At 41.0% G+C, this 66384-nt stretch overlaps 2 protein-coding genes and 1 long non-coding RNA gene across 3 annotated transcripts; 1 reads left to right on the forward strand and 2 right to left on the reverse strand.

The window, feature by feature from the left end:
• Nucleotides 1-4350: 4350 nt before the first annotated feature.
• On the reverse strand, nt 4351-10291 carry rnf7 (ring finger protein 7). The gene is made up of 3 exons (XM_048265555.1): nt 10074-10291; nt 6652-6699; nt 4351-4890 (listed from the first exon to the last, which is right to left on the reverse strand). Exons 1-3 carry the CDS (start codon nt 10249-10251, stop codon nt 4772-4774), a joined length of 345 nt encoding a protein of 114 aa, XP_048121512.1. The 5' UTR covers nt 10252-10291; the 3' UTR covers nt 4351-4771.
• A 2178-nt stretch (nt 10292-12469) lies between these two features.
• On the reverse strand, nt 12470-33925 carry LOC125308640. Its single transcript, XM_048265202.1, has 9 exons — nt 33821-33925; nt 27773-27921; nt 24826-24966; nt 23310-23425; nt 21081-21149; nt 16169-16325; nt 14596-14702; nt 12968-13089; nt 12470-12735 (listed from the first exon to the last, which is right to left on the reverse strand). Exons 1-9 carry the CDS (start codon nt 33923-33925, stop codon nt 12721-12723), a joined length of 981 nt encoding a protein of 326 aa, XP_048121159.1. The 3' UTR covers nt 12470-12720.
• Nucleotides 33926-53962: 20037 nt separating this feature from the next.
• Nucleotides 53963-60412, forward strand: LOC125307833. The gene is made up of 3 exons (XR_007195797.1): nt 53963-54584; nt 58841-59005; nt 59949-60412. It is a non-coding gene; the product is annotated as an uncharacterized LOC125307833 (long non-coding RNA).
• The last annotated feature ends 5972 nt before the right edge of the window (nt 60413-66384 follow it).

Genomic DNA, 66384 nt, shown 5'->3' on the forward strand with positions numbered 1-66384 from the left:
TGTGTGTGTGAGGAGAGAGGGAGGGTGAGGGGTCGATCAAGCATGGATAGGATCTACATTTAGGTGCAGTGGCGTAATAGTAGGTCTAGGTGCAGCAAGTGCAGTCGCACCAGGGCCTGTGACCTCCCGGGGGCCATCGTTACCCCCGCCCTGCCTCCTTTTTTTTTAGAACTTCACCATTAAGAATCAAACTATCAAATAAAATCGGCTAAATCAAATTACCATCTTTCTTTGTCGTCATACTGTTTCGCCAGAGTATCTTTCTTTCTACTGAGATGCAGCAAGGATTTCTGGGTAGGCTAACGGCTCCCACACACCGCTGTGTTCCGTCAACGCATTCCAGTGGGTGTTCCCGACGGTAGCTATGCAAATGATTTGAAGTAAAACCGTAATGTGATTGGTTGGTGCCGTCCGTAGATTGACTTGATTGGCCGGTGCCGTCTGTCGGTGCAGCAACAGCTGAACTCCTCAACGCGAGCAGCGGGAGAAACGCGACGCGACGGACCCACAATTCAGTTCGGCAACGGATCACGTGAGCCCATTTAAAGTGAATGGGATGCGTCTCCAGCAACGCGATGCACGCAGCTGTGTGTGGGAGCCGTAAGTGATTTGTTGTGATTTTTTGAATGGATGGTGGCTGCACATTTCAGTCATCGTTCCGACCAAAATGCCCTTCAAACACGAGAGCGGCTGCAAGAAGCGGCAGGAGTGTAAAGGGCAAGGGGAAAGGGTACTGCTCTCATGTTGTTTCTGACATTGTCTGTGACTGTGGCAACAGCTGAGCGATCTTTTTCCAAACTCAAACTTATTAAGACCTACTTAAGGAGCAGCATGGGGCAGGGGAGGCTCAGTGTGTTAGCTATCCTGTCCATTGAAAATACGAGAGCCAGAGCATTAAATATTGGGAACATCGTTGACGATTTTGCACAACGAAAGGCTAAGATGGCCTTCTTCTAATGGCCTAATTCACGCATATTGGGGATTGTATGCATATGAATGATTTTATTTGGTTTCTGCACGGTTAAATAAGTTAGGCTACATTAAGTTTTGTTTCTGCGCAGTGCGAAGTTTATAAGCAAGCAATCCACGCTTTGCAGTTTCAGCAGAGGGTTGAAGAGGCGCATTGAGTGTTCCCATAATTCCATGCGAGTTGATGTTAATGCAGTAATATTAGATTACCCTGGCCTGCAGGCTGTTAATAAAATTATTTTTAATATTTTCACATGTAATGGATCCTATGTAGTCGTGTGTTTTTTATTTGAAATTGTAATCTGTAACTAGGCTACTAAACTACTTCGGTGCCTCAGGCCCTTTGCTTAAACAATTGAAGTCACCCTTAATGTGCATTGCATGTATCACAGCTAATTCATCCTGGGCCATAGTATGTCGGTATGGGGCCCGCGCAGCACTCTTGCAATTAGGCCCACCATCGGTTTGTTACGCCAGTGTTTAGGTGTTAAGATATTAGACCTACTACGCTAACGTCGAAATACTCCCAAGTACTATTGCGCCACATATTGTAATTATCCTGTTTATTCGCTTGGAAAATCGCCGCGTTCCATGTTGTGTGACCTTACACATTTTTATCAACTACTCGTGTAACTGTATTTAAGTAGGGAAAACGTGGATGTGTTTGTTTGCTATCGTCCTCCCTCTATGGCTACGTCTGAGCCCACTAGCAAAGCAACATGCTAACAAATTCGCGCCGCGCGCCAGAGCGTTTGAGTGTACGTACCGACACGGGAGAGGTATGATTCAAATCGTGAAAGTTAAGGTAAGAACATATATTAATACTGACATTGGGTGGCGTGTTCCTTTAAATATGTGCAGAATTCCTTTTGGCATTGTTTTCCTGAAATATTCAAGGTCGTCCCTGGAAAAGACATTGTCTGTATGGCAGTATATGTTGCTCAAAACCTGTATACATCATTCAGAATTGATTGTGCTTTGCCAAATCCCCATGCTGTAGGCACTAATGCACCTCCACACCATCATAGATGTTGGGTTTCGAACTGAGCACTAAAACAAGTTGGATAGATTGGATACTTGGATAGGCCCTCTCCTCTTTAGCCCACATGAGTCCATGATTTCCAAAAGGAATGACAAACTTTGATTGGTCTAACCACAGGACCTCAGTCCATTTTAAACAAGCTCAGGCTCAGATAAGAGGGTGGTATTTTCTGTATCATGTCTCAGTACAATTTTAGCTGTTACAATTTTGGCTGCAGTTTTTGAATTGAGTATCAAACTGTGCACATAGACAATGGTTATCAGAGGTTTTCCTGAGCCCATACAATGACAGGTCTGGAAACAGGTCTGGTATTGATGCAGTGCCATCTGAGGTCCAAAAGACTACGGACATCCAGTTTGTTTTTCAGCTCTTTCCCTTGTTTGCAAAGATTTCTCTGGATTCTCTGAATGTTTTAATAATATTATGTCCTGTAGATGATTAACTCCTCAAATACGTCATAATTTTATGTTAAGAAGCATTAAAATGACATGGTTTCATCATTTGTGCACAAGTTTACACAGAGAGATAAATAAATACCCCCTACATCTTTACTTTTAAGACACCCTGCCTCTCTAAGATGCTCTTTTTCATACCCAATCGTGTTGCCAGTTACCCTAATTAGTTGTGAAACATTCTTCCTTTTGTTTTCTTTATCATTACACAACTTTTCCAGCATTTTGTTACCCCATCCCAACTTTTTTTTTAAACATGTTGCTGGTATCAAATTTGAAATTAACATATATTCTCCATGAAATAGTCAAATTTGTCATTTTCAACATTTGATATGTTGTCTGTGTCCTTTTTGCAATTAATTATGAGTTTAAGAGATTTGTAGATTATTACATTCTGTTTTCACATTTTACATAATGTCCCAACTTTTTCTGTTTTGGGGTTGTACATGCACAGTAAGTAAATAATCTAGCCTATGTTTATCCAAATCCAGATTCTACCTAACCCACATAGAGTTGAATCATCAGCTATCTTCTAACCTTGAACGCCCTTGTTCTGGCTCTGGAGGGCTGTCTGGAGTTGCCCCACAGTCAGAGTTAATAAACCCTGAGGGCATAAACCTTGTTTTAGATCAGGGACGGGCAACTTTGATGAAAGCCACAACATTTTCTTGTCGCTGTCAGAGGGCCAGATGTGACCTCACACGGCCACTGGGATATCAGGATTCAGTAAATATACTGTATATACACAATAGCCTATGTCTGTATGGTTTATTAAACCAACATTAATTTGTTAACAGGCTTTCATTTAATATTTTCTATACTCAAATGCATTTTAATATTGCTTCTATTCACCAATTAACTTGAAATAAACTAAAAAATATTACACATTCACAATAAACCTTTTTTCCACTGTGATTGGTCATAGTGACTTGTAAAAAGGCTCTGTTGTTAGTGCATCTTTACCAGGGTTCACTTCCCACTCTAAGTAAAGGTAAAATTCCATGACAAAAATCCTAAATTTCCATGACCAATCAGGAAATTTAAAAAAGGGCATTGAAAAAAACAGGTAGGTCTAACTACAACTAGTAATGGAAAAAGCTCAAACTCAATAAACACCAATATACAGTATTTGTATTCATGTATTTTGACCATTTTAAATTCCCTGATATTCCATGACTTTGCCCCCCAAATATATAATTCCCTGACGTTTTATATCTATGACTTTATTAAAATGCTGATTTTATGGTATTCTTGAAATTCCATGACCCGTGGGAACTACAGCAGCTCCGATGTAGCCTATTTTTAGTTATCTTCTTGCATGGTGTTGTACAGTAGGTGACTTAAGTTGAAATCTTTCACGGCTGATTTTGTTTCTAAGCATAGCCTACTGAACACATAAATTGACTTTGAATTCTGTGATAAGATCTGTTTCCCACCTTGTCTGAAAAGTAGGCTACGATTCTGAGTTTTCTTTATAAGCCGCTCGCTGGCTGTAGTGAAGAAAGCTCGACTCGGCTGGATTTATTTTATATACTGTAGGAAGCGCCCCTATCGGTGGACTGTATCACTACAATAAGGATGTTCAGGTGAGGTACAGTAAAAACCACGTGAAACGAACATTTTAATGACATTTCAAAATTGATTTGTGAGCCGCACTAAGTGAGGAGGGCCGCATGCCGCATCCCTGGTATAAAGCCTGCCCAGAAGATTTTATTGGACGGCTGATTCTGATATGGGCATATATGCTGCATAATATATGCATAATGCATTTTCATGATTACAAAATCAAAATATGTGTGATAACATTTGAAATTACTCAATTTTAACAATACACACACACACACAGCTGAAGTCCTTAGATGACAAATAAATGACATGTATAGCATCTCCAGTCACTCAGTTTATTACTCGATGTGCAGTGCAACAAAGAAAAACACACACTTCCCTATTAACAACATACCACTGATGTGTAACATGTCTTTGATCTTCCCACCTTGAGCCCTGTATCCCATCACAGAGGTGGGGTGGGCATTAGTGACACAGGGTGTTCACTGAGAAACCTCCAGGACTGCCTTGCCCACCCCTGACACATACAGTGATGGGTGCAATCACACACACAATCATACACAAATATACACACCACACACACACAGTTGGGGGAGACAGCAAAAGGGAGATAAAGAACTGTGGGAAGAGTCCTGTCACCCCGCTGGGGGTGAGAGCCAATCGGGACGGAGGCTGGTGATGATTGGGCATAGTTGGCAAGGTGGGAGGCTGGCCAGCTATTTGGCGCTGGCATCGCCCGTCCTCACTTGCCGATCCTCTGTACCACCCAGTCCTGCTGGCACAGTGGGCAGCGATTGTTCTGTTTCACCCATAGGGACATGCAACAGTTGTGGAAAGAGTGGTTGCACTCGCCCCACACCACTGGAGAGAGAGAGAGAGAGGTGTTTGAGGAGTAGTCAGAAGTGCATCAAGCTATACACAAGGACAAAATAATACGCTACACGTCTAGCAGTCCAGGATTTCAATACCAAAGATCTATTAATCTAAAAGAAAAATAGATATACGATCAAATCGGCACTGAATAATGCACACTGTGCAATCCCTGACATTACAACATAATTTCTTACTCCTTATCCATAGGATAATGTTATGGTGTTTCATAAATGCACAGGGAAAGGTTTTATTACTGAAACTCAAGTTTCCCATGGGTTATATCTCCACAAGCTTTTGTGTAGGTTGGTTTTGCATAATGCCAATCAATAAATGAGTAATCAGTTCTTATCTACCATATAAATGAGCTATTTTAAAAATGTATAGGCTAGTTTAGTAGTCAAGGGTCAACTTATTTTAATTTAATTGTTTAGGGTGGTTTCAGTTTGTGTGCATACAAGGTTGTTCACTAGAGGGGGAGGGGGGGGGGATTATTTGCAATTCACATAGGTTTATTGTGATTAAAGTTGATGGAAACGGTCTGTTTGCATTTCTACCTGCATGTTTCGAGGATATTTATTCATCACATACTTAGAGATATGGTTGGAAAACATGTAGTGACATTTTTTAAAAGTTTTCCTGTTTGTTTTGATCCCACAGCTGTTCAGAAATGCCCCCTTGATTATGAGAATGCCAAATCTTAATTAAAATAACACAATGTATGGAAATGCACACACTGCACATTTCTTTAGCCGGATTTTCATTAATGTGCTTAGAATATGTATCGTAAACGTGCTAATTACCAACCATTTCGTTTGAAAATTCTAAAACAATGTTTTTTAATACTTCAAAATAACATTTGCTAAATTAACCTTACATTTTTCAGTAGCCATAGGTGTGTAGATTTGAACAAAATCTAGTTTGGTTATTACCGGGGCTTTTACCAGAGACTTTCTAATGAGGAGACACAGCACTCAAAAAATCCTCCATAGAAATGCATGGGGTTAGTTTGTAATGATGGCTGTTGTCTACACATATCCCACCCCTTCCTCAGCAAAACGTTGACATGTGAATACATTGAGCCAATCATGTGGTGTGATGTGAATACATTGAGCCAATCATATGGTGTGTTGTGAAGATATCTTGCCAATCATGTGTTGTGAACTCGCCGCTGGAGCAAGATTGGTGTCGTGAAGCCTTGCGCACGCGCATTTCTGCTGAATAGGATGCCCGATGAGTGCCTAAAAAGCGTTGCTATATGGCCGCCAAGTGGAAGGACTTACCTAAAAGGACTTTGCTTTTACTGCCTGAAATATCCGATTTTGTTTACCACGCTCGGAGTTTAGTGCTGGGCTGGTGGGTGCTTATTCCCAACCTTTCTCACGGCACATCAACGGTTAGCCCGAGAATTCTCGTCAGCAATTCAAAATTCCACTGGAGCTCCAAGCGGATTTGTACACGCAGTCTTACAACACTGTTTACAGCTATTCGAGTCACGATAAAATGTCATTTTTGGTACATAGCTAATTTAGATAAACTTATGGTGTGGGTGCTTGCGTTTCTTTAGGAATCCGCCGTCTTGGTTTGTATAGAAATGAATATTAAGTGACGCATACATGTAAGAGATTGGACATTCGTGACGGTTGGTAATATATGACGATAAATCGATACGATTATCGATACGAATATATATTGCGATAAATGAGCTGAATGGAGACCCATCTTTGGATTAGGAGATAATGACAAGCTTACCAACACAGTCCTCCTGCTTGTTTTCTGCTTGACACCTCAAGCACGCATCTGAAACAGAGTGGAAAGAAGATATTGGTAAGTGAACACTAGCATGTATACCTGCTATGGTCAACTGCCTGATAGACTTATATCATGCATCATGTATATTTTTCCACACCATTTTCCCTGAAATTCAATGACCCTACATAGTTTGAGACACGGATCAAGGTAAATTTAAAGGTTGTATCAGCGATTTCAGGCCCAAAAAAGGGCCAAACATAAATGATCACATTCATCTAATCTTTCCTAGGCAGTCAAAAAAACGTGTCTGAGTGCTCTTTTTTTCTCTTTCTCTGTAAATATCTTTTATCATTTTGCATTTTAATCTCTTCTTTTTAACATGATTAGGTGTATGCTTTTATATATCATTTTATTATTTCATGTAACCGTATTCCCCGTTTATATAACTCAATAAACAGTTGATCACAAAAAAAATAAACACGTCTCTGTAGGCAGCTTAGGCTCCGAGATCTGTACACAAAAACAATTGCTACCAACAAGGGTTGGCACCCCATTCAAAGGCAAAATAAAGTGTTTTAACCAATGACGAGATGCGCGCTTAGGAGAGTTTTAATTGCACGGGAGGGAGGGGGAGGGAGTAGCGAGCTAGCTCTCTGATTAAAGGTTGTATCAGCGATAGCAGGGATACGTCACTTCTGTTGATATTCAAACAAAACAAAGTGACTACTGGGATGGAATATTCCATGGCGAAAAGATTGGCACTACTGCTAAGGATCTATGTCAGTTGTTCATTAAAAGGACGCGGCCCATTGTGACCACAGTGGAAATAAGGATGAGGCGTTATTATCCCAAATGGTTACATGGTACAGAGTACTGAGATCTGATTGGGGGACGGGTCTGCCAGCAGTTGGGGCGAGGGCTTCATAAGGGTAGGCACTCTCCTTCTTTGGTGTTTCGATGTCAGGTCCACTACACCTCCAGAGGGCACATCGGCGACATCTGACATGGTACACCCCCACCTGCCTTTGCTCCTTCCGTTCTTTGTAGTAGAGACCTAGTAATGTTGTAGAATCCAGGTGTAAACTGCTGTGTTTCACCAGCAGGGGGCAGTGAAGTCCATGCTATGGATGGTTATTTTGGTATTGGACAGGAGCCCAGATGCAGAGCCATAGAAAGAGAGTTGCAACACTTTTGATGTCGCCTCCACATGATCAAAAGTTCCTAAAAAAAAAACTGAACTAAATGGCTGAATCGCAGGAAGGTGGGATGCATTTCTGGATGCTGGAGAGAGTAATCAATTAACTCATTGACTACTGGCCAAGTGAATGGCCGTTTTAAAAAGTTCCAAAACTCCATAGAAAAGCGCTGCCATTTCTTTCCACGGTCTCCTATGGGATAGTCGCTCTGTTTTCTACTGCTCTGCCCAGATGGTGTCCTTTCTTTTAATCCACAACCATTGGTTTGCTCATTCTGCGGCATTAGACAGCACTGGTGGTACCAAAAAGGACCAGAGATAGATGGATAAATAAATAAATAAAGATGACAGGCTACCAATGAAACTGTAACGGAAAGTGCTACGGCTTGACACAGTAGGTTTGCAAAGTCCATAAAATGCATAATGACATGTTTGCACTGACATGAAATAGCCCAATTTAATTTGATGAATAAAAATAAATTTAGTTTACATTTCAATAATGAATAGTTTTGGTTTTGTTTGTGGTGTTATCGTATCCCTTACAAGCTGCATTTAAAAACGTTGCGACCAACGTGTAATGATACAAACTGCTGCTTTCAGATCTCTTGTTAATTGGTCTTAGTGAGTTAGGAGTCCTCCCAACTACTTCTAAGCTCCCCCAGACTTAGGTGCTACTTTTAGCACTACTAAAGCTTTGTACATTACTCTTGGTCAAAAAATTAGGAGGCTGACTGTTAGTCAGTTAAGACTGACACACACAACCATTATTTTTTGGAGTTTCTCCTAAATTCACCAGTCGGAAGCTACTTTTAGCTGCAAGACTCTTTGAGAATACGGGCCCTGGTCATTTTATTTAAATTCCAAGTGCTTTCCATGACTGGAAAACTAGTCCATTAAAATGTTTTCCAGGATGAGTGAAAACCCTGCTACGTGTACGACTATTGTTTTGAAGCACTTACATATAAGGTTGATTATGGGGGTGTGCCATTGTTCATAACATACTCAAACTACATAATTCCTCCCCATAATAAGAACAATATTAATGATGCAGTTCATGAAATGTTGCAACCTTAACATGCTTTGTTGCTGCAACTTGGGCTGCTCACATAGAGAACGAGGGGAAAAGGCTGTTGGAGTTCAAAAACTATGTGTGAGATAATAGCTGATGATGGTCAGGAATGAGTTTCACTTTTTAGTGTGTACCTGGCTCAAGACTGCTAAAGACTGTTAAACTGATATGGGGGGTCAAAAAGTTAGTCTAGTGATGAATGATCTCACATCAATATATATAGTAAAAACACCTTACAGGCTAGGACTGGGAGATATGGCTTAAAACGCAGATTTGCTGAGGAGAAATGGTGATATGATACAATATAATAACATTAAAATGTTCAGTTAGGCTATACAATGTTAGCATCATATCATTGTTGTGTTCGGTTAAAAAACAAAAACACTTAACTCACAGTTCTGCGTGGCATTAGATAAAGGTGCAAATTGTGCACAAAGCTATGCAAAACCATTATCATGCAACAAAGTCAATATTGCAATATGAAACATACTTATTATATAGAATGCTCACGATACACGCCATGACACAGCCCTAATGTAGGCAGACATCGTGATATTGGCAGTCCAGACCTACCAGATCAGTATCACCAGCAAAGAGTCTTTGTCACCAGTTATAATATAATATAATCCATAACGGTGACGTTGACTCCAAATTGGCTGTAGCATGAGCACCATGTTGATGTGCCTGCCGGCCAGTAGGCTATCACTCTCAGACCAAGCTAACCGGCTTGCTTGCAAGCTAGTTTGCGTCCTGCTTAACGCTACTTTATGACTGGGCTTCGGTTGTCTTTTAATAAATAGCTCAATGTTGACACAACCTCTCCTAGCTCGAAAGGTTCACTCGATTCCAAATAGGATTATACTTAGCTGAATTACCAAGGATAACGTTAGCTAGCTTGTTGACAGAGGAAACCTTGCAAACAGACAAATGACTATCTGCAGGGAATAGCTGCTACAATTTAGCGTTAAGGTTAGTCTTTCATCTCTCATGGCAAGCTAACATGACAAATGAGCCTTGGTAAAAACATTAGCAGACACACAAGCACCAGTCATATGTATCAAACAGGGTGGTTTGTTAGCTATGGGGCTAACCGAAAGTTGGGGGCTTGGTAGTAGTTAGGTCAGTTAGCAGCTAGCTAGCCAGCCAGCGTTTACTTACCCATAACCTGAACCCGACAAATGGCACACGTATCACATTCGACATCCCAGCTCCACATAGCAACAGCATTCCATTTCTTCAGAGAAAACATCTTGTCCCCACTAGATTTTGACCCAGATGATGAACCACTGTGCGTGTGAACCAAACTCGGCTCGTCACCGTCATCCATCTCCGCCATAGCATAAGGGCAAAGCCAAGCCACATCAAAATGGCTGAAAAGTCATTGGCCAATTTCAGGCAGTACCACCTTTAGTACACACGATGGCGCAACGATCCAAGTTCTGCTGCTGCTGAAAGTGTTCTAGATTTGGTTTGATTTAGCTCATTTAAAAGAAATGGATCCTAATATGACATTGACTGAAATGGTCAGGTAGACTAACATCATGACTTACCATTGAAACAAATCAGAGAGGTGTCAGTACAACAAACAAGTTAACATTGCTTTGTCTGATTGCCCACTTGTCTTATGGTAGCCTATCCCAAAATGTGCAATGAGAATGTAGCACAGGCTGCAGTCATTCAGAAATAGTACAAAGCATGTCCACCAACTGTAGTCTATAAACTATCAGGCAATTAGTGTGCTTACTAAAGCAGGCACACTTTGGGCTCTGTGCATTAGCTACTTGAAGTCGCCAAACCAGTTTCAGCACCTTTGAGTGCTTTAAAAAAAATAAAATAAATCTGCAGCAACTTCTTAACACGACTTCCTACATGTCTCAATTGAAATTCATACCACCTGTGAGTTGCGTTGTTCGCACCATTTTGTTTTAAGTGTAATGTCACTTTGATACCTTCACACTCATCAATTCAATTAATCTAGGGTGACCAGATGTCCTTTTTTTCTAGGACATGTCCTCTTGAGACCTAAAAATTGTCCAGGATGTTGTTCTTCTAGAGCCTCAAACGTGTTTACAGCGAATATGCATTGTGTTTACCTCTGTCGTTCACAAATTAGTTTAAATAGCCTTTTGAGGCAGTGTTTTCTCGTGTCCTCTTTTTCACAAACCAAACAGGACACAATTTGGTCACCCTAATTCATCAATTTAGTCATCCATTCCAAACCAATCAATTGTTGACCAACCAATTAATTCAAAACATTACAGAATTCAAATGACTAAATCACAGGTGTTTACCACCGCTAGACCTGCATCAACTTCATCAGAAAATGTCAACTCCATGATGAGGATGTAAGTTGTTCAAATGTATTTGTATTTGTTTTGTTGTTGTTGTTTGACAGTGTTGACCAAAAAAAGGTATATTTTGATCAAATATAAATAAGATGGTTGGTTGTATCAAAATCTCTGTCCATTAGTATATGTTGAACAATATAAACTACAGTGTAATTTTTCATGGCATAAAGTTGATTGTTTCCTAACCTGCATCATGTTTCGTCCCATGTCTCATGAATGACAGAAAATCACCCGTGACTTCCCAGTGGACATAATAGTCTATACAAACATACATTATACATATAAACTGTAGCATGCAGGGGCTGTAGCAACACTTTGGAATTTAGTGAGTAGTAGTTTTGCCCCATAATGTGATTCAGCCTTTAGCTCCCTACCCCTACCACTGCTACAATTAGCTAAAAGCCTCTTTGTTTTTGGAGTGGATGAATCCATTGTTTGATTTGTAAATATTGATGTTTAGAATTTCAAAGGTTCAAACGCATGTCATACAAATGTTCTGAAGCTTGCTCAAAACAATAAAGAGCCAGATTCAGGGGAAAACAGTTCATTCCATAAACAGTGCATCACAAAAACAAAAGACCTCAAACGCTAAAAAAAAGTTAAGTGCATCAGACCGCATGGGGCAACAGGTTTGCTATTTCCCAGGAACTCTCTTCCTAAATCAAACAGAAGAGGTGAAACATACCAGGTGCTGAACCTATAGCATAAATAGTGGAAGAGACCAAGAGCAAAAGTCCTGCAGAGGTCTGCTGTATCTGACCCAGTCACCATCAAACTCAAACACACACACACACGCACACAGAAAGAGAGAGAGTCCACCCCCACATCGCTATATTCTTTTTTTTTATCCACCCCACCACCCCTCCTTTTTAAATCTTGGTCTTATTATTTTACTGTGTTATTGTCAACCCTGGCTTTGGTGACACTGTTCTCACACAGTCATCCTAATGAAGCAACTTTGAATTGAAAGAGAGAGATCAAAGGACTATTCGAGGAGTATGCCGAAAAAGGGGAATTAGTTCTCTCACACCCTCACAGACACTCAGAAGCAGAGAGTGACAGAGAATGTGGCAGAACATGTTAAAATTGGCTGAATTGTCAGAAAATGGCAAAAGACAGGACTTTTCTATCTGTCCATCAAACATTCTCAAAGGATTTCACATTCCAATATCCCCAATTGGAAACACTTGTTTTTTTTAGGCCCCAAATTCTAGAGAACACTACGCTACATTTTTAAACGATGCCGACAGAACGAGGTGTTATCCCACCCTATCATCGGGAGCCGGGTCAGAGTGATGTTGTGTGCCAGAGCGCAGTGGCTGGCGGAGGAAGAGTTCCAGATGCACCTGACAGGGTTCAGGAACCTTCACAGAACATCCTCACGCCTTGATGTATGTCCTGATTCCGGTTCCTCTGTCTTTAACGCCAACCTGGACCCCCACTGCAACTGGACTGACTCAGTTCTTCTTTGTCTGAAACAGACAGGGTATGAAGAATTCCAGATGATGCATGAGATGTGAGATGGGTCATTCGGTACTGAAAAAGAAGTTCTTGTAAAAGGAAAAGAAACTAACACAAGAGTCTTTGACTGTGAATTGGGGAGTAATGGGAGGATAGAACAAAGGTGAATGAACCTGGTGTGGTAAGTGGTGACACTGATGATGGGTATAACTGATATAACTTCTGTGTTGCATTCTGCCTCACCTTTCTTCTGGATGGTCGCTTTCTCTTCACTGACTTCAACTCCTTGGAGCTCTTCAAAATGGCTGAGAAGGTAGAGGGGCTCATCCTTGTAGAGACTCGGATTTTAACAGGGGGGTGCTTGGCTGATAAGGGAAGGGAAGAAAAGGGAGGGACTAGCTTTAGCTACAGAGAGGACCACATATATATTACAGCCTATCTTATCTGGTGTCATCTGTTGAAATTCCTCTCTAATGTTAAGGGACTTAAACTCTTTCTGAAATGGCTGTTTTTCACCATGCAGGCATTAAAAGTGAACGCCGTTGACATTATAGTACTTACTGTACAACAGGAGTGAACGGAGATTTGATTTCCTAGAGGGTGAACATGAGCCACTGTTGTGTGCTTTATGTGCTCAAATAAAGAAGATTATACAGTTAACACAGGACCACACGTTACACACAAAGCCCTCTCTCCTCTCCTACCTCTCACGACATATGGGGTTTTAAGTAAGGGAGGTGGTCTCCAAACCCGTGGCTTTCTGCCAATCTAATACATAACTAAAGTGTCAAGCATTCCAAACCCCAGTACCTATGAAACGCAATAACATCTTGCTATATGTCTGATACTTCAAGAACATTAAATCAACAACTATTAAGGTTACTGTACATAAACAAACCTTATACTCCCATTATATTAACGCTATTAATTATGTTAACACTATTATTGTATTATGATGATGTTTTTTAAGAGTCTCACTGCATCCTCTCCAACTCCATGAAATGCATGCAAGAAGTCAGCACAAGGAAACGCACACAAGAAGTCAGCATGATGAAATGGACGCAAGAAGTCAGCATGGTGAAATGGATGCAAGACTGATTACTTCACCCTTAGCCATTAGGTTGCCTGCATTAACAAGCCATGAGACACATCTGCTGGCAAGCTCTAGACTGGCCATATCACGCCTTATGTATGTCTGCATTAACACGGAAGATGATTAAAAGCCTAATAAACAGCACCTTGAACAGCTTATCATGGTGTGAGTCACTCCTGTTTTTCTGAAATGCGTCTGTTTGTCATGCTACATAACCTTGAACCAAAGCATTTTGTTTCAGGGTTTAATTGATTTGTTTGTCCTTTGATTCTATGTTTATGGAGGACTACACTGTTTATGAAGGAGACTGTTAGGGTGTAATTGTTGTTTGTCTTCCTTTTTCCTGTTTTCACACATGCATGCACACACACACACACACACACACACAGACATACACACACACACACACACTCAAGGGCTGGGAATCACAGAGTAACTCACAAATCAATACAGTCAGTTACAATACCTTGCCCACGATAACAATAATACAGCGATTCTGCATTACTCAATTCATTGCAAAAGATTAATCTACAATAGGTCTACATCACGATATCTGTGTAAATGAAAAAGAAAAAGGCAAAAAGATGATTTGATAAGCGCCACCTACAGAATATATGAAGTAGTGACTGTGAAGTCAAATTGGCAAATGAGACTATTATAATATAAATTGTACAATTTAATGTTTTAGTTAAGATACTGATATTTGGTGCTAGCATATTGACAACGTACCACATCTTGCTGTATCGATATACAAGCACTCAGACACACACAATCTCACCTTTGCGCCGTTCAATGAGGGCCTCCAGTAGTAGTTTTCCACCTGCCTCTCCGACATGGTTCTCACCCAGGTCCAGCTCCAGGAGGTGAGATGAGTGCTTGACCAGACTACACAGACACAGTAGGTAGGGGCAGTGAGAATCAGACCTCGGGTGACAGTGACACAGAGGCAGATTAAAGAGGTTTTATCCTCAGTAGTTTTTTTGTTTAAAATGTTCAAAAATGCAGATGCAAATGTACATATCTCCTTTCAAGGTTGCCATTTCCTAAGCACATTTTTGAGAGAGAGGAAAAAAACCACAATTGAATATTCAGAATCAAATACTAACCTTCTATCAAATTTAGTTTTCACCATATGAAATTATGTAGTGGACCTTGTTGATTCTCAGTTGACAATGTTTTACTGGCCGAAGATACTTTGAAAGCTTTGCATGCTACTGATTACTTCACACTACTAAAGCTACTCTAGGGAGGGTTACGTCTTTGGTTAAGTTAGTTTGGATGACGTTGCAAACAATGAAATGATTAAATTGACTATGTAAATGTGATAGGAATTCATAACAAAATAAAATACAAAAATCACATGCCAGGGAAGAAAAAAATGCAACAGGGTTAACTGCAAAATGAAATACAAAAATTCCTATTTTTTCACTATTCGTGGGAAAAGTGCGAAGAATGTCATCATTGATTCTGCATACAACTCTACTGGTGGCCATAAGGTGGACTAAAGGTCGAAAGGTCATCCACTACTGTGAGGTGCCTTGACGCTGTATCATAGTAGCTATAGATGACTATAAAAGTTCAGACAGAGTGACGGATGCCAACAGGTAAACAAGAGTAATGATTCCCATCTACACGAGCTGAAGATGACGTAAACACTTGTGTGTGTGTGTGTGTGTTCTTTTTCCCCTTCTTCTTCAAGGACTTTTACATTTTGGCATGATGTATCATGCCTGCTATGATGTGTTAACCATCTCCTTGTGTGAGGATTATGAGTGACACCCTGTGGACCATGAACAGATGGGGTGTGGTTTGCATGGATGGAATGAAGTCGTTGCAATGTGACATCTCTTCAAAATGCAAGAGCACTGTGTGACATGGAACAAGTCTGCTACAGAGAATGTTGTGTGTCGGCAAGAGATAAAGCATTTTTTTTTTAATATGAGAGCACTCTATCATTTCAACAGCACCATTCATCGACCTAACAGATTTTATCCAACCCAAGTCACAAATGTGTTGAAACACACTAATCTATCACACTTCACACACTATCAAGCTTGAAATGATTTTAAACATAAAGTACTAGGGTTGTTACGTTGAGAGTGGTATCAGTGAAATTCATCTCTCAATTTGGTTATTGTGTGTTTTGTCTCTTTTTGAACAACACTCACAATACAAATGTAGTTTAAAACCTCATCCCCCTTCAGCTAAAATGTCAGTGGACACACATACACACACACCTTTACTTACAATGTAAATACACACACATATACACACCTTTACTCACGATGTAAACACACACACCTGTTCTTAAAATACACACACACACAAACAAATGACATGACATAACTCACACACAAATGATGTTGATGAGGTCCACCCCTGCAGCAGTGGCCCCTGGCCCTGCCTCATCTATGGCATTATCCAGCATGTGCAGCTTCTCCAGCCAAGGCCCAGTCGCCACGGCACCTGCACTCTTTCTTTTCACCCTCTGCCTTCGCTTTTTCTGCCCTTTGACAAAACAAAACCATGAGACCCTCTATTGACCCTGGGAATTTGGCTGTCAGCGAATTAAGGCTGTTTGAATCATTCAGAGTTCAGAGATCAAACATGGTTGTGACAGCAGAGCGGTGTGATATTTTGGTGCTTTTTTTAGCGAGAAATCTTATGGCGGTCAGTATTTCAATGCTAATGTCAAACACATTCAGTCAATGCATTAAAATGATGGAGTTGAGGGTGCCTGCACAACTGAGACAGTGAGTGAGAACAGATGAAACATGGTCAGGGCAAAAATGCAACATGGATCAAAATGGTTTTGTTTGAATGTGTGTGTGTGTGCGTGTGTACATGGAGTGTCTGTGCTTTGCGTGCAAGACCCCAGGTGGACCTCTTTGGACAGCGGGATTATGGGAGATTTAAAAATGATCCCTCACTTCTTCAAGGGGATGGGAACAGGATGCACTGGGATTCATTGCTCGGAATCCACACTGCACATAAACACACAGAGAGAAAGACACACAGAAACACACACTCACAAAGACAGACATAGGTGCACTTACATGTGTCTATTTGCACAAATATACAGTACACATACACACACACACAAACACATTGAGTGGACAGACAGAAACACACACACACACACACACACACACATGGGTACACTGACACGTGTACATATGTAGACACATACACACACCTATATGTGGATGCACACAAAGTTCCTTACACCTTCTCCTTTCAAAACATTCAAAAGGTGGTCAGATAGGCGCTGCCTAAAACAATCAAGAAGCATACACACACACAAGTATGGCTGCACAGCAGGCACAGAGCTGCATGTGTGAGTCCTTTGTCTCGTGCCTTTGGCATCAGATCGATCGGTAAATGAATCCGGCAGTTCAACGTAAAGCTGAAGAGTCTTTTAGGGTGAGACCTGCTAAGCCTCTCCCTAAACGATTAAAGACGGTCCAGGAGCAAACAGTTGTGGAGACAAAATACAGCCGGCACACTACGGGCCTCTTCATCCTCACCTCAAAAGCACCCTGAGGAAGGGAGAGAAAGAAAGAGAGAAGAAATAGAGGGATAGAGAGAAATGGTGGGAATGATAATTATAACAGCAGTGAGAGTGTGTGCTTATTGAGGCTCTGCCTGGAGAGGAAGTGATCAGGTTCTGTCGTCGCAGCGTCTCCAGGAAGCAGGCCTTCTTTCTCAACACCAGGGGGCCAATGCTCTCGCTTACCGTCTCTTGTTTATGTTTTTATTTCATAATGGATACATGGATAACATACACACACACACACACACACACACTACTTTACTTCTCCTTACCGCTCCTTTGATCTCTCCTCTCATATATAACAGCTCTTTGATTCTTTTGAAGAGCACAGCAGTGGGCTACTGGCTGACCGTAGTGAGGATGTGTCAGTCCCTCTGTGGGTGTCTGTGTGTTCACGTGTGTATATTTTATTCCTAATATGATAGCTTTAGTAACACTTTACAGTCGTATATTAATGTGGGTATGCGTTTTTTCCAGCTCACCCACTGGGAAAGTAAATGCTCCATTTTGTTTTCCCAGACCTAAGATGCGGTTACCCACCTTGATAATATTTCAACCTTCATATATTTTCTGCACTAGAGCTTTTATTTAATGTATGCCCTCTTTCCATATTTTTGTATCATACACTGCCTTGGCAGGCATCTTTTTTTTAACAATTAGGCTATTACATAAGCATCTTGAATTTCACCTAGGGATCAATAAAGTATCTATCTATCTATCTATCTATCTACTATAGCTCAGACGACATGGCTGTAGGTTTTTAATTGTGTGATACAATTAACATAGCCATGCACAAAATAAGTTTGTTGAAGTGCAGATAGATATCATCAGTAATTCACTTTGGTGGTGCAGTGATGCTAATTTATTGATGCTAAGCAGAAGGAACTACAACTGAGTGTCTGAAGGTGTGAGACTGCATATCGAATTGTTGGCCTTTACGAAAAAGTACACAGGGCAAGTACATGAATGAATATAAAATAACTTGCCCAGACTCGGAAACTGCTTGTCCCGGGTGCCCTGGCAAGCATTTTGTCCAGTACTGTACAGTCATGCTACTAAAGCAAACTACAAACTAAATACAAATGTGTTTGTGTGTGTGTGTGTGTGTGTGTGTTAACCAGCCTGTATTTGTATGTCTTTCAGTGAGAGATAGAAAGAGAGAATAGTGAAATAGTTCTCACCATTAAATCTGGACCATCTCTGCACCCTATTATAATAGGCAGGAGGCTTACCACTTTCTCCCTCTACGGGGGGGGTCCGTGGCATGGCTAGATCACAACTCCTCCAGCCATGCATCAGTACTCAGGGTATGAGAGCCTGGTGAACTGGCTCTATAACGCAAACAAATAATGGCTCTGCTCTTTGTGCACAGACTTTACGAGGAAGTGTGTGTGTGTGTATGTGTGTGTGTGTGCGTATGTACTGTGTGAGTGTGTGTGTATGTATGTGCTTTGTTAGGTGTGTGTGTGTGCGTGTGTGTGTCTAAATCCCCAAATTATTCCCTGTGACTTTAGCTTTTGGGGGAACAGAGAGAGAAGGATAATGATTTCACCACAATGACTGACGATGAAGCATGGGAGGCTCTCAGGCTTTTATTGCCCCTGATTCAATGTATTTGTCATAGTGGTAAGAGGCCAGGCCTGGGGGAGCTAGGGTGCGGATACAATCAAATGGTCTCTTTGACCCCTCCATGCCTCCCTCTCTGCGGTTGGTGAGCGCTGTTCAGCCTGGGTTCAGCTTACCCCGGGCCTTTACCAGAAGGTGATTAAAATGATGGAGTTGAGGGTTGAGGGTGAGGTGAACACTGTTTACAAGGTATGTTAGGTTAGCTGTGCATTGCTTTTTCGTCAAAGGATTTGCATGTATCTCAAAACATATTGGTATAACATTACACGTCATCCCCCTTGTTGCTGATTGGCATGGAAATGAACATGGTGGTGGTGGTGGTGGTGGTGGTGGTGGGGGTTCAAAAAGTCTGCACTCCCCGTCATAAGGGGTGTGGCAAAATGGGTGTTGTGCAAATGTCGGAGGTTTAGTTTCTAACGTTTAATGTATGTTTATCAATGCAAATTGTGTGCCAATGCCAATAAAGAACTGTCTGAGTTTTTTCTCCAAGGCCTGAGAGGCCATAGTAATAAGGGTGCAATCAGACAATCAAGGTTTGCCGCTTGTAAAACGCGAGGTGCACTGTGAAAAAACATGAATAACGTTGCCCGTTTTTCCGCTTGGAGTTTAACTTTTTTTAAAAAAGACCCTACTCACTGCAACAACAGCGTCCTTTATGACTGCACCCTAAGAAGGGTTGAGCCTGAATCATCATTACTGCCTTCTTAATCAAAATACAGGCTGGACAAAAAAAGTTAAGATAAATATATCGTCAAAACAAACAAACACGCAAATATATTATAGTATTATGTCAAATAACATTAATATTTCCACTATATTGACATAGTTACAACCAATTAAGAAAACTCATTGAATTCATTTAAATAATTGGCTTCTTTGACAGTATAGAATTTTGAGGTTGACTGAACTCAATCAACATTTTACAGCTCTTTTCTTCATTAAGATTTGGTTTATTGGGTTCATGTGTTCATGTGTGTTCGGGGACCACTCTTGATGCCTTTTAACCAATTACAGCAAAACCACATTTAACGTCGTGAAAATTTATCTTACTTGACAACTACTCATTAACTGCAACCGTCTTTACAAGAGAACATGAGAACCATTGAAATGTAAAAAGTGACTGTAAAATCACTACCATGTGTCCTCTTTTGGCAGATAGTGCTGGTGAAATTGATTGCACATAACTGAGTGAATCCAGACTGAGTGATATGGGGTGTCTGACAACAAGACCCATAATGATGACTAACAATGATTTTCATTGTCAATTAATCCGTTGATTATTTTCTTGATTTATCAATTAGTTGTTTGATCGATAAAATGTTAGAAAACGGTAAAGCAATGTTGATCAGTGTTTCCGAAAGCCCAAGATGATATCCTCAGAGTCCACAGAATAAAGATATTTAGTTTACTATCATAAAGGAGTAAGTAAAGCTGAAAATATTCAAGTTTAAAAAGCTGCAGAGACTTTTGAGGCATTTTCCATAAAAAATGGCACTAATCGACTACCTACATAGTTGTCGATTAATTTAATAGTTGACAACTTATCAATAAATTGTTTCCTTAGCCCTAGCAAACACACACACAAACTAACACACACACACACACACACTCACACCTGTGCACACACACTCATACCGCACACAAACACATAGCGTGCAGTCTGGAGGAGGAGGACTGGTGCTTTTATGTTTCATCTCAAGGGAACAGAAGGAGTAAGCAGAAGATGTCAAGAAGATTCTGTGCATGTGTGTGAGAGTGTGTGTGCGTGTGTGTTGGTGTGTGTGTGTGTGTGCATGAGTGTGAGTGTGTGCTAACATGTGTATGTGTCTGAGAAAGAATGCAGCCGTGCAGTTTAGCTGTCATTAGCATGTCATATGTTCACACGCAACTCTGTGTGTGTGTGTGTGTGCATATGTGTGTGCGTGTGCATAGCGTGGGGTGGCAGTGTGTGCATGCGCGCACATGTGTGTTTTGGAGTCTCCATCTGTGGCATTCCTATCTGCATGCAGAGTCTGGCTCTGTATTTATGTGTGTCTAGGAGTGTGTTTTGGCTGGTCTCCGAGGTCAAAAGACTCCTTTAGTACCTTTACCCTTCACCCTCTTCTCTCTGCTGTCCTGAGATAAACCTTGATGGGAGTTTTCATTAGCCGTATCTGTAGGGTAAAGCACAATGCAAACACACTTAAATTCAGTCAAACGTACACAAACTTTGTAAATCTGTCTGACCGCATGTTTAAATCAGTTAAGGAACGGGTATGTAGACGACCACTTAAGTGTATACCTTGCTATTCAAAACACACGTATATAAACTTTGTAAATCTGTCTGACCGCACGTTTCAATCAGTTAAGAAACGGGTATGTAGACGACCACTCAAGTGTATACCTTGTTATTCAAAACATACGTACAGAAACTTTGTAAATCTGTCTGACCGCATGTTTCAATCAGTTAAGGAATGGGTATGTAGACGAACGCTTAAGTGTGTACCTTGTTATTCAAAACATATAGGCACAGACACACACTCACACACACAGACTGACACACACAGACAGACAGACAGACAGACAGACAGACATACACACACACACATACACACAAAACACACAAACACACTAACTCAATTGAGTAAAAAAACACAAACAACTGTTATTAACTTTTCCCTACAACCTTTCATTACGCAACCCCACTTTAGACCAACACTTACATCAGCGAAATTCCTGTGGTTCTAAACCAACTTAAGTGTTACTAATCTCACACACACCAAGCATGAACATCCATATACATGTAGCAGTAAAAACACCTTGGGCTTCAAAACGTCAGTTGGTCAACGGGCAGTTTTGAATCCAGCATGGGGCAATAGCCTGAAATCATATCTCATATCTCTAGTGAGTTGTATACTGGGTTCATGCCTTTGAAGATGGTTACGTTAGCCAGAAATCCCCAACACCCTGAGCGTGGATTGAGGTAGCACTCAGTAGCACTTCAAAATACCCAAAAGTAATGGTTCTAGTAAAATGAGATAGCACGCTTACCAGCTAGATGTCTGGTACACGTTTTTATTCTGACTGAGGCATTACCCTTATAACACAACATTCAGGACAACTGATCTATGCAATTTTGCAATGTTACATCCTCTACTCTTCAGCATCATCTAGAGATAATTAGGTACTCACTATAGACCCTACATTAAAAAAAGCGTCTAAAAAGTCTACAGTGTAACCAAAGATAATTTAGTAACAACTCAGAATCTATTTTCTCATTAATACAGTGAACAAACTACTATGCTCAAACATTGGTGGATCAGTTCAGAGATCCCACATGCCACATGATGTCTTTAGTTCATACACAAGACAGTTTGCTCTGAGTGACTTTGGTCTTGGCTTGTCATTTGAAAATAGGGCCCATTGTCTGAAATGGCAAACTAGGCCTACAGTCTACACAAGTATTCGTAAAATATACACAAACCAGTAATATATTTCAAAATGCTTAGGAAGGAGAAAGTATGAACATAATGTACCTGTAAAATAAACGTAGTCTATTCCAACCCATTTCATCAGCATCCAATCAGTCATCTCTGACTCACTACAGCTTATCAGTACACCTGGCATCTGTGAATCAACACACACGCCCTCTGTCACAGTCATTGTGATGTGTGTATGTGCATATGGTCGTGTATGTGTCACTGTGTGCAAGCAATTGGGTCTGTCTTGGGATATGTGCGTGTGACTGTATTAATGTGAGTGTGTGTGTGTGTGTGTGTGTGTGTGTGTGTGTGTGTGCGTGTCGCATGGGCTATGATTTTTTTTGTTACACAAAATAAGTCCATGTGTCCTTCACATCATGGTAAGGAAAGCATACACGCCAAAAGCATGCAACAATTTTTTTCGTTTCGATTACAAATGGTCCAAAATCATGATTGAGATGCTAGCAACATGTACATAAATTCCAAGAAAAACATTCCAGATCTTTACAGATGTACTCCATATGCGCATTATGTATTATTTCATACAATAATGTATGTATTATAGAAGCAGGGAGAAACTACCTTTTTGACTTAATAATGTTTGTATGTTCCTGTATGTTCAATGATAAATAACCATGAAGATTCAAACATTCTTCTTTATTCCATATTAATATGCTTCAAAGTCTGCTATGAGGCCAAATGCATAAACTCAGAGCTTAAGCAGCAAGCAGCAAGGGACCTGGCTGGCAATGTCTTTGTGTGTACATCCCTCACTTTCTTTTCACACAGACACAGACACACATATGCATGCACACACGCACACATGCACGCACACTACACTACATACAGTACCTGTGGGATGTGTAGTCTGCTGAGTCATGGCAGTTTGCTCTGAATGTTCTGCCAAAGGCTGCAGTAGCTCAGTGGCGCCCCCTCTCTGCAGGCCATTGCCATTGATGTAGAGGTGCCTTGACAGAGGAGAGAATGCGAGAAAAGCACCATCAAGCTAGCGGCTACAGCAGCCATATAACACTGGTGTACAGGCTGCACAGCCATACAAGATACACTATACGAACAACAGTATTGGGACAGCTGGCCATTACACCTAGAGGAACATTTGACATCCCATTCTACATCTATAGACCCTTTCAACTGCAGAAACAAACAAGTGCGTTCCTAAAGCATTTCTGGTAGCACAGAAAACAGTTATATTGAGGTAACTTTGGGACAAACCAAAATGTAAAAAACAAGTTTTAGAGTTGACATTTTGTAGGGCATTAGGCTAGTACCTGTGTTGGTTTTGAACGTTTCAACCGGAAACCCTCTAGGAACAGATTGGAATGGTCTAATAGGATAAGATAGCTGTAGCAGCATCAACTCTTCTTAGAAGGCTTTCCACAACATTTTTGGAGTGTGTCTGTGGGATGTTTTGACCATATATCCAGAAGAGCATGTGGGGGTCAGGCACTGACTGACGTTGGACGAGAAGACCTGGCTCGCCGTCTCTGTTAGTTTATCCTAAAGGCATTTCATGGGGTGGATGAGGTCAGAGCTCTGAGCTCTTCAGCATTACCCATTCTTCCATAAATGCTTGTGAATGCAGATTGCAAGACAACATGCTTGATTTTATACAACTGTGGTAACAGATTTGGTGATTAAGTGTCCCAATACTTTTGTCCATATAGTGTAATGTAACTTACAGTTGCACCCCTTCATCTCTCAAGCAACAATACATGTGTGGGTCAATGACGTGACATGCAGATTTCTGTGTCCGAGTCCATTACTTTGGTTTAAAATAATTTTAAAGGATTCATAACGTCATTTTATTCTATAAAACCTGTATAATTTGAACATATTTTCTGTTTATCATAAAAATTATATATATTTTATTGTTTTGTCATCTCAATGCCTCAAAATGTCAGGTGGCGCAACCGTCCGAGAAAATGAACACTATGTGAAAAGTATTAAATATAGAATTTAAAAGGTAAGGAAATTAAAACATAAATATGGGGGCATCATTTTATTTTCTAGTTGATTTACTAGTTTACTAGCTCTAACTTTGGAAAATTGAAAAAAAAAAAAACTTTTGTCTGGAAATTTGCATATCTGAAATTTGCATATCTGACATTTTTTGGGTGGTAAAATTCCAAATAGAGTCTAAAAATTTATTAAAACTCCTGTAAATGTTGGATAGCCATTATGACTTGTTTAAACACTGTCTTCCAACTTTAAATGCATTCTGTCATGCAAATGCATGCTGTCAATTTTTTAAAGCCCTACTTGTCAATGACCCGTGTACAAGTTCACCACAAGTAAAAGACAGCTCAATTCAGGACAATTTCAGAGATCTTCAGAAAAATCTCCCTACCGGACGGCGCTCCTGGAGACGAGGGAGGCGAGGGGAGATCCACTCCACGGTCCTAGTCCGCAATAGCACAAACTCAAGGAAAGGACATGGCTGCTCCACTCCAGGCCACTGAGTAAGCCTTTCAAACCCTCCAGTTCGATACTGATTGAGGCACCAAGAAAAGAGGGGGGAAGGGGGTGGGGGGGCTGCACTGTTTATCAAAAGAAAATGTGTTACATTTTGAGGTTAACTTGGCTTGTGTGTACGTGTGAGCGGGTGTGTATGCATGTGCGTGCGTGTTTATATGTTTGGCTGGCATAGGATGGACCTTCACATGAAGCAAGAACAGAGCAAGCAATCAAGCTGCACTGTGTATCACAAGAAAATGTGTTAAATTACGGTGAACTTGGCTTTTGTGTATGTGTGAGCGTGTGTGTATGTGTGTGCGAGCGTGTTATGTGGGGTTGGCACAGGATGGACATTCACATGAGGCAACAACAGAGCTCCAAACGTTCTTTCATCTTCATGAGGGTCCTTCAGAGGAATTAAAAGAGACAGACAGACAGACAGGAAACACATAAATGGAGGAAAACAGAGACAAATACAAGGAAATTGACAGAAAGTGAAAGAGAGATACAAAGGAGAGGGAAAGAGAAAAAAGGAGGGGGAGGAAGGAGAATGAAAGAGAGCATGTAATTGAGAGTTACACACCATCCTGAGAGTTCTGACAGAGTTCTGTATCTAATTTAGAGTTCTCAACTCAAAACGCCAGGGGCCAACAGAACACAACACACACACATGCATACACACAACTCTGTCTCTTTAACAAGTTCTCACCACTCTTACTAAAGAGCTCCTGAGAACAGGAAGAATGCCAGGGGCCACAGGCCAGAAGAATATATTGCAAACACACACACACACACACACACACACACACACACACACACACACACACAGAGTTCTCACTCTCAGGGTTATCAGCAGCAAGAGCTCCAGAGAACAAGAGGAACGTCAGATGCCAGCTGAACACACACACATGGCCGCACACACACACAAACACAAACATGCATTATACATCATCCAGATTACCAATTATCTAATTCAGAGTAAGACTCTTAGGAGACATGGTGAATAACGCTGCTGTCGGGTGGACACCTTGTTACACCATATTTATTTTTTTTTTTTTTTTTTTGACGACGCAATGTTGATATTTATACTATGCAAAGTACTTTCACTATACAAGTGTTTTTCAATTTCCTGACTAATGAATTTCCTGACTAAAACTAATGGATTTGGACAAATGAGGTTTCCACCCAACAGCAGTGATAAGTGGTTTCATAAATTGGATGAGACATAGGCTGGGCATGATAGCATTGTGAGTATTCTGTATATACTCCCAGTCTGCGTACATTACAAACAACTATGCTTTTTCTCACTTTCTAAAGCTCAGCCATGAATTTTAGAATGACAGACCATCTAAAACCCTCGTAGACAATGGCAGGTTGTTAGTCAACAAACCACAGGATGATAAAAGAGGTGGAAATATGCCATTGAAAACTATAAAACAAGTTTTCAGACAGGCCACACACACACACACACAGAGCCACACCCACACACACACATAAAAGACTTTCTCAGCTCATTGCAAACAGAATGGGACAGCCATCAACAACACTCGATACAGAACTAAGAAAACATTTCCGTCAGATTCTTCTGAATATGGATTCCTGATGTGTCTAGTGGGGAAGACACATCAAATTATTTGACACATTAGTCATGCATCAACTACCACTGGTGGTGTATAGTGTCAGCTGTTGGCTTTGGTAATCCATTGGGCCTCTTAAGAGTTAAAAGTGAAGTCACAGCCAACCAGATGGAGCTTTTTATGACCTATGGACAATACCTGTTAATGTTTTTTTTGTTTCCCTAGACATTAAAACACTGTACGCTATAAATTCAAGAATGCAGAAGAACAGCTCCCCAAGACTTGTCCAACTCCACATGTTTTGGCTAAAACGAGTCAGTCATTTGGACCAGTGTGCCTTTGTGTGTCTGTGTGGACTGGACACTACACTGACCACACACACACACACACACACACTATACACACACAGTGTACAATGCAGGCACACAGACACACATTCATCCACCGACTCTCTCTCTTACACACACACACACACACAGGCATTACACAAGCAGACATCTATTCTACCCAGACATTCAAACTACCTATCCAAACAAATACAACACAACACAACACACAGAAATACCCACAATCCCTACAGCTAGCCAGATCACTGATAATCTGAGTCTCAGGACAGGTATCCAGGGTGCCATGCACGTGCAACCAAAAATCTGCCAAGCGCAACAAAACATTTTCATTGGTCATATTGGTGCCTACAATTTACCCCATTCTACAGCAGTGGAGTCAAAGCAGGGTATCTGTACAGGGTCTCTGAGGACAGTTGATTCCACAATGTCAATTCTGTGAAAAAACCTTTGAAATACATAATTTTGTGCAGGAGACTTCGATCATGTCCAGGACCTGTCCGGAGCTGCTAAACATGGCAGCCATCTTAAAAATCATTTAGCTGCCTGTAACATTGCTAACACTAGTCAAAACAAAAGAAGGGGGAAAAGAAGAATAAAACAGTGGTTAATGAGAACCTTTTACGTTGCTGTTACTAAAGATCCTTAATATGTATATTATATTATATATATTTATCAACCGTCTCTGCTGTTACTAAAGCAGGCACGCCAAACCTTAATTTGTCCCTACAAATAACTATGTTGTCATTTCTAACACTCAACTAGCAATACCTTCCTAATGCACTCTTAGCTTGCCAGGTGTTTTGTTAAGATATTGTCTGACAGTGTACACAACTTTAACATAATCTAGGATGTAGTTAAAGCTGTGAATTAAACCCCAGACACACACACACACACACATACACACAAACACACTCACGGTGTGTAGTCCAGACTGAGGGTGGTGATGGAGCTGAGGGCTACGGCCCGGCCCAGTCTCGTCAGAGCCCAGTGGTCAAGCCTGCAGTCTAGCAGCTCCAGTGTGGTCAGCGGATACACTGTCCTGCCCTTATGCTCCAGCAGCAGACACTGGCACAACAAATAAACAAACAAACAGCTACTGTTATGGTATTTACTGTAACAAATGCTTTAATTGGTGTTCAAAGTGATTTACAAACACACACACACACACACACACATACATACACACACATAACAATGAGTAAAAACAACAAAACTAGTGAAAAAACTTTCATTAAAAACAATAATAAGCATCAATTTCAAATAAACCAATAACAATATAATGGTGATAATAACTAGATGTACCGCATAGCGCAAAATATGACACCGCTCAGTCCTGTACCTCCTCTCCGCGAAAATAAATCACGCTTGTCAATTTGTCTCCACCTCCTACTCCCTCCCCTACTCTTGCAACAATCTTGCTTTATGTGCGTGCTTGTGTGTGTGTGCGTGTGTGCCTGTGTGCGTCCGTGCATGTGTGTGTGAGTGTTTGTGTGGATGTGTGTGTGTGCATGCGGGTGTGTCTGTGCCTGGTGATGTGCGTATGTCAATTTGTCTCCATCTCCTATAGAGCCTGACCGATATGGGATTTTGAAGGCCGATACAGATTTCGATATTATTTGAGTTTTTCCAAAAACTGATAACCAATATATCGGCCGATAGTCATTTTTAACAAACACAATGTAAAAATAAGGTTCTAATCAAGGTGGGGCATTATGTATTTGAATAGGCCTAACTAGTTTCCTAATGAAAGGCTCTTCATATACAGTAATTTACTTTTTTAAGAAATAAAAGTGTATAGAATAGAAAGAATAGCAAGAATAAAACAGGTCTTTGTTCTATGATAACCACATTGCCACAAACTACATTGTGAGCAGTCGATACTTAAATGATTCAGTTACTTTACTTTACTTTTAGCTTTTGTAGCCTAAACCATGCTCTTCCTTACTTGAAACACCTTTGTTGAAATGCAAGAAATTAAAGACTGAAACTAGGGAGTAGTCTAGTGGGTGTTTGAGAATGAATGTTAGCTCAGATGCTCACATTAATTTCGTGTAGACCTTTTGTGGTCTTAGTACAACATTTTACAAAGCACTGACAGGGCCACCAAGAACTGTGAGCGAGTCAACAGCAGAAAAACCTATTTAGCAAGCAGAAATGTCCTAGCCCAGTGTTTAGGATGTATCGTAGACAGGTTTCCATGCCCTGCTGTATATCTTCCATCAGCAAACAATCACATTAGCGAATGTTAGTGTTGTGGCTAACTAATTTAGCTCCTGTCAGTATGGTCAGAAAACAATGGGATGACATTCGAAAGGGACAATTACAGTGCTGTTATCAATTTGCTCGGTATAACCGTTTATGTTTCACATACACCAACAATCAAACTAGCCTCCATCACTCAACCAATGCTAACATTGATGTTAATTTACCTATGGATATAACATTAAGCTAGTGTATGATTAACATAAGTGCAGTAAATACCCCCAGAGGATGTCAGGTTAATCATACACATGAAATTTGGTGCAGTTCAGAACATCTCAACTGAAGATATAGGGGCAATTAAAGCATATTGCATTGCATTGTCCCTTGAGACCAACATACCATAAAAAATCTGTCCTCCTCGGTCACACGGTTCAGATGCAAAGGGGGGATTGGCCCCTGGGGACCAAACAAAACTTTTCCGTAAAAGTCTAGCGGGGCTACATGCACACCAAGTTTCATGTGCCACAGTGTTTTGGTGTCCCGAGTATCGTTGACCAAAAATTCATGAAGTACAACCCCAAAACAGAAAAAGTTGGGACGTTGTGCAAAATGTGAATAAAAACAGATTGTAATAATCTGCAACTTTCTTAAACTCATATTTAGTTGCAAAAAGGACACAGAAAACATTTGACTATTTCATGGAAAATATATGTTAATTTCGAATTTGATACCAGCAACATGTTTTAAAAAAAAGTTGGGACGGGGCTAACAAAATGCTGGAAAAGTTGTGTAATGATAAATAAAACAAAAGGAGGAATATTTCACAAATAATTAAGGTAACTAGCAACACGATTGGGTATGAAAAAGAGCATCCCAGAGAGACCAGGTCTCTTAGAAGTAAAGATGTAGGGGTATTTATCACTCTGTGTAAACCTGTGTGCACAAATGATGAAACAATGTAATTTTAATGTTTCTTAAGATGCAATTGTGAAGTATTTGGGCAGTTCATCATCGACAGGACATAATATCATTAGAACATTCAGAGAATCCAGAGAAATCTTTGCAAACAAGGGAAAGAGCTGAAAAACAAATTGGATGGCTGTGGTCTTTTGGACCTCAGATGGCACTGCATCAACACCAGACCTGTTTCCAGACCTGTCATTATTGGGGCTCAGGAAAACCTCTGATAACCATTGGTTATGTGCACAGTTTGATACTCAATTCAAAAACTACAGCCAAAATTGTAACAGTCAAAACAGCCAACATTGTATTGAGACATGATACAGACAATACCACCATCTTATCTGGGCCTAAAATGGACTGAGGTAACATGGAAAAAGGTCCTGTGTTTAGACCAATCAAAATTTGCCATTCTTTTTGAATCATTGATGAATCATGGACTCATCTGGGCTAAAGAGGAGAGGGCCTATCCAAGTATACAACCTATCCAACTTGTTTTAGTGTTCAGTTCAAAACCCAACATCTATGATGGTGTGGAGGAGCATTAGTGCCTACAGCATGGGCATCTTGCACATTTGGCAAAGCACAATCAATTCTGAATGATGTATACAAGTTTTGAGCAACATATACTCCCATCCAGGCAATGTATGTTCCAAGGAAGACCTTGAATATTTCAGGAAAACAATACCAAAATTAATTCTGCACATATTTTAATAGTATTTCTCCATAGATGATGAGTCCAGGTGCTAAATTGGCCTGTTTGCAGTCCAGATTTGTTAAATTAGGTGCATAATGGAATGAAAAACAAGACTTAGAATACCCCATACTGTTGAGCAACTTAAATCCTATATCAGGGAATAATGGGACAACATTTCACTCTCAAAACTCTAGTTGAAAACTCTTTAAGCAGCACAGTGGTAAACATGCTCCCGTCCCAACTTTTTTTGAAACATGTTGCTGGCATCAAATTCAAAATTAACATATATTTTCCATGAAATAGTCAAAATTTTCACTTTCAACATTTGATATATTGTCTATGTCCTTTTTGCTGATAAATATTGGTTTACGAGACTTGTATATTATCATATTCTGTTTTTATTTGCATTTTATACAATGTCCCAACTTTTTCTGTTTTGGGGTTGTAGATGACGGGGGAAAAACAAAAAACTTTGACAATCCCTATATGACCGGCGGTCATAATGATACCCAGGAGGCAGGAACATGGTAGCAGTGGTTCTCCACCCATATTCGTATAACTGGAGTCACATGCACAGTAGTTATTGAGGAAGTAATATCAGCAGAACACATGTTGCAACATAGCCAGCAACCACTGGTGGTGGAATAGTTGCTGTGATAATCCATTGGGCTCCTTATAGTTTTTTTCAATCACTGTAGTGGATTTCTCAAATTATCATTACATTTTGCACAAAAGAAAGTGTATGCCTTGAAACAATTAGTGCAAACTGTAACATGTAGCCAGTGGAATACCTGCAAAAGCACGTAACTTGCTCAAAATGCTTAGTTTATGTCTCAAAAGCTATTATTCATGCCAATCAATATGTCACTGCCATCAGAATGAAAAGCTCCTGTGTCACTGTCATGAACAAGATAGTCAAAATGCTTAGTCTTGTTGTAAATATAACAGTTTACTCTGTAGCATTTTTTTTTTATCAGACAGGATTCATATGTAGTGCATACTTTTACAATACTACTACTGTACTGCTACTGTTGGCCTACTATTGTACTGCAGTTTGCTGCCAGACCATATAACAAGACAACTGGTTCAACACTTTCGCATGATTCAAGTGATGAAATAATGCCTAAATGTCTTGGGGGGAAGAACTAAACTATCATAGCAGCTTCATGGATGTGTGAAAACATTTGCTGTTTGTCCAAAAGTAAGAGGAAATTGATGGTGTGTACAAGTGACTAGATTTTGTGGAGGTGATTAGTAGTTGGCTTGAGAATTTAAATTCTGAGAAAGTGACCAAAACAACTGAGAAAAACTGAGAGTTGAGAGTGAAGTAATATTTCAGCACCACAAAGAACCTAAACATCACAGCCAACCAGATGGCGCTTTTTCCATGATCTAAGGGTAGTACCTGTTAACCCGTCTTCTTTTTCTTTCCCCAGGCAGTAAAATACACGAAGGTCATGAAGCTGAGAATGCAGAATGATTTCCCCAGACCACAGTCCAACTCCATATGTGTTGGAGGAGGACCAAGATATGGTGCCTTTTACAAACATTTGAAGGAAATTGGACAAATTTCACTGCAAAAACAGCTTATGTAATAATATCTAACCAAGTGTTATTAATCTTATATCAAGATCAAACAATCTAGTTGGTATTGTTTTCAGTATAAAGAGACTTACCTAGTGCTTTCTCATAAAATCATTTGACTAAATTTATGGAAAGTTTGACTTCTTTTAAGAAGTCTCATCCTGAAAACAAATTTGTCTGCCAGTGCATTTGTCCTGAAAAGAGCACTTAAAATAAGTCTTCTTAAATGAAGTCAAAATTATCTTCCGAGAGAGTGCTAGGAAAGTCTCTTCATACTAAAACCAATACCAAATACATTCTTTTGATCTTAAAATAAAACACTTGGCTAGATTTTATTTTTTGCAGTGTTTATACTATGTAAGCAGACACACACACACACACACACACACACACATGCACACACAGATAGACAGAAAGAAAGACCCAGGGCGAGGGTAAAAAGTACAGTAGTCATACAAAGATGTGTTCCCTGCCTCTTCCTCTCTCTCTTGCCCCTGTTTGTTCCTCTTCTCTTCTTCCTTTAATCTTTCCCCTGGGTCAGATCCCCCACCCAGCCACCCTCAGAGCTGAGTTCAGATTGGGTTGAACCTCAGCTTGAGGTTAAGATTTCTTCCTGAGGGAAGTTCTTAGTGAACTGCAGTATGGGCTGTTCAAATTTAGGGCAGGCTTGTCTATTTGCACTGGCAGCATCTACAAATCCAATGAAGTGCAGAAGTGCAACATTGACAGCTCTCAGTGCCTTTGGCAGAAAAATGTGCTCAGTATAGAACACTTTTTTTTCTGTACTCTGCTCTGAGCAGTTTCAGCAAGTTTTGGAACAGCACAAAGCTCATCAATATCGCTTTTCTCGTGCTGGTCAATACAAATTGAAGAGGGGGACATACATTGTCAATAATGTCAGTAACAAAATGAAAAGACTGCCAAAACCAAAACAGGAACTTTAAATGTCATATTTTAAAGGACAATTTTACATAGATCTCTGTTTCTCAAGGTCACAGAGTGCATTTGCTTACACAGAACACAAGCTAAAGCACAGGATGAAATAACACTAGCCTGATACCCCCACTAATGCAGATACTTTGAATAAATAGAAATATCTTTGATTAGGCTATGCTGTGTTTCATGGAAGTGAAAAATGAAAGGTTTTTTAAGTAGTAGTATTAGATAGTATTTCACTAGACGCCTGATATAGGCTAAATGTAAACATGACAAAGGATGATACCATTAAAACGAAATAAAGAAAAATAGAATGAACTGGTAATGAAGAGACGAAGAGAGGGAGCAAGAGAGAGAAAGGGAGGATGCAGAAGAATTCATTTGATTTGTTTCTCTTTTTTCCTTTCATCGTGAGACATGCCTCATTCTCTCCATCACACTCCCTCTCTCTCTCTTCCAGGACAGGATGATATAGATTCTCGCCTCCTGGAGTCCAATACTTTGCATGAAACAGCCAAGCTCCAGTAATAGGGAGGGCCCCTTTGATAAAGCGCTACTTCCACTGTGTTATTCTAACCAGCTGACCGCGGCCTCGCGTGTCTGGGGGCGGTGGGGAGGCCGACTGGGCCTCTTCTGAAGAGCTCTTTCAAGTGTGCAACCCGACCCGCTGCCCACCATTAGCTTGTGCATTTCTTAATCATTCCGACGTGATGGGGATAGAGAAGGACCTCAGAGGAGCCTCGCAGGGCCTCCCAGCCAGAAGCTGTAAATACTGGGGGGCCGCCGCAAAAAACTAGCCGGTGTGATTAATGTTTGGGGGGAAAAAATACAGAAAACCTGTTATAAAGAAAAATAAAATCTAATTTCACTTAGCCAAGGCTTAGAGACTGATGAAAAAACATGGAGGTGCCAATATCATGTATGTTTCAGTCCATAATAGACTATGTAATACATCTGAATAAGATTTCTAGGGCTCTATTCTAAATGATGGGTAAAGATAAAGTAGAATAGCTTATAGCAATAGCTTTAGTTCATGCACAAGACACTTTGCTCATTGCCTGACTTTGCACTTTGCCTATCATTTCTATCAGGGACACCTTATGTGACTTTATCATTACATAGCCTAATTGGGTGGGGACCTAAAGCTATGCCATAATCAGAAATATTATATATATATATATTTAGCAAAAGTAGGCCTAAGGAACAAATGTGTACAAAGTTGCACAAGTTAGGCTACAAAGTTCCAAAATGTAATTTGTAATGTCATCTGCGCAACACGTGACATGTGCAGCGTCTCCTCCACTCGCACGCATCACACCAGGCCTGCTGTGCTGTATTGTGTGGCTTAAGTGTAACATGGAGCTTGAAGATGTAAAGAAAATATAAAAACAGGAGAATTAACTTTGAGCAAGTTTGGAGGAACGTCAGAGGTATGGAACAATTTTAAACAAGTCATGGGCAGTGACAACATATGTGTTGGCTTTGTCGAGTGCATTACGTGCAGCATGCTGCCCGCCTATGACTGCAAAAAACGGGGACTTTGGCAAAGAACAGACACATGAAGCAGGCTTGCCATGGCAGAAAGGATGATAGTCAACCTTCAATGTCCTATTTTGTTAATTCTCCAAGCATACCCCTGAGGGCGAGGCAAGCCTTCACAGAGAAATGCGTTGAGTTTTGCTGCAGGGACATAAGGCCTTTTTAAATTGTAAGTGGCTTACATTCCTTCATTTGGATCCATTCCATTCTGAATAAACAAACAACGTAGGCCTAGTTTACATGCTTTGTCCTTCGTTGCATTATTTATTATATTCAAGATAATTCTAAACAGATTTCTGTAGTTCAAACAACTCGGAATTGTAGTTGAGAATTAGTTATTGAGAGACAGTTATAATGGCCCACGTATTAAATAAATGTCAGGTTTAAATCAGGCTCATAATTACAGTTAATGTGTCGGGCCGGACCGGGCTTGGGCACAACATGCACAGGCTTGGGTAGGGTCGGGCTTTTTTTTTTGTGCCCGATCTAAGCTCTATTGTTCCGGTGCCTAAACACTCCACAGCCAAGGAACTAAACGATTTCCGCCAGGTTGCACTGACACCCATCATTGCGAAATGTTTTGAGAGGCTGGTCCTCTCACAACTGAAATCATGTCTGCCCACTGCACTGGACCCGTGCCAATTTGCCTACCGACTCAACAGATCTACAGAGGATGCCATCTCCACAGCGCTCCACCTGGTACTCACCCACCTGGACAGTCCCAATACATGCTGTTCATTGACTTCAGTTCAGCATTCAACACTGTGATCCCCTCCAAGCTGATCTCCAAGCTCAGCCAGCTTGGCATCAGCAACTCACTCTGCAACTGGATTATGGACTGCCTTACTGACATACCCCTGAACTGTTAAATTAGGAAGTCTCTCCTCCTCCACTATCACTCTGAACACTGGCGTGCCGCAGGGTTGTGTGTTAAGCCCCACTGCTCTACTCCCTCTTCACCAATGACTGCGCCGGTGCACCCCTGTTTATGGCCCCAATGCCATAATCAAGTTTGAAGATGACACCACAGTGGTGGGCCTGATCAGAGAGGAGGATGAAACAGCATATAGGGATGAGGTTCAACACCTAGCTGTGTGGTGTAAAAATAATAACCTGGCACTCAATACCCAGAAGACCAAGGAGATCACTGTGGACTTCAGGAGAACCAAGAGCAAGGCACACATCCCCCTCCACATCAGCGGTGCTGAGGTGGAACATGTGTCTAGCTTTAGGTTCCTTGGGGGGTCCACAACACAGACAATTTTTCTTGGTCTTTGACTTCTACCACTGTACCATTGAGAGCATACTCACAAACTGCATCTCTGTATGGTAACTGCAACGATGTTGATCGCAAGTCACTACAAAGGGTAGTGAAATCTGCCCAAAGGACTATTGGCACCCAACTCCTCTCCATCCACAACACATCATAAACGCTGTACAAACAAAGCCAAATCCATTGTCAAGGATGCCACCCACCCAAACCATGGTCTTTTCACCCTTCTTCCATCTGGCAGATGATACAGGAGCCTGCGCGCCCACACCCCCGCATCAGCAGGCTCATACTTCTTTCCAGAGACTGGAACACTGCTGAACAAATCTACATCTCCTATCTTGCATTTGTACTTTAGCAGCTTGTTTGTTTAGCTTGTTTACTTCACTGCACTGTTACCTGTTAACATTGGCTGCACTATATATATATATATATATATATATATATATATATATATATATATATAAAATGTATATAGAATGCCTATTTATACTCTCTGTACATAACCCTCTATACTCCTTATCTGTAGACATGTCATCTGGAAAACCTGTATTTATCTAACTAAACACTGTTGTACATAATTAATCTCTATCGTCTACATAACTGCACAGAATACTGTACTCAACCTGCACTTTGGTATTTAATGCTTCTTTTGCACTTCTGGTTGGATGTCAACTGCATTTCATTGGCTCTGTACCTGTACTTTGCTAAATGTCAATGAAGTTGAATCTAATCTAAAAAATGGAACTGGAACAGGAAGAGAGACTGGAATTGAAATCGGAAGGGAGAATGGAATTAAGGGCCCGTTTACACGTATCTAGATATTTGTATAAACGCATACTTTTGTATGCGTTTGGCCCTTTCGTTTACACGTAAATGGAGATTTAGCTCCCTCAAACGCATACTTTTACAAACACACTCTAAAGCGAAGATTTCTTAAAACGATGACATGTTTGATTGTGTCGTGTGTCAATTCGATTTCATATGTGCAGCAAAGATTCTAGAGCTGAGCTTTTGACGTGCAGTGCCTGCCTGCACATTTCACACAGGCTGTAGCCACACCACACGTGATATGCGATTATTTTTAATATTTCTCATACTATTTTGTGCTCACCTCACAGGTTCACACAGCAACTGTCTGTTGACTTCCGAGTTAATTATAGAGTTGTTTAGATGTTTACTTCATGTAGCTAAGTAAGTCTCGTCTTGTGACGCTAACATAGCCTAGGCTAGGCCTACTCAATGGATTATAACATGTTGGATTAAGTCATCTTCATTTCCAAACCTAGAGAATTTACACGTGTAGAAGATAGGTAGGCTATGTTTGTTATTCTGGCCTGCTGTGGCATGATTAATTGCCGTATATGAGAAGTTATGAATTGCTATGGTGAGTTTTGGCAATGGGTTTGCTATTCTGGTCAGTTTTGGCATGACGTGCGAGTTTTAGCGTTAGCGCATTGTAACGTGTTGTGATGTTGGCTCTGCTACAGCCCCATTCCCCCTCGACCTTCTCAGTTAAAAAGCCCTATGTGTGCTATGTGCAGAGTCTAACACTAGCTAACAGGAAGGGATAATGGAATTGAAACAGGGAGGGAGAATGGAATTGGAACAGGAAGGGAGAATGGTCTTGGTCAAAATACTTTTAAAAGCAACCAAAGCACCTTCAAAAGCAATGCAAGTCTGAGGCCGTACCAAGGCGTTGGTATTTAATACTACTAGTGGATATATCATCAAAGATATATTTGTTAAGCAATACAACACCATTTTCGGAAAAAAATATATTCACATCAGAAAATCACTAAATGTAATGATGATGATGTGCAGTTAAAATTGGTCCATCAAGAAACACGCATGCACTAATTTCAGCAAGAGCTTGTAAAACCAAATGCCGTCCAGCTTGGAAACATTACAAAACCATCTCTAACGGCTACTACTGTGTTCAGGCTCTCAGAACTACAGTATGATGCTCTGGTGATGGAACTAATAGTTGTTGTGTCTAACTGTTGTTGAGGGGATTTTACGAGCCTGGGATGGAGCCATCATGAACCACTGCCAAATGCCAAACGCATTGAACCAAAGTCTTGTCTTGTCTTGTCACATTCTGTCTCTCCTGTCTAGGCGAATATCAATTATGATATCAAATCTGGAGGTTTGGAACCCTATCTATTTTGAATGAGGAAGTTGCTGTTTAGAAGTGAAACTTCAATATATCAAAGTACAAAGACACAAAATCCAAAGCCATCTTTATGAACATACTAACACACATCTGCTAACAAATGCTAATTTAAAACAGATCATCAAACTACTGTCATCCTAGTTCACCATATGGAAACCACTGGATGCATATAAACCCTGGAGATACACCTAAAGAGCATTCTAAATTCTGCACATCTACACATTCCCACTTGATAAACTTCGTAAACCTGAAAATACTTCTCATTCCTCTTACCAACCAATGTGTGAGTTTAAGAGTAACTGCAATGTTCCTGACAACATATTCCATCCAAGGGTATGTACACGCAATAAATAATGCTGACAAGGGCGACATCTGCCATTTCTCTTGTTTCGAGTCGGTAAACAAAAAAATGCTGAGAAGTGCAATTAAATGCTGAAACCCATCACAAGATGAGAAAAATGTCATCTGTGTCTAATTCGAATGACTCGATGATGTAAGTTCTGCTATCTCTCATTTTAATTTTTCGAAGCCATGTTCAATGTCATATTGAAATAAGCGGTGCATCACATCCTGTTTGCAGGCTTGTGCCTTTCAGCAGATGTGACCATGTGTGTGATAGCAATCGGAATGCGCTTCAGTAGTTGGCTCCTTCCCACAATCTCACATATTGCTTTTAAAACCACACACACACACTACATAAGTTCATAATCCCTGTCTCCAAATCCCACAGACACACACAAGATTCAAACAGTAGAATATGCGGTGGCAAGTATCGTTTATTTTTTTTCGAGATAGAACGCATTCTGCATTATGCATGTATAAAGTTGCATGCCTAAAGTTATATGGAACTGTGTAACATTGTGATGCCTTTTGTTCCCAACAAACAATACACAATGTGTCCAACAACACAATGAGTCCAAAATTAAAGCGAGCACATTCTTTCGGGCACAGGAAATGAAATGGATGATTCATTTTGTATGCTGAATTGACTATTGTGCTTTTCATTATGAGAGAAGCAGAGACTTGCATGTTTTTTTCACTGAATTTTCATGAAGGTGCTTAAAATAATGCAAAGGTTGCATGGACTGGAAACCTAACTACTGACTGCAATAAACTAACATCTATGGACTTCTTTTCTCACATCAGTATCATGCAAGACAACTGCAGTGTCAAAAAATGTCAATAGACTGCACTTGATAGCACAATTACTATAATCATTGATTGTGTGTGTGTGTGTGTTGCAGTGTATTGAGGCCATGTTGCATGGTGATTTTGCACTTTAAACAATAAATTGATTGATTGATTGATTAAAGTCAGATCTGTACCAGAATTTCATGGTTTCGACCTTGGCCCATACAGCTAAGAAACCAAATAGATGCAATGGACGGCTGAATTAAATTAGAAAAACTATGTTTGGAACTTCATAAGCAGCCTTGGAAATGAACATAAAACTTTGATGATCCACACATATGGATATAAACATGAACGAAATATCTACTGTAGATCAAGCAGTGGCATAAACATGAATTGAGGCCACATGAAAGGAGCAATAGAAGGGCCAAGTATCTTTAGGAATTGCCCCCTGCTACCATACATTTGAAGTGGCTTTTACCATAATTTCCCAAGTACTAACTAAGGTTCAGCAAGTTTCTTCAGCTATGAGGTTTCTATATGGGGACGGGCTATACATGGGAATGCATTTAATTTCTTCTTTCATCTCCTTCATTGGGCTACTGGGCACTACAGTTTATACACGGGTTTTGCAGTTTATACGCATTATGGCTAATACGCGGGACATTTCTGTACTTGAGTTAGAGTAGCCTAACTACTGTACAGTTTGTGCTGTTTCACACTGTATTATGGTTTTAGAATGCAATGCTTCAGTTTATCATTATCAGTATTCTGAGTAGCACAATTGGTTGGTTTTCTGGTCTTTCCTCAGACTTCTGCACGTAGGATTTGTATAGAACAGGTGTGGGCAATTATTATGACCGCCGCACAGCGAAGCGGCGGTCATATAGGTTTAGTCAGATTTTTTTTTTTTTTTCCTTTTTCGCATGCCCAAATTTCCATCAATGATTCCCGGGACACTAAAAAAAGACCGGGGTACACGAAACTTGGTGGGCATGTAACACCACATGGATAGCATGGAACCATCGTTTTTCGTTTTGATCTGTAGCCCCCCCGCTGGACTGGAACCCCCGAAAGGAGGGTAGGGCAGACACAGTTTTCTGTGAATATCTCGAAAACTGTAGGGTTTAGGAGGACCATATTTGTTTTGTATGTTGATCTCAAGGGGCCATGTCAACCCATTCCATAACCACTCATTTCATGTATAGCGCCACCTAGTTAAACACAAAAAAGTAAAAATTAGGTGTTGTAATCACAGGTATCTGTGACCTAACATAGTCAAAACTGCACAAAATTGGAAGTGTAGGATCATTATGACACCCTCTGAATGCATGCCAAGTTTCGTGGAATTCCGTTCATGGGGGGGCCACACAATAAATTAATTTATGTTACTATACACCAGCTGGCCTGTAGGTGGCCGGAGACAGTTTTCCGTGAATATCTCGAGAACCGTAGGGCCTAGGAGGACCACCTTTGTATGTTGGTCTTAAGGTGCCATGTCAACCCATCACATTACCACTTATTTCATGTATAGCGCCACCTAGTTAAAAATTAAAAAGCAAAAAATTAGGTGTTTTTATCACAATATCTCTGGCTGACATGGTCAAAACTGCACGAAATTGAAAGTGTAGGATCATTATGACACCCTCCGAATGCATGCTTCATGAACTTTCGTTCATGGGGGGCCATACAATACAATAATTTATGTGTACAGTTAGTGACCGTACACCAACAGAGTTTTCTGTGAATATCTTGAGAACCGTAGGGCCTAGGATGACCAATTTTTTGCGTATGTTTGCCTCCAGGGGTCATGTTAACCCATTCCATATGCACACATGTGCATAAACAGATACACACGCACACACATACATTCACAGTAATCATACGTATGACACATACTCACACAGTAGACATATGTACGCATGCATGCACAGGCACATACGCAGGCACACACACAAGCACATGCACGCACACACACACCCACCCACACACACATAAACATAAACATGTACACGCACACATGCACACAATTCAAGAATTTCTTAGAATTATGAACAGGCAAAATGGGGGTGGGGTTGTATAAAATGTATTTTACATGTGAAATCTATGAACTAATCATGTTTTGGCAGATACCAGTGAGAATTGAGTGTGCATAATGCAATTCAGTGAGACAGTTAGAATCATATATGCCTTTCAGCGTGACTTATTTTTGTGGAAAAAATGTGCTGGACTGGGCGGCGGCCATATTTTGGTCTAGTTATTCTTCTAACGTTTTTTGTGCATTTAATGCGGCTTCAACTGTTTAATGTAGAAACTGTGTAGAAACAAACTGTGTTACGTAGGTCTTACTTAGGACAGGTGTGGAATGTATTTTTCATATTTGTAACTTTTATACTTTTTGAACTAAACTACTGAATTTCCCCATAGACTTAACATTGCCGATTATGGCATCACAATAGGGCACTTGGAATCCTATGCACCTCCCACCTCCAGCAACTGTCTGTCTCAGGCTTTAAGCATATAATCTGGCTCTCTTAAGACTACAAATCCTGTTAACGGTTTTCTCTGCCCACAACTGTTTCAAAATAAAAGTCTCCACTACAATAATTCCCTATTAAATAATTTTAACCATTTAAACTATCCAACTATTTAACTTTTCAACTATTCCAACTGTCAGTTATCATCAACTATGCCTCTAGCCCAGCGGTCCCCAACCACAATTCGCAATAATGTCACGTTTTTACATGGCATAGGCCTATATGCAGTTGTTTGATTGCACGCATGTTTGCATTTTGCAAGGTCTATTTTCTTACGTCTGTCTGTCCCGCCTTCAACACTTTTACATATTGCCTTCAGCGCTGCGCAGCCTCAGGTCAGCTCACTTCACTTGATCAGTTCTTGGCGAACGGTAGTGTCACACGAAGTTAGCTAAACTGCTAGAATGAGCAACAAAAAACAAGCATCTTTAGCAGGTCACTGGCCAGAGTGTTTTTGCGAGAGCAGAAAAAAAGTCACCGTTAGCTGCACATTTTAGTGATGAGGACTGGGTGTCAAAACTCGCTTACCTGTGTGACATATTCGGGTTGCTTAATGACCTCAACCTGTCACTCCAGGGGAGAACGACGACTGTCTTTAAACTGGCAGATAAAGTCGCTGCATTTAAAGCCAAGCTTGATTTGTAGGGACGACGAGTGGACCGGGGTGTATTTGATATGTTCCAAAAAGTAGTGGGGGTTTTGGGAGAGACTGAGGCAGGGCCCTTTCTCTCGCAGCTGGTGCGCGATCACCTTGTTGTGCTCTCAAATGAGTTTGAGCGTTACTTCCCATCCTTCAAAGATTCACGGCAAACCAATGAGTGGGTCCGCAACCCATTTGTCAATATCCCGAATAGTCCTAACTTGTCAGTGCAGGAGGAAGAGCAGTTGATCGAAATTGCAAATGACAGTGGTCTTAAGAGTGTGTATAAGGAAATCTCTCTGGCGGTTTTGGATCAAAACCAAAGCAGAATATCGAGATAGCCGTGAAAAGCTGAAAACGCTTCCCACCACGCAGATCTATGCGAGGCCGGTTTTCGCAATGACTGCAACTAGACAAATTCGCTAATCGACTGGACATTTCAAACACACTGAGGGTGTCACTGTCTTCCATCACCCCCAGATGGAAGCTTCTTGTTGCAGGGAAACAAGCAGGGCTCCCACTGATTATATTAAGTAATGCACGTTTAGTTCCCATGTTTTTTTTCCCATATTTTGTTAAGCATGTTCACACTTATAGATGTAGCTTCAAGTTGTTCAATATTCATAGTTCATATTGTTCAATTTTCACTTCTTCAAGTTCACGTTTTTCACAAGAGATCGTTACCTTCACTGTTCATACATAACTGGAGCTAGTTCTTTTCAAGTAATGCATGCACAACACATATGGAACATGGAACCCCCAAACCCCCCCCCGCCGGTCCGTGAAAAAAAAAATAGGAATCAAACCGGTCCATGGTACATAAAAGTTTGGGGACCCCTGCTCTAGCCTATATTAACCCTTACAAGCCCGACCGTTCTAATTTCGTTAAAATTTTAACGATGACCAATCATCTAATATCTTAGCTGTCCAATGACTGATTTTATTTCTGAAATCTTCCCCGTAATGCTGACAACATAAGCTTCAATTTGATATGATTGGTTGAGGGGTTTATGGCGCGAAATGTTTTGGATACTTGAAGATGAGTCGTGAAAAAATCTTTTCACTTCAGTCATACATTTTGACATGAACCGCCAGATGCCACCTGCACTTCGTTGGAGTTTACCTCGAAACCACACAGCTGGATAAACTGAGGTAATATATGTTTTTAAATCGTTTCTAGTTATGGTTAATCTTAATTTGTAGTCCTAAAATCATGCTAAGTGCATCGTCATGTAACTTTAGCTAGCTGCATTACTCTGAACTGCTTGCAGTATTCTCGTTTGCTTTTGATATCAGTTGTTTTCATTTGACAATTTCATTTAAAAACCTGTTAGTATATAACCTGTAAGTAAGTTTGTTTTCTAGTACCAATTTGCTTGTTAGGTAAGCATTATATTGGCAAGTCAGTATAGCATACCAAAGCTGAATAAATCAATGGGCGCCGCGTTTTTTAAGTTGCGACGTTCTCTTACATGAAATAAGTTGAGCTATATTTTTACTCCTCTCTCCTCTCAATATGTAGTTGTAGAAAACAAGATGTGAAATCACGGATTCTGTCAGAAATGTAGTGCTAATTAACTTATTGCCTCTCCCGAGGGTTGTTACCTCGCTAGGCAGTTTGTAGTGAACTGTTTTACCTTGCTAACTTCTAAATGACAAACATCAGACGTGCTTGTCTCAACATTTTCTAAGATGGCATGACTTGATATTCTACTCTTCTCAATATGTAGTTATAGAAAACATGATGTGAAATCACATATTATGTCAGAAATGTCATTATTGCATTTCAGCAGCTAGTTACTAGGTGAATCTGTCTTTATCTTAATGCCAGCCAGGCAATCAGATTTAGGGTAGCTAAACCCATGTGTAATAAAATTACTTTTCATACTTCTAAATATTTTTGAGTTACTCAGAATGCTTCATTAGTTTAGGCTACCTCTTCTTGTGTATATATGTGCACACACTCACACATCTGTATTTTTGTGATTTTATTTTTTAAATTAATAAAGATATTACATTTGTATGATTTTACTGTTGTTTCAGATGATAAGACCTACACAGACCTCCTTGCAGGCCTGAAGAGGTAGCTGACTGCTGATGAGCTTGCGCTCACAATGTTGAAGACCATGTGAGCATGGAGGAAGAAGGTATAGATTTAGGTGGCGTGCGTAGGGTGGTGTAAACTGCCACTAAACACTGTGAAATAGACTTGTTATGTTGTTTTTTATATGTTGTTGTCCCAGGCATATGTGTTTTTACCAACCGGAACGGGTGGGAGGTTGTGCTTAGTAGGCCGTCGTATGCAAACACACAGTGCAGGGGCATGGGACGAAGAGACCCCAGAAGAGTTTCACAGTTTTCTGGGATTGATCATTGACATGGGACTTCACTTCCCTCCCTAATATCCATTGCTACTGGGGAACCAAGTCTCTGAAGGGATCAGGGAGCGTTGACCAAATGAGAAATACATATTGTGTACACTTTTTCTCCATTGACATTGCCGTTGTCAGTAGTTTCTTATTATTTCAATTAGGGCTGCACGATATATCTAAAATCTATCGTTATCGCGATATCAACGTTTGCGATGGAGATTCCGCAAAGATTACTTAATTTTCGATACATTTCGATACATTTTCTGTGCCGTGCGCATTCCATACAGTCTATGGTGTATTCGCATTCTAAATGTCAACATATTTTACCAAACCGATGCTGTCATGCTGCCCTAGAAGCCCGTCCCCTACCAGTTTAGGTGTTTGGTGTTTCAGGTGTTGAGGCGGGAGCTAATGTCGTGATGGCTGAAGATAGTGAGTCGAGCGAGGTAGGTTACACTTGGGTGAAGAGGAATTGGTGACTAAAAGGAAAAGCATGTCTGTTCTATGGAAATATTTTGGTTTTATTAAGGATGACGTGTTACAAACACAGCGCCAAATGCATCCTTCTCCACCGTGTTAAAATAAACCATTTCTTTCGTTAACGTTATAGGATCAGAAGATATCTGTCTTTCACTGTAAGGCTTGTATTTCATGATTTGCATTTAGCAAAAACCCCAGACAGCAGCAGAGAGGTAATCAGGATTCGTTATTTGTAAAAGTTGTTTAGCCTACTTCGTTGGACTGTGCGATCGCAACCCCTTACTTTCACTTTCCACTTCACTCGGCATGCCGGTAGCCTAATAACGTGGGATGCGCAGTGTATGAGGTTGGAGAAAAACATGAGGTGGAGAAAAACAGCAGCTGGCAGGCATTTCCGTTAAAATTTTAGCCCCGCCTTCAGCTGCTCCAACTACTAATCTGTCGTCTTTTCATCAAGTACATATTCCTGTACAGCAGGAGTCAATTCAGTATTTGTCACGGTTTTCCTGTGATGCCACACATTTTTCCCATAGTATTGTTGTATCTTTAAGTAACCTAGGCCTACTCTTGTTTAAAACCGTACAGTTACCTGTAACTGTAACAGTAACCTACAGCCTAGGCCTACTGAGTTTTCTTCAATGTGCTGTGGGCCAAAAATAATAGCCTATGTCTCCATGATGCCTCTCTGGTAAATATTTTATCTACTGAGCTCAAGATATCTGGCACGCAGAACACTTGATTTAGAATCATATGCACTAATTAAATATGTTAGACATTTCATTGAAGTCTTTATGAAATATATATACCATGGCATGTGAACAAAGTGTGTGCTGGACTATTTGTTCAAAACACTGGGATGACAGTAAGCCTACAGAATAAGACCTTTTAGGAATACGTATAATGAATGCATAACAGAAGTTGTGCAGTGGTCTTTTCAGTCTATCCCATGGGGTGGTGGGGGGACTACTTTTCACATTTACAATGTCAAGCGCGCGCGAGAGGGAGAGAAAGCCGCAGGTTCCAGCTGGCTTGTCATTGTTGATAAGTGATATTCTTATAACATTATTAAGGAAATCATGAAGGCAACAGTAGTTCCCACTACTGACCATTTATAAACATCCATAGGCACAGCACTACACTAGCCACAGGCTATGTTTGAATGAAGCTGGCAAAAGATCATTGAGAACTAAACGTGAATTGTTCTTGAAGTGACAGTGTAGTTAAAAATGAAAAAGCAAAAAACAAGGCGTTGTAATCGCAGGTATCTTTGGTATCTGCACGAAATTTGATGTGTAGGATCAGTATGACACCCTCTGAATGCATGCCAAGTTTCGTGGAATTCTGTTAATGGAGGGCCATACAATAAATTAATATATGTGTACATTTAGTGACTGTATACCAATCGGCCTGTAGATGGCCGGACACAGTTTTCTGTGAATATCACGAGAACCGTAGGGCCTAGGATGACCAAATTATTTTGGTATGTTGGTCTCCAGGGGCCATGTCAACACATCCCATATCCACTCATGATAATCGCAGGTATCTTTGGCTGACAGATTCAAAACTGCACGAAATTTGAAGTGTAAAATAATTATGACACCTTCTGAATGCATGCCAAATTTCATGAAATTCCATTCATGGGGAGCCATATCTGCACACACACACACACACACACACGCACACACACATAAATACACACACACATGCAAGCAAGCAGTCACACGCACACATACACATAAACACACACACACAAACACAGACCCCATTACCCCCCACACACACTCACAAGCAAACACACACACAGAAGCACACACATACACATTCTCTCAGCAAAAATAAATAGCTTGTCAATTATCTACTCCAGCCCCTACTTGTGCAACATTTGTGAATGAGTGTGTGCGTTTTTTTGAGTGTGTATATAAATGAGTGTGTGTTTGTTTTTGTTTATATGTGTGCTTCTGAGTGTGTTCCCTTGTGAGTGTGTATGTGGGGGTAATGGTGTGTGTGTGTGCCTGCATGTAGGAGCAGCTGTGGCCTACTGGTTAGCGCTTCTGACTTGTAACCGGAGGGTTGCCGGTTTGAACCCCGACCAGTAGGCACGGCTGAAGTGCCCTTGAGCAAGGCACCTAACCCCTCACTGCTCCCCGAGCACTGCTGTTGATGCAGGCAGCTCACTGCGCCGGGATTAGTGTGTGCTTCACCTCACTGTGTGTTCACTGTGTGCTGAGTGTGTTTCACTAATTCACGGATTGGGATAAATGCAGAGACCAAATTTCCCTCACAGGATCAAAAGAGTATATATACTTATACTATGTATAAATGCTTTTATGTGTGTGCACGTTTGTGTGTATCTGTGTGTGTACCTGTGTCTTTATGTGTGTGTGGGTGTGCATTTGTGTGTGTGTGTGAGTGTGTGCGTTCCTTTGTGTAGGTGATATGGCCCCCCATGAATGGAATTCCACGAAACTTGGCATGCATTCAGAGGGTGTCATCCTACACTTCAAATTTGTGCAGTTTTTAACCTGTCAGCCAAAGATACCTGCGATTACAACTGTCAGAGCTTTGCCAGATTCTTCAGCAGCACCTCACTCTGCACCAGCCACTTCCCCAGCCACGCCCATTCATCAGGCTCACACTCCTGTCACTCATTCTCTCTACCCTGCCTACTGAGCCCTTACACCTGCTGATTGATCAGCTGCATTATATCAGGCCTCCCTCCACACACACACTTTGTCTGGCCTTGCCAATGCTGTATGAAGGACCCAGCCAAAGACTTGCTCCCTCGCCTGCTAAATTTTTTGGAAGTGCACGTCGAGCTATGGCGGAGGGGTCGGAGAGGGGTTTGCGGCGACGTAGAGGGGTCTGCGGGGGTATGCTGTCGATTCGACGCAGAAGCATAAAACAGGCATAAGGCATTACAGACCCAACCAAAGTGTTGTTGTCTATATGTCACATCAAAGAAAAAGGATAAATACCCCGTTCAACCTTCTATACCTTTAAGAAAGCCATAACATAATCCATAACATATGATGCTAGTCATCTTGATACTGTAGAACTCCGCTATCTCAGTGTATTGCAATGGATGTACTGCTTAACAGGAAGTTCGGAGCGCGGGCAAAGATGGCGCCCCCCGTGTTTGCACGCAGAATAAGGTAAATATTCAAAGACCAAACCTAACTTTAGCTAACATTAAGGTCAACACATGACAGCAGCTTGCTTTCAGCCTAATGTTACAGTGAATGAGTATGAGCTATGAAGTTACTTTGCATTTCAAACTACTACTAAAAAACAAGCTAACCCCTTTTAAAACATATCCAATTAGATCGTCATTGTATGGTTGTATGCAGTTATACACACTCAAGAATGATACAGTTAAAGAAGCACTATGCAACAATTTTAGCAAAAATGACCTTAATTATGCAGGTTAAGAGTCGGTTCTACAACACTTTCTGGGTCGTTTGGTGGGTGCTTCGTCTCCCCCTATCGCTTCTCAGTGGAAAAACCGAATAAGCAACTTTCTGTTCCCGGTCCAAGGAAATCCAGATGTGACTCAGTGGAAGTATCCAATCACGCCTCGAAAATGTAGTCAGATTTGTAGTTTCGAAGAAGACTGCAAAACGGACGCCGACTTGGCTTTGTTGCTGTTGAAATTGTAAGTAGCCTACCCTTGGGTCAACTTCGTTTTTGTAATGTGGTTTGATAGTCTCTTGAACAATGTATTTTTGCTCGACTGTTTTATTGTGAGCCCTGTATGTGTTTAGCTTGGTTTCTTGATGGCTAGCTCGCTAGTTTAGCGTAGCAGTCACTTGCTACCGAAGCTGCAGGGGGAGCTGTGTCGTGAAAAATGTGAACCCAAATCCGGCGAAAAACCCAGAAACAGCGAAGGAATAACCAGACCTGCATAGGGCTTCTTTAACGTTGCTGAGAACATAGATATATAGAGAATGGCTACAACAGCATCACCGGCGGCCATCTTTAAACAGACAAGCTATCTGGTGGGCTCTGTGGTACCTGATGGCTCTTCTTCTACTAAAGGTAGAACAATGCCCCCAGGCTATAACAATGACACCTTCAGGTCACTACCTGTCATTACAGTGCACCATTGAAACACAATGTTATGAGTTAGCGAGCTGACTGTGGCAAGATGGCCGCGAGGTGCGGACGTCGATCTCCATTGGCCAGCAGCGCGGACGAGACATCTAGCCATTCTATATCTATGACTGAGAAGACCGAATGAGAGGAAGTAGCCGTTAATGTGATGTCTCTGAAGCTAGCATGCAGCTAAAACATGCATGCAAAACGGTACTCCTATCAAATTGTCATATATTTTAATCATGTACACTTCTTGTTTACCTTCAAACCCCACCAGCTAGCACCGTTGGAAGAGCATAGCAGAGGTGCAAGGGAAACATAACTCCAATGTTCTGTGAACTTTGAGAGATGAGACCATTTCAATAAACCATGATTTCACCTGTCATGTGAATTCATCCAAACACTGAACAAACCTGTCAATCTCGGGAACAGAGAAGAAGCTAATGTGAAACTTAAGTGTGTGAGGGGAGTGTGTGTTTGTGTGTGATCACATACAGGCCTAGAGACCCAATATTTCTTTAATTCTTAACAAAGGCAATGAGTTAAGTTCAGTTAACAATTGCACCTTAAAAAGTAGAACAAACTCAGTAAAACTAAGTATTGTCAAACAGGCCCAAGAAATAAGACTATTTAACTTATCAGCTTTCACAGTGTGTGGCCCGTGCACACTAGTGCTCTTCACCTCATCTAGCCACCGACCTCGCCTTCTGCCTAATCACATTCCTATCCCCTCACCTCTCCTGCACATCTCATCCATCTTCACTTGTCCACCCAACATTTCATTCTAACAACTCCTATCGTCTAACCTCTTCCCAGAGGCTGTTATGTTTTCCGCTTACTTACCACAACACACTTCTGTGCAGCCTCCCTCTCCGTCTATGACAAGTTACCTTAATTCACTTCGCAATTGCCTCACCTCACCTCCCAGTTTCCCCTTCCCTTTCAACACCCTCTCTCTCTTCACCCTCCCCTTCACTGTGGTGTTTCCTAATCTCGTCGTCTCTTCTTTGTCCTCGTTACTTCTCCCATGTATGCTCTTTCAACAGGCCCACACTATTGTTAGTAGAAACCCATATTAACAAATGTAACATAGTTCAACAAATGTATCAAATAGTTGACCTTGAAGAAGCCATCTTCTTAGAATCATGAAATTGAATGCATGCCCAATGCATGCCCATACAGTATATGCCCAGTCTGTGGTCCCCATAAAATATTGTACCAAATAACTGCTATAAGTCATCACAGGCTTCTCTATGGTGCAGATGTGGGAGAACAAAACATCTTGTTTCCTATACCTAATTCTGTGGTTAAACTGATGTCAAAGTTGTAAAACGCTATAACAAGGGAGAAATTGTGTCTCACTTAGGTGACCTGTGTGCTAGGGCCATCATAAATAGAAAATGACAGAGAAAGTAGCTTTTAACAGATTTGGGAGGCATTTACTGTATGTCAAGAATGATAATTTCTTGGTACACTGCTCCTTCTGAGATTCATTGAATTTGGCATCATGTTCCATTCAAAATTCTTTGAACCTTGGTGCTATCTAGTGAAACAGCCCACATTTCTACCAGTTTTGAACTGAACCAAAGATGCACCATCAACCGAGGGTGTTGGATGCATGCATAGGAGATTGATTTGACAGTGGTGCTGTCAAAATGGTAGAAACAAGACCCTGGCTGTAACATTGGTTAAAGAAGCCCTATGCAAGTCTGGTTATTCCTTCGCTGTTTCTGGGTTTTCGCCTGATTTTGGCTGGCATTTTTCACGACATAGCTCCCCCTGCAGCTTCGGTAGCAAGTGACTGCTACGCTAAACCCCCACTAGCTAGCGAGCTAGTCATCAAGAAACCAAGCTAAACACATACAGGGCTCACAATAAAACGGTCGAGCAAACACATTGTTGAGACTAACCACTCAAACCACATTACAAAAACGAAGTTCACCCAAGGGTAGGCTACTTACAATTTCAGCAGCAACAAAGCCAAGTCGGAGTCCGTTTTGCAGTCTTCTTAGAAACTACAATCTTACTACATTTTCGAGGCTTTCCGCCGAGTCACATCCGGATTTCTTCGGTCCGGGACCAGAAAGTTGCATATTCGGTTTGTAGCGGTATAGCGGCCTTTAGAAGGAAAAAGTATTTTTGGGTGTTGGGCGCCAGACACTTACAAGAAGTGTCACAGAAAGAAATAGCATAAAAAGACCACTACCTCTACCAGATTTAACACAGCAGCTAGAAGGGACTAGGCTAATGCTAAACCTGTACGGCTAGCTCAGGTGAATCTCAGGAAAAGCAATAGGCAATAGAGACAGAGTCAATCATATACCAAGTGTATTAACCCTGAGCATCAATCATCAGCAGGGGAATAATGACAAAACCCATATGAAAAGAAATAAGGTAATTGTGAAGCCAAAGTCCATCACTAAGATAACTCATAAAATAATAATAATGAAAAGAAATCAAACAATTGAGTCAGCAATCAATACGATTCCCACAAAACCCCAGGCTCATGTTCATAAGCAGTACACAGCACAACTCACATTCATCACATAATACATTTCAGTTCAGCTATTAATTCACTCCAACACAACCAGACAAAGCACACCCGACACCTGTAACCTCTGAATGAGTTCAGTGACTGATTCGTCAATCACCAGGAAGATAATTGCAGTCAGTATGTAGCATCAGACCCTGAGAAAACGTTCCAGTGTAGAAGAGCCCATGTATAGTATCTGAATCCCCGAGAAAACGTTACGATATTGAAGAATCTATTTATAGTCTCTCAATCCCGAGCAAACGTTCCAGTGTAGAAGAGCCCATGTATGGTATCTGAATCCCCGAGAAAACTTTACGATGTTGAAGAATCTATTTATAGTCTCTAAATCCCCGAGAAAAAGTTACGGTCTGTATCTTGTCACAGACAACGACCAGCATACAGAAACGTCGACCACAAAACAGCGAGGTCGATTAAACAGCGTGTGTGCAGCAATTAGTCACCTGAGAGAGAGAGCCAGTCCGCAGAGCAACACCCCTTCGTCCACAAGTGCTTCGGTAGCCAAGTTCCACGTTACAATCCGTTTGGACACCAGTCATCCCCAAGTTTACGAGCCTCCGTATACTTTGAGCCGCTATTATTAGTGAGTCGTCCTAGTCTCATTCGCAAGCGAATTGGCCGCCAAACAAAAAGACTCTCGCAACAGGAAGTAAACGTGGCTATATTCTATGGAAGCCTACTAGGTCAATCACAGCCAGCCAATGACGTTTACTCAATCAGACTAATAATCAATAGGGACAAGAAAAGTTTAAGATTCAAGTAGCAAAAATAGCACGTTTATAAAAGAGAGAATATGAGAGAGATCAGCTTAAGTTTAGAAAACAGTTTAGGCCTACTCTTGCATAGTAAAGGATAGAGAAAACTTACTATTAAAGAGAAATGGGTAAAGGCTGTTTTAAGAAAATGGGCGGGCATGGTGAAGGCTCCATGACATACGCCACAGGTTTTTCCGCGGAGAAGCACTAGGGGGAGATGAAGCACCCACCAAACGACCCAAAAAGTGTTGTAGAACCATCAGAACGACTCTCAACCTGCATAATTAAGGTCATTTTTGCTAAAATTGTTTCATAGGGCCTCTTTAAGGTGAGTTATGTTATGCTAATTCATTAGTTTTACTCGTGGCAGCAGTTGCTAAGGAGAGAACTCATGCTTTCAGCAAAGATTGTAGATAAGTGGACCAAGATACAGTTAGGTCCGGAAGTGGCGTTGCTCATCCTTCCTCTCCTGTAGCATTTGACCAGTGGTTTTCCAGCTGAACTAAGGTAGTGCTTAACTGCTAGCTACTACAATTACTACTATTGTTATCTAGAGTATATTCTAAGGCCATATCATTTGCAGGTCATCTGTCTTATGTGATCATGCAATCAATATTCAAATCAAAACAATTGCACCCTAGACTAAGCTATTTTTAACTAGATACATCAGTTTAGATGATAATTAGATTATTATTAGACCCCATGTGTTCATGAATTTGTAATGGCAGGAACTGATTTCACCCGCCATGCTCCCCATTGACTTCACGGCTACGGCCTTGGCTTAAAGTAAGCAATTTTGTACTTACAGGCTGTGAAAAGTCATGGAAATTTCATTCAAGGTCTTCAAATTTCTTCAGTGAAAATAGGTGGGAACCCTGAACTTGCCACAATATTAACATAATAACATTGATTGATTTCATAATATGTTTTGATCAAAATTGCTAAGTATAAGTATATATAATCTTTTGATCCCGTGAGGGGAAATTTGGTCTCTGCATTTATCCCAATCCGTGAATTAGTGAAACACACTCAGTACACAGTGAACACACAGTGAGGTGAAGCACACACTAATCCTGGCGCAGTGAGCTGCCTGCAACAACAACGATGCTCGGGGAGCAGTGAGGGGTTAGATGACTTGCTCAAGGGCACTTCAGCCGTGCCTACTGGTCGGGGTTCGAGTTAAGTCCGAAGCGCTAACCAGTAGGCCACGGCTGCCCCTTAAATGCTATGTGGGATGTCTCAGCTTTTTTACACTTATGCAATTCTACTTTTGTTATTTTTGAGTTATTTCACACTACTTGGGCTAGTAGAATACTCTAAAAGCTACCTTGGATGTTGATATTTTATGAAGCCATGAAAAAGTTTTTATATAGGTCATCATATGCTGATGATCCAAACACACATGATCAAATAGTTAGGCCTACTTAAACTGTCTGGTAAAGTTGTCAATCAAATTACCATATCAACTCTTTACTATGTTTGGGTAAATGCAAAACTATCTCTAGGCTAAATAATTTCCCATTAAAAATAAAACCATGCTGTCATGATATATGACACATGCATAAGCATGCAACATGCTATCTGACATATGGGGGGATTTGGTGACTATTGCATTGTACATTGGCTGGGCATGTATACAATATATGTAAACTTTTTACATTGTTTGTCTTTTTTTTTGCTGGAATCATTTTGATTTTCCTTGTTGTGCCCCGCGCTTCAAAGAACTCATCAAGTAAGATAGCCAGCTTGTTGAGGACCCCCTGAACACTATCAACTTTACTGTCTATGAGGGATTTATGCGCCAAGGTAACTCAAATCAATTAATTTTGTCTTGTAAATGATGTCTGAAATAAATGTTGGTTACACTTTACTTAACAGTGTCGACATAAGAGTGACATGACACTGTCATAAACGTTTATGGCATAACGCTTCTGTTATTAAGTGACATTCGGTTTTTGTCATAACAAGTTAGGGTTAGGTTTAGAGTTAGGATTAGGGTTGGGTTAGGGTTAGAGGTTAGAGTTAGGTTTCATGTGAGGTTTCATGTGTCATGACAGTGTCATGTGTTCATGACCGTGTCATGTCACTCTTATGTCGATACTGTCAAGTAAAGTGTTACCTAAATGTTTTAGAACTTAAATGTGGTGTAAGAGTTACTCATCTTGTGAAAATGAGTTGATAAGCAGTAGGCTAGTTGAGTTGGTTAATAAACAGAATAGCTAACGTCGGGATGAACAGGAGACGGTCTACAGAAGTAGCTTGGTTTAGTTTATGATGGTTGTTAGTAGACAAACTGAACAAACATTTCAGATATCCAACTGTTACTAGCAGAGTGAAAGTGAGATTGTGCAGTCTAGATGGAGAAACGGATAAACACAGTAGTAAGATCTAGCTTCTTCCAGTTAATAGTAACTAATAGTAATAGTATCCAAGGTTAAAGCCTGTGTTGCAGGTTAACCACCACTGTTGATTAATGGGTACATAAAGCACTCAATATATGTATATCATTTTTAAAAATGTCTCCAAATGGTGTTAAATGCCAGTTTTTGTTGTTTTTAGCATTAGCGGGTTTTTTTTTTACACAATTCGGTGATGACGTCACTTTGGGGACTACATGATCTGCGCTTCATTCATTTCAATGCATTTCAATGGACATCGCGGTTACACTTTCAACATAACGTTTGTATATTTACACTTCGAATTTCGTCACAGCATTTATATCACAGCTACCCTATGATCTACCAATGGTAATAACGGTCCCTGATATCAATTTAGTAATTTTTTCTGAATTTCGGGAGGTCTTGTTTTGGAGGGTATGTTTTACATTCATTCCTATGGGAAACGGTCGCGGTTACACTTTCAACATAAAGTTTGTATATTTACACTTCGAATTTCGTTACAGCATTTATATGACAACGACCCTATGGTCTAACAAAGATAATAATGTCTTCCGATTTTAGTTTAATGCAATTTTCTGAATTTGAGAGGCCTCGTTATGAGGCTACATAATGCACCTATTCAGTTCAATGCATTATGCTTATAACGTTACAACACTTTTTGTTACTGTCAGTGAACAGCACCGAGTGAAAGTCAACATTTTTTTTATATCTAGTGATTGTGATCATGTCGTTGGTTCAGATAAGTAGGCTACCCATAAGTAGGCAAACTTAGTCAGAAGATCAGAATATAAAGCATCATGATGGCTAGCTATGGGCTAACTTTCCAGTCCCACCTGTGAGCCACCCCTGTTGTTGCAAATTTAGCTTCTAACTGCCGCCGATTAGGCTGGTCGTGTCTTCAGCATGAATATTTTCGATAACTACTGCTCGTGATTGATTGCCATTGACATCGTCAGGGTACGGCTTACCAAAGAGGGAGATAATATGGGCAAGTCGCAGTTTTGCAGGTGCTTGTGTGGGCTGTGCCGTCCCGATGGAAACTGTGGTGGAGAGCTGCAGTAACTAGGGAAGCGAGTGCATTTTGGCCGCTGGTCGAGGAGCTCCCCCCGTGACCAGCATATGACATGATCTATCTAGCTATCTATCTACCTGTCTATATACATCTATAGCCTATCTATTTATCTATAATCTGCGCTATCTACTGCTGAACAATCCCTTACTCGTCTCTCTTTACTCCTCTCTCGTTACTCTCAAGGATCTCAAGGTGGGCTTTGGTCTGTAGCCTCCCCAAGGTGACATAATGCAATGCATTGTGGGGGAAAGGAGAATCACTTCAAACGCTGTGAAATAGTACCTGCTTTTTCGTATTATATTCCGTTTTGTGATACCCAACAACATCAAATACAATGGATAACAGTTTAAATGTGTATTACCAACAAGCAAATTTTGCAAATTCGTTGGAAAATGAACCCTGCAACACGGCCTTTAAGCCTTTCTTATCCCTTAAAAACTTTGAGATGGCTATTCATGCCTTTATATCCTCCCGCCTAGATTACTGCAACGCCCTATATGTGGGCATTAGCTGTTCCTCTTTATCCCGCCTTTAACTTGTTCAGAACGCTGCAGCCCGCCTTCTAACCAAAACGCGAAGGTGTGAGCATATTACACCAGGGGCCTGTACTACGAAGGGAGCTTAACCTACCCAGATGTAACCCAGGGTTACTTTGTTAAACCAGGGTTGACAAAACCTGGTTATCTTAAGTGGTGTTAATCGGTACTACGACGCTGATTATGAAGTTGATTTGTTGAGCGGGGTTAACCCCAATGGCGTTCACATAAAGGGCGGGTTGCAGCGCAAGTCACCACTTTCAATGATGACGCGATCACCTGATTTTACAGATGAGGAATGCACAATTATTATGACAAGTTATGAGGAATTAAAACCCACTCTACAACAAAAATCAAATGCGTCGGCAGTGAGCAAAGCAAGGCTTTTGGCAACGTATTACAGATCGGGTAGCCTAAATGCCTAAAAGTAAAGTTTTATTCCCACATGTTCTTCAAATATGTGTTACGGAGGATTAGTAGCTTCATGGAATGTCTGAAATGAGTTGAAATAATTAAATAGCCTAATTTGAGTTCATAGAAAGGCCTACAGATGCAACCCAATTCAGAAATGGGCATTTAGATTACAGTAATAAGGATAATTGAATGTTTAAGTAGCCCCCATTGACTGATTTAGTGTATGCCTAATCCTGTGAACATTTCAGATGCAACACCATTGCCAAAACGCACATGGCAGCAGGTGAAAATGAAACACAAAACATTATTCAGAATAGTAGGTTTATATAGTTATAGCTTGCATTAATATTTCTTAATTATGAAATCATGTAGGCCTAGCTTATAGCCTTCACTTGGCCTCTGTTTTACAGCTAACAAGAAACAGGTGTCTTCGAACACTACTGTAGGAGGAAAGGCACCAGAGTGTTTTACAGTAGCAGAGGAGTTGGCCATCATGAAAATAATAGTGGAAGGCCGATTATGGAGGGGTTGAGGGAGGCATTCGGTCGGATTCTAGTGCTGTGGAAATGTGTAGCCTTTATGTGCAGGGTACAGTATTATGACATTCAATTCAACAAGTTTGTTAAAATGGTGATTTTTATTTATTAGGCATACTGTAGGCTATGATAACGAATTCCCTCGGCTGACAATCTATATCTTCATAGAGAATATCGTCCGGGTAGGCTATATATATATTTTCTGGCGGTCTCTAAAACCCCTTGCCCTGCGAAGAGAGTCCCTCATGATTTGCGCTCCAATGTCGTATGGATCATCCAGGTACGCCGACATGTCTCGGGAGAAACTGTTAGTGGAGGGGTGGTACTTATAAAGGGTGTGGTTAACGGAAACCTCGGGTTTACCAAGAACATAACCTGGTCGGAGGTTTGAGATGCAGCGTAAATTGCCATGGCAGCATACCTCGGTTAAAACCTATCCACCTTTCGTAGTACGGGTTAATCGGGAAGTTACGCCACACGTGATCAAGTTACTCTCGAAGTTACCCAGATAAGCCAGAAACCCTGCTTCGTAGTACAGGCCCCAGTGCTTGCAGCCCTTCACTGGCTCCCTGTCCGTTTTAGAATACATTTTGAAGTTCTTTTATTTGTTTTTAAAGTCTGGCCCCACTGTACATAGCAGATCTCCTGAATGTGCAGACATCCTCTAGGGCTTCTAGGTCTGCTGACCAACTCCGGTTGGTTGTGCCTCGTTCTAGGCTAAAGAGCAGAGGGGACCGAGCTTTTGCGGTGATTGCACCAAAGCTCTGGAACGAGCTGCCCCAACATATACAGTACGCCTGGCTCCCTCCTTGAGTGTTTTTAAATCTCACTTAAAAACTCATTTTTATGCCCTGGCGTTTAACAGTCTGATTGTCCTATGTATTTATTTGTTTGTATGCCTGTAATTATTGTTATCCTCACTTTTTGTTGTCTACCAAGTCGTACTAACTTGCCTGTCCAGCACTTTGGTCAGCTGTTGTTGTTTTTAAAGTATAAATAAACTTGACTTGACGGCTGTTGTAGTGCTGTTAATGAGATGTTTTATTTAGCCTAGTGTATAGGCTATTATTTAGCATGTAATTTTTTTTTTTTTCCTTATCAAAAGTGAGGGTGACGATTGCCATTTCTTCAAAACTGCGGGTGTTACAGTATATGCCCCGTATCGGTGACCGTGATTTGTTCAAGTAAGAGTTGTTCCTGGACCAACATTCTAAAGACGGTCCTGGACCAACAACTCTTCAACCAATCACAGCCTTGTGATGTCATCAATGTGAGTCTTCTGCTTCTCCCATTGCCATTTTGAATTTTCCCTCCAGAAACAACCAGTGGATCACCAACTTGTATTAGCTTCCTACATTAGCTTCCTAATAGGTAATTCAGTGGTTATGCATCTTTTAAATAACTTATTTCGAAGGGATACAGTAGTTGAAGTAGCTTTGAAGCTCATTTAGCAATCTTGGTGCCGCTGTTATTATGTTAGAGGCTAGGCTAGGGAACATAAATTTATGCTACCAAATTAGCTTGCTAATAGGGAGGTGCAGCATGCAACTATATGAAGTGCCAAGCCGGTGTTATGTTAGTTCACTTGCTAAGGAGCACACTTTTGGACTACTAATGTAGCTTGGTAATAGGCTAAAGCAGTAGCTTTTGTTTGTACATGGTCCTGAAGCGACGTTGCCATGTTGGTCTTGGACCGTCTTTACAATGTTGGTCCAGGACCCACATTGTCATGTTGGTCTAGGACCCACATTGTCATGTTTGTCCAGGACCGTCTTTACAATGTTGGTCCAGGACCCACATTGTCGTGTTGGTCCAGGACTGTCATTACAATGTTGGTCCAGGACCGTCTTTAGAATTTTGGTCCAGCACTGTTTTTACAATGTTAATCCTGGACTAACACCGCCATGTTGATCCTGGACCAACATTGTAAAGATGGTCCTGGACCAAAATGGTGGTCACTCCTGGAAGATGTACAACAAACAAAAGTGACTGCTTTAGCCTATTACCAAGAAGAGACCCAATAGTTGATATAGCTTTGAAGCTCATTTAGCAATCTTGTTGCCATGGTAATTAGGGCTAATGTTAGCTGCTAGGCTAGGTAAAATACAAAAAAATAGCTTGCTAATAGGCAATACAAATCTGTCAGTTGTGCCATGTTTAAACCTTTTATACAATAAGCTGCAAACATTTTTTGTCTGCTTTGTTTATTCCAGGCCCATTATAGGGAAGTTTTTCCCTGTACATCACAGGGAAGTTGGTCAAGGTCCATCACAGTGAAGCTGGTCCAGGCCCATCACAGAGAAGTTGCTTCATGTCCATCACAGGGGAATTGGTCCAGGTCCATCATAAGGAAGTTGACCCAGGTCCATCACAGTGAAGCTGGTCCAGGTCCATCACAGGGATGTTGGTCCAGGCTCATCCTAAAAAAATTTGTCCAGGTCCATCACAGGGAAGCTGGCCCAGGTCCATCATAAGAAATACCAGTCTGCACACACTCTGCTTTGGTCTGGACCCATATGGATGGTCAAGCGATACATCACTGTTTCAATTTAATTTTCTCCTCATTAATCTGTAAATACTATAATTAAAGGGGGTGGGACGGCAGTTTAAGAAATATTTTTAGTGGGGAATTTACTTTTACCATGTTAAGCTATGGAGACTGACTGAGTGTGGGTCGTTAAGGGCACTTATTTGGAAAAATAAAATATATTTCAATATAAGTGTCAAAATTGTTTTTTTTTTCTGTCAATTTTGGATATGTACATCTATTTCAAAATATAGTGTGAAAATATTTTTCAAATATTTTTTTTGTGTATGGGGAACATTATATTAATGTGAACACTTACTTTTACAGCTATAAAAATGGCAGAATCATTGTGAGGTGGGCTACATGCTTCACAATGACGGCAAAGAGTTGTCATCGTTATGTGCTTTGTCCATCGGACAACGCAGCTTTCTGCGGCAAGACACGTATGCTGCTTGACTTGGTTCCACTTCCTATATACCACATAAAGATAATACTGGAAATTTAAATGAAGGATCAATATTCGGTTTTCCTTTCTTTAATTTTAAAATATGCAGTCCTCGGTCGGGTATATTTTATAATATTTTATAACCTATCATTAATGGCACTTCCAAAAGTTTTTATTAGATAGATTGGTGCTGGGTAATAAGTGTTAGTGAATGTCTGATAACAACTCTTTGCTGTCATTGTGAAGCGTGTAGCCCACCTCAATCATGGGACTGTCATGTGGCTCACACTGTCCATTCACTTCCCCCTATTGATGGACATTGCTAGGCAAGCTTCAAAGTGCCTCATAAACAAACCACAGTATATTGGTTTCTAAATCTGCAGTCAGCAAGTCCCCAAATAATGTATGCAAGATCAGCCACTGTTTCCAAATAGGAAATGTGACTCAACTGTACAATAGTTCAAAAATTACCCAAAAAGAAGTTAAAGGCTATATTGGGAGAAGTTATACTGATGTCCCTGACTCTATAGCGATGTTAACTGTTCTTTTGTGACACACTATGTTACAATGTTACAATAAATCGTGAATGATATTCTACAGTATGTTGCCACGGTCATTCCACAATCTACCCCAAACTCTTTTGCAACCAAAAAACATGATTCTCTGAGATTGTAAAATAATTATATATGGCTTAGTGACACCTATACAGGTAAATTCAGAGATTCTTAGAAAAGTGTATGACTCCATTCTCTAACAACTTGTAAAGGGACTTTTTTAGCACAATCCCAGATACAGGACAAAAAACAAGCAAAAGTGTTTAGGGAAAAAGTCCACACACTCCTTGGTATTTTCTTTTCTTGATTTTATTTTCTCATAGTTTGGCAAGACGTTATGACCTTGATTGTTCTTCCTCAGATTCACTGCAAACACAGGCATTGCACATGGTCTAAATCACCTGGCCTACAGTATAGGGGGGAGCCAGCTCAGTGACTCATTAACCCTTACATGTATGGCAGGCAAGCTTGTGGCGTGACTAATGCCAAACAAATGCATAAGAACATTATAAGAAACATTAGTAGAACTTTATATAAGACCAAAACAGATCTCTAGTGTATACAAATGCAGATTTGAAAAAATATACAGTTCAATCATTCATTAGACTTTCTGTTCACAGTCCATATTACAATTTCATATTACAGAAAAGGTCTGATTACAAAATCTTCATAAAGCCCCCCTTGTCTGGCCTCTTGTAGAAAATTATAAATAAATATAATATAAAATATAATATAAAATAAAATATATACAAAAAATATATATTGACAAATATATATATTTTTGACACTTAAAATATAATTCAATATATTCTTCCAAATAAGAACTCTTACCGACCCACACTCCATCAGTCTCCATAGCTTAACATGGCAAAAGTCAATCCCCTACTAATCTTATCTTTCTTAAACTGCTGTTCAATGTCCCACCCCCTTAAATTTTAGTACAAACAGATTAATGAGGAGAAAATTAAATTGAAACAGTGATGTATCGCTTGTGTAGCAGACGTTGCTGCCATTGCACAAGGCTATTGACCATTCATTTGGGTCCAGAGCAGAGTGTCAAGTCAAGTCAAGTTGGCTTTATTGTCAATTTCTTTACATGCACTGGTCATACAAAGAATTGAAATTTCGTTTCATACTTTCCCATGCAGACATAGACATACTTTAAATACAGACATAGACATACTTTAGACATAGACATAGCCATAGACAATAAAAAAAAAAATATACAGACATACCACATACAGACATTAAAGTGCAAGACTGAAATATAGAACATATATTAGAATATAGAAATATAGAACAGGGGTCCCCAACCTTTTATGTACCATGGACCGGTTTGATTCCTAATTTTTTTTTCACGGACCGGGGGGGTGTAAGATCTCTTGTGAAAAACGTGAACTTGAAGAAGTTAAAATTGAACAATATGAACAATGAATATTGAACAACTTGAAGCTACATCTATAAATGTGAACATGCTTAACAAAATATGGGAACAAAACATGGGAACTAAACTTGCATTACGAATATAATCAGTGGGAGCCCAGCTTGTTTCCCTGCAACAAGAAGCTTCCATCTGGGGGTGATGGAAGACAGTGACACCCTCAGTGTGTTTGAAATGTCCAGTCGATTGCGCAATTTGTCTAGTTGCAGTCATTGCCGAAAAACCCGCCTCGAGATAGATACGCCGGTCGGAAACGTTTTCAGCTTTTACGGCTATCTCGGGATATTCTGCTTTGGTTTTGATCCAAAACCCGCCAGAGAGGTTTCTTTTATACACACTCTTAAGACCACCGTCATTTGCAATTTCGATCAACTGCTCTTCCTCCCGCGCTGACAAGTTAGGACTATTCGATATTGACAAATGGGTTGCGGACCCACTCATTGGTTTGCCGTGAATCTTTGAAGGATGGGAAGTAACGCCAAACTCATTTGAGAGCGCAACAAGGTGATGATCGCAAGCACCAGCTTCGCAGAGAAAGGGCCCTGCCTCAGTCTCTCCCAAAACCCCACTACTTTTTGGAACATATCAAATACACCCCGTCCACTCGTCGTCCCTACAAATCAAGCTTGGCTTTAAATGCAACGACTTTATCTGCCAGTTTAAAGACAGTCGTCATTCTCCCCTGGAGTGATAGGTTGAGGTCATTAAGCAACCCGAATATGTCACACAGGTAAGCGAAGTTTTGACACCCAGTCCTCATCACTAAAATGTGCAGCTAACGGTGACTTTTTTCTGCTCTCAAGAACTCAAACACTCTGGCCAGTGACCTGCTAAAGATGCTTGTTTTTGTTGCTCATTCTAGCAGTTTAGCTAACTTCGTGTGACACTACCGTTCGCCAAGAACTGATCAAGTGAAGTGAGCTGACCTGAGGCTGCGCAGCGCTGAAGGCAATATGTAAAAGTGTTGAAGGCGGGACAGACAGACATAAGAATGCAAACATGCGTGGAATCAAACAACTGCATATAGGCCTATGCCATGTAAAAACGTGACATTATTGCGAATTAAATTTAGTTTAGTTTGCATGCATTTTTTTTTAAACTCATGTCGTAGGCTACGTCCGGTTAGGGGAATGTCCCATGCCCGGTGGTTGGGGACCGCTGATATAGAATATATATATAAAAAAATAGAGGTAGTTGTGTTGTATATTTACATAGCAGCATTGTGGCAGAGTGATAAATAACATTGATAGCATTTACATGAAGTTTAAACTTGTGCTTGTGTGTACTGTATATTTACATTGATATGCAGTCATTTCAAGTATATCAGGCTTGATATGAAGCAGCAACATGTTAGACTGCGCAGTCACAGTGCAGTTCCACAGGGCGGTCCTGGGGTGGGTTAGGGTAGACAGGATCCTAGGTTCCTGGCTGGCTGGTGGGTGGGGGGGCTGTCAGTGATGGGAGAGTGGGTAGAGTGTTCAGCATCCTGATTGCTTGGTGGATGAAGCTACTTGCAAGTCTGGTGGTGCGGGAGCGGAGGCTCCTGTACCTCTTTCCAGAGGGCAGGAGGCTGAACAGTTCGTGTGCAGGGTGGGTTGTGTCCTTGACAATCATTAGTGCTTTGGCGGGTGAGGCGGTGGTGTAAAATGTCCTGCAGGAGGAGAGTGGTGCTCCAATGATCCTCTTAGCTGTGTTAACAATGCGCTGGAGGGTCTTCCTGTTCTGATCTGTGCAGCTTCCGCCCCACACTGTGATGCAGCTGGACACGATGCTCTCGATGGTCCCTCTGTAGAATGTGGTCATGACTGGAGGCGGGGCACTTGCCTTCTTCAATTTGCGCAAGAAGTAGAGGCGCTGCTGGGCTTTCTTCGCCAGTGATGCTGTGTTGGTGGTCCAGGAGAGGTCGTCGCTAATGTGCACCCCCAGGAATTTTGTGCTGCTCACTCTCCACAGCATCTCCGTTGATGGACAGTGGTGGCAGTTGTTTGTGGCCTCTCTGAAAGTTGACAACAATCTCCTTGGTCTTGCTGACATTCAGCAGGGGGTTGTTGTCTTTGCACCATTTGGCCAGCAGGTCTACTTCTTCTCTGTAGTGAGCCTCATCGCCCTTAGTGATGAGGCCCACCAGTGTTGTGTCGTCCGCAAACTTCACCAGATGGTTGGAGCTGTGAGTGGTTGTACAGTCATGTGTTAGCAGTGTGAAGAGCAGGGGGCTGAGCACACACCCAAAATGTCTGTAAAAACATCCTTCAGCTCTTCTGCACAGTCCTTCAACACTCGGCCTGGTATGTTGTCTCGGCCTTCTGCTTTGCATGGGTTAATGGTGGCTAGTGTCCTCTTCACGCTGGCAGAGGACAGGTACAGGGGTTGGTCGTGGGGGGGAGGTAGGGATTTCTGTGGGTAAGTGTCATTTTGTGCTTCAAAACGGGCGAAAAAACTGTTCAGGTCATTTAGCAGAGAGGTGTTGTTCTCACAGCTCCGTGGCGCAGGCTTGTAGTCAGTGATGGCCTGTATGCCCTGCCACAGGCTCTGTGCGTCTCTGCTGTCTTTGAAGTGTGTTGTTTTTTTGTCTGTGTAATCCTTTTTTGCCTTCCTGATGCCCTGGGACAGGTTAGCCCTCGCTGTTCTTAGGCCAGCTACATCTCCAGCTCTAAAGGCTTTGTCTCTGGCCCTCAGCAGTCTGTGGACGTCTCCTGTCAGCCATGGCTTCTGGTTGGCCCGAGTGGTGATGTGTTTTATTTCTGTAACATCATCGAAGCATTTGGTGATGTAGGAGGTCACAGTGTCTGTGTATTCCTCAATGTCAGTGTGGTTGTTGTGGGTGGCAGCTGTTTTGAAAATATCCCAGTCTGTTGTTTCAAAGCAGTCCTGAAGTTGTGAGACGGCCCCCTCGGTGTGTGTGCAGACTGCAGAGTGCTATTTCTTATGATGGACCTGGGCCAGCTTCCCTGTGATGGACCTGGACCAACTTTCTTATGATGAGCCTGGACCAACATCCCTGTGATTGACCTGGACCAGCTTCACTGTGATGGACCTGGGTCAACTTCCTTATGATGGACCTGAACCAGCTTCACTGTGATGGACCTGGACAAACTTGGAATAAACCTGGAATAAACAAAGCAGAACAAATATTTTGCAGCTTATTGTATAAAGGTTTAAACATGGCAAGTTTCTCAGAAATGTAGGAAGAAAAAAAAATCAGTCTAACGACAACTGACAGATCTGTATTGCCTAATAGCAAGCTATTTTTTTGTATTTTACCTAGCCTAGCAGCTAACATTAGCACTAATTACCATGGCAACAAGATTTCTAAATGAGCTTCAAAGCTATGTCAACTATTGGGTCTCTTCTTGGTAATAGGCTAAAGCAGTCACTTTTGTTTGTTGTACATCTTCCAGGAGTGACCACCATTTTGGTCCAGGACCGTCTTTACAATGTTGGTCTAGGATCAACATGGCGATGTTGGTCCAGGATTAACATTGTTTCACTAGTTCGCCCTTCGATATGATTGCTTCAGCTAGACTAGAATGTATGGGAGAAGTGCGTGTTTGGCGAGGTAGCTGTCCGTGGTCCTGGAGTGCCTGGAGCGGAGATCGCGATAGAGCGATGACCGCTTGCACCCCAAAAGATCACAGAGAAAGCCGCTACCGACTACATAAGTGCTTGCTGAGCGAAGTCGTGA

The sequence above is a fragment of the Alosa alosa genome, chromosome 15, assembly GCF_017589495.1.
Source record: "Alosa alosa isolate M-15738 ecotype Scorff River chromosome 15, AALO_Geno_1.1, whole genome shotgun sequence".
NCBI lineage: Eukaryota > Metazoa > Chordata > Actinopteri > Clupeiformes > Clupeidae > Alosa > Alosa alosa.

Coding starts and splice junctions, on each gene's coding strand:
- rnf7 (XM_048265555.1), bottom strand. CDS start 10,251: ATGGCGGAGATGGATGACGGTGACGAGCCGAGTTTGGTTCACACGCAC. Junction 6,700..10,073: donor TTGTCGGGTTCAGGTTATGG/GTAAGTAAACGC, acceptor ACTCTGTTTCAG/ATGCGTGCTTGAGGTGTCAA. Junction 4,891..6,651: donor CAAGCAGGAGGACTGTGTTG/GTAAGCTTGTCA, acceptor CTCTCTCTCCAG/TGGTGTGGGGCGAGTGCAAC.
- LOC125308640 (XM_048265202.1), bottom strand. CDS start 33,925: ATGCACAAGCTAATGGTGGGCAGCGGGTCGGGTTGCACACTTGAAAGA. Junction 23,426..24,825: donor GTCTCCAGGAGCGCCGTCCG/GTAGGGAGATTT, acceptor TCCTCTGTCAAG/GCACCTCTACATCAATGGCA. Junction 16,326..21,080: donor GAAGAGGGTGAAGGGTAAAG/GTACTAAAGGAG, acceptor GTTTTGTCAAAG/GGCAGAAAAAGCGAAGGCAG.